Genomic DNA, 60948 nt, shown 5'->3' on the forward strand with positions numbered 1-60948 from the left:
TCTTCTTTTGAAAAGTGTCTGTTCGTATCCTTTGCCCACTTTTTGATGGGGTTGTTTCATTTTTTTTTTCTTGTAAACTTGTTTAAGTTCTTTGTTGATTCTGGATACTAGCCCTTTGTCAGATGGGTAGATTGCAAAAATTTTCTCCCATTCTGTAGGTTGCCTGTTCGCTCTGATGATAGTTTCTTTTGCCATGCAGAAGCTTTTTAGTTTAATTAGATTCCATTTGTCTATTTTGGTTTTTGTTGCCATTGCTTTTGGTGTTTTAGTCATGAAGTCTTTGTCCATGCCTATGTCCTGAATGGTATTGCCTAGGATTTCTTCTAGGGTTGTTATAGTGTTAAATCTTACATTAAGTCTTTAATCCATCTTGAGTTAATTTTTGTATATGGTGTAAGGAAGGGATCCAGTTTCAGCTTTCTACATATGGCTAGCCAGTTTTCCCAGCACCATGTATTAAATAGGGAATCCTTTCTCCATTGCTTGTTTTTGTCAGGTTTGTCAAAGATCAGATGGTTGTAGATGTGTGGTGTTATTTCTGAGGTCGTTGTTCTGCTCCACTGGTCTATATCCCTGTTTTGGTACCAGTACCATGCTGTTTTGGTTACTGTAGCCTTCTTGTGTAGTTTGAAGTCAGGTAGCCTGATGCCTCCAGCTTTGTTCTTTTTGCTTAGGATTGTCTTGGCAATGTGGGCTCTTTTTTGATTCCATATGAACTTAAAGTAGTTTTCTCCAATTCTGTGAAGAAGGTCATTGGTAACTTGATGGGGATGGCATTGAATCTATAAATTACCTTGGGTAGTATGGACATTTTCACAATATAAATTCTTCCTATCCATGAGCATGGAATATTCTTCCATTTGTTTGTGTCCTCTTTTATTTCATTGAGTAGTGGTTTGTAGTTCTCCTTGAAGAGGTCCTTCACATCCCTTGTAAATTGGATTCCTAGGTATTTTATTCTCTTTGTAGTAATTGTGAATGGGAATTCACTCATGATTTGGCTCTCTGTTTGTCTGTTATTGATGTCTAAGAATGGTTATGATTTTTGCACATCGATTTTGTATCCCGAGACTTTGCTGAAGTTGCTTAGCAGCATAAGGAGATTATGGGCTGAGACGATGGGGTTTTCTAAATATACAATCATGTCATGTGCAAACAGGGACGATTTGACTTCCTCTTTTCCTAATTGAATACCCTTTATTTCTTTCTCTTGCCTGATTGCCCTGGCCAGAACTTCCAACACTATGTTGAATAGGAGTGGTGAGAGAGGGCATCCCTGTCTTGTGCCAGTTTTCAAAGGGAATGCTTCCAGTTTTTGCCCATTCAGTATGATATTGGCTGTGGGTTTGTCATAAACAGCTCTTATTATTTTGAGACACATTCCATCAATACCTAGTTTATTGAGAGTTTTTAACTTGAAGGCTGTTGAATTTTGTCAATGGCCTTTTCTGCCTCTATTGAGACAATCATGTGGTTTTTGTCGTTAGTTCTGTTTATGTGATGGATTATGTTTATTGATTTGTGTATGTTAAGCCAGTCTTGCATCCCAGGGATGAAGTTGATTTGATCATGATGGATAAGCTTTTTTATGTGCTGCTGGATTTGGTTTGCCAGTATTTTATTGAGGATTTTCACATTGATGCTCATCACGGATATTGGTCTAAAATTCTCTTTTTTTGTTGTGTCTCTGCCAGGCTTTGGTATCAGGATGATGCTGGCCTCATAAAATGAGTTAGGGAGGATTCCCTCTTTTTCTATTGATTGGATAGTTTCAGAAGGAACGGTACCAGCTCCTCTTTGTACCTCTGGTAGAATTCGGCTGTGAATCTGTCTGGTCTTGGACTTTTTTTGGTTGGTAGGCTATTAATTATTGCCTCAATTTCAGAACTTGTTACTGGTCTATTCAGGGATTCAACTTCTTCCTGGTTTAGTCTTGGAAAGGGTGTGTGTGTCCAGGAATTTATCCATTTCTTCTAGATTTTCTAGCTTATTTGCGTAGAGGTGTTTATAGTATTTTCTGATGGTAGTTTGTATTTCTGTGGGATCGGTGGTGATATCTCCTTTATCATTTTTTTATTGCATCTATTTGATTCTTCTCTCTTTTCTTCTTTATTAGTCTTGCTAGCGGTCTATCTATTTTGTTGATCTTTTCAAAAAACAGCTCCTGGATTCATTGATTTTTTGAAGGGTTTTTGTGTCTCTATCTCCTTCAGTTCTGCTCTGATCTTAGCTATTTCTTGCCTTCTGCTAGCTTTTGAATTTGTTTGCTTTTGCTTCTCCAGTTCTTTTAATTGTGATGTTAGGGTGTCAATTTTAGATCTTTTCTGCTTTCTCTTGTGGGCATTTAGTGCTATAAATTTCCCTCCACACACTGCTTTAAATGTGTCCCAGAGATTCTGGTTCATTGTGTCTTTGTTCTCATTGGTTTCAAAGAATATCTTTATTTCTGCCCTCATTTCGTTATTTACCCAGTAGTCATTCAGGAGCAGGTTGTTCAGTTTCCATGTAGTTGTGTGGTTTTGAGTGAGTTTATTAATCCTGAGTTCTAATTTGATTGCATTGTGGTCTGAGAGACAGTTTGTTGTGATTTCTGTTCTTTTACATTTGCTGAGGAGTGCTTTACTTCCAACTATGTGATCAATTTTGGAATAAGTGTGATGTGGTGCTGAGAACAATGTATACGCTGTTGATTTGGGGTGGAGAGTTCTGTAGATGTCTATTAGGTCTACTTGGTGTAGAGCTGAGTTCAAGTCCTGGATATCCTTGTGAACCTTCTGTCTCATTGATCTGTCTAACATTGACAGTGGAGTGTTAAAGGCTCCCATTATCATTTTTGGAAGTCTAAGTCTCTTTTTAGGTCTTTCAGCGCTTCCTTTATGAATCTGGGTGCTCCTTTATTGGGTGCATATATATTTAGGATAGTTAGCTCTTCTTGTTGAATTGATCCCTTTACCATTATGTAATGGCCTTCTTTGTCTCTTTTGATCTTTGTTGGTTTAAAGTCTGTTTTATCAGAGACTAGGTTTGCAACCCTTGCTTTTTTTTTTTTTGCTTTCCATTGGCTTGGTAGATCTTCCTCCATCCCTTTGTTTTGAGTCTATGTGCATCTCTGCACATGAGATGGGTCTCCTGAATACAGCACACAGATGTGTCTTGACTCTTTATCCAAATTGACAGTCTGTGTCTTTTAATTGGGGCAGTTAGCCTATTTACATTTAAGATTAATATTGTTATTTGTGAATTTGATCCTGTCATTATGATGTTAGCTGGCTATTTTGCCTGTTAGTTGATGCAGTTTCTTCCTAGCATCGATGGTCTTTACAATTTGGCATGTTTTTGCAGTGGCTGGTACTGGTTGTTCCTTTCCATTTTTAGTGCTTCCTTCAGGAGCTCTTGTAAGGCAGCCTGGTGGTGACAAAATCTCTCAGCATTTACTTGTCTGTAAAGGATTTTATTTCTCCTTCACTTATTAAGTTTGGCTGGATATGAAATTCTGGGTTGGAAATTCTTTTCTTTAAGAATGTTGAATATTGGCCCCCACTCTCTTCTGGCTTGTAGGGTTTCTGCTGAGCAATCCACTGTTAGTCTGATGGGTTTCCCTTTATGGTAAACCGACCTTTCTCTCTGGCTGCCCTTAACATTTTTTCCTTCATTTCAACCTTGGTGAATCCGACAATTATGTGTCTTGGGGTTGCTCTTCTCAAGGAGTATCTTTGTGGTGTTCTCTGTATTTCCTGAATTTGACTGTTGGCCTGCCTTGTTAGGTTAGGGAAGTTCTCATGGATAATATCCTGAAGAGTGTTTTCTAACTTGGTTCCATTCTCCTTGTCACTTTCTGGTATACTAATCAAATGTATATTTGGTCTTTTCACATAGTCCCATATTTCTTGGAGACTTTGTTCGTTTCTTTTCACTCTTTTTTCTCTAATCTTGTCTTCTCACTTCATTTCATTAATTTGATCTTCAATCACTGATACCCGTTCTTCCACTTGATCAAATCGACTACTGAAGCTTGTGCATGAGTCATGTAGTTCTCGTGCCATGGTTTTCAGCTCCATCAGGTCATTTAAGGTCTTCTCTATACTGTTTATTCTAGTTAGCCATTCGTCTACTCTTTTTTCAAGATTTTAGCTTCCTTGTGATGGGTTCGAACATCCTCCTTTAGCTCAGAGAAGTTTGCTATTACCGACTTTCTGAAGCCTACTTCTGTCAACTCATTAAAGTCATTCTTTGTCATGCTTTGTTCCATTGCTGGCGAGGAGCTGAGATCCTTTGGAGGAGAAGGGGTGCTCTGATTTTTAGAATTTTCAGCTTTTCTGCTCTGGTTTCTTCCCATCTTTGTGGTTTTATCTACCTTTGGTCTTTGATGATGGTGACCTACAGATGGCGTTTTGGTGTGGATGTCCTTTTTGTTGATGTTGATGCTGTTCCTTTCTGTTTGTTAGTTTTCCTTCTAACAGTCAGGTCCCTCAGCTGCAGGTCTGTTGGAATTTGCTGGAGGTCCACTCCAGACCCTGTTTGCCTGGGTTTCACCAGTGGAGGCTGCAGAACAGCAAATATTGCAGAACAGCAAATATTGCTGCCTGATCTTTCCTCTGGAAGCTTCATCTCAGAGGGGCACCCGGCTGTATGAGGTGTTGGTTGGCCCCTACTTGGAGGTGTCTCCAAGTTAGGCTACATGGTGGTCATGGACCCACTTGAGGAAGTGGTCTGTCCATTCTCAGAGCTCAAATACCATGCTGGGAGAACCACTGCTCTCTTCAGAGCTGTCAGGCAGGGACGTTTAAGTTTGCAGAAGTTTCTGCCGCCTGTTGTTCAGCTGTGTCCTGCACCCAGACAGAGGCAGGTGGTCCTCCTTGAACTGCGGTGGGCTCCACCCAGTTCAAGCTTCCTGGCTGCTTTCTTTACCTACTCAAGCCTCGGCAATGGCAGACACCCTCCTGCAGCCAGGCCTGCCTCCTCGCAGTTCAATCTGGGACTAGCAGTGAGCAAGGCTCCATGGGCGTGGGACCCGCTGAGCCAGGCATGGGATATAATCTCCTGGTGTGTCATTTGCTAAGACCATTGGAAAAGCACAGTGTTTAGGAGGCAGTTTCTCCATTTTCCCAGTACAGTCTGTCACAGCTTCCCTTGGCTAAGAAAGGGAAATCCCCCAACCCCTTGCACTTCCCGGGTGAGGCAACGCCCCACTCTGCTTTGGCTCGCCCTCCATGGACTGCATTCACTTTCCAACCAGTCCCAATGAGATGAACCAGGTACTCAGTTGGAAATGCAGAAATCACCCATCTTCTGTGTCAGTTACACTGGGAGCTGCAGACTGGAGCTGTTCCTATTCAGCCATTTTGAAACCCCATCCAGAATATACTTTAATACTTTAATATTTTAACATATGAAAACCTCATAACCTGACAGATTTATGTACAAGAATGTTCACACCAGCATTACACATACTAAGTTGAAACTGGAAATAATCACTGTCTGTCAACACGACAGTAAGGAATCAGTTGTCATATATTCAATCAGTAGAAGATTGGTCAGCAATGAACACACTATTGCTATGTGCAACAACATAGATCAATCTCACACATACAATGGCAATCCAAAGTAGCCAGACCCCAAAATTCCCTAGTGTATGAGTATGTCCTTTATATAAATTTCAAGAACAGGGAAACTAATCAATGGCAACAGTGGTTAGAATAATGAGTTCCTATAGGGAGGAGAGAGGGCATAGAAACTGACCACACAAGACCACACTACTCTGTGGTGCTGGCAAAGTTTTCTTTTTGACTGGTTGGTAGTTTTATCGGTTTTAATTTGTGACAACTCACTGTGATGTAAACTTCTCTCTTATCCTTTTTGTTTATTATGGTGCACAAGTTTTTCCAAAAAGTTAAAAAGATAGTGAAGAATACATTACCAAAATTAAAAACAAGACCCCCAAGAAAAGAGTATAGTTATAATTAGGTCTATATGTGTTCATCTGAAAAGATGCCTGAGGGATGTAAGGGAAATTACCAATTGCAGAATTTGAATAGATGTCTGGATGTCTGAGGTATGTAACACTAGTTGTAGAAAAGTATCTGCAGTATGATCTTATTTGTGCAAAGTAAGAGAGAGAGAGAATTTCTGAGCCTATTTCTTTGGAGCCAAACCCAAAATTAGTCGAAAGAAACTTTAAAAATCAGGGCAGAAATAAACAAAAAACAGACTAGAGACCAATAAAATAAAAAGTTGGTGAGGTTTTGGTTTGTTTGTTTGTTTGTTTTTGTATTTTTCTAGGGAAAGCATCTTGCTCTGTCACCCAGGACGGAGTGCAGTGCCTCTGTCGTGGCTCACTGCAGCCTCCAGCTCGTGAGCTCCAGAGATCCTCATTCTTCTGAGCATGCTGGGAATACAGGCATGCGCCACCACACCCAGTTAAGGTATTTTTTTCTTTCCTTTTTAAAAGATGTAGTATATTTTTGTTGCCCAGGATGGTCTCAAACTCCTGGCCTCAAGTGATCCTCCTGCCTTGGCCTCAGTGCTAGGATTACAGGCATGAGCCATTATACCTGGCTGAAACATTGGTATTGTGAACAAAACAAAATTGACAAACCATTAGCTAGACTAACTAAAAAAATAAGAGAGAAGACTGAGATAAGTAAAAATGAGAAACAAAAAAAGGAGACTTACAATTGATGCCACAAAAATACAAACAATCATTAAACATTATTATTAACAACTTATGTCAACAAATGGGAAAATCTAGGGGAAATGGATGAATTCCTGGACACATGCAACCTACCAAGACTGAACCAGGAAGAAATAGAAAGCCTGAACATACCGATCACTAGTAACAATATTGAATCAATAATAAAAAGTCCACCATCAAAGAAAAGTCCATGATTGGATGCCTTCACTGCTAAATTCTGCCAAAGTTTTAAAGAACGAAAAAGACCAATTCTTTTCAAGCTATTCCAAAAAATTGAAGAGGGGGAAATTCTTCCAATCGCATTTTATGGGGCCAGCATTATCCTGATATCCTGACAGCAAAACCAGACATAAACACAACAACAAGAACAGTACAGGCTAACATCTTTGATGAACAGAGAAACAAAAATCCTCAACAAAATACTAGCAAACAGAATCCAGCAGCACATCCAAAATATAATCACCATGATCAAATGGGATTCATCTCAGGGATGCGAGGATGGTTCAACATATATAAATCAATAAGTGTGATACATTACATCAATGGAACGAAGAAGAAAACATATGATCATCTCAATAGATGCAAAAAAAAATTTGACAAAATTTAACATCCCTTCATCATAAAAATGCTCAACAAATTAGGTGTACAAATCAAGTACCTCGACACAGTAAAGGTCATATACAAAAAATCCACAGCCACCATCATATTGAATGGAGAAAATTAGAAAGCTTTTCCGCTAATAATTTGAGCATGACAAGGATGCCCAGTTTCACCAGTCTTTTTTTTTTTTTTTTTTTTTTTTTTTGAGATGGAGTCTCTCTCTGTATCCCAGGCATGATGTGTTTCTCTGGGGTTTGGAAGACTCAAAATGCTCAGGGTAGAGAGGTGAGAGAGCTGTGTTGATGAAAATTAAAATATGTCATTTCTAGGTAATAGAAAGATTTACTGTGTTATTCTTTTAAAGAATGCAGTGACATTTATTAGATGTGCCAATGTAATATAGATATGTGTGTAAATATACAGCACACAATATATGTGTGTGTGTATATATATATATAAAATACATACACACATATTTGCTTAGTTTGCTGGCTGCATCAAGGAAGAGAAGTGTCAACTTCCATTCCCTTAATGTGGCCGAGCTGCCCCTTAGATTCTGACAGTAGAAGTGATTTTGAAATATATCCATAATTAGTAAATCAATTTATGCATCTCTTTGTCTCCAGGTACAGGTAGAATAAGCACATCCCTCCGACTCTGGGAAGGTTCTGGCAGAGGACTGAGCTGGAAAGAGGATTTCTGGGTAATTTTGGCAATCCACACAATGCCTGTCAGCCTCAGTTGACTGAGGCATGGAATGGGGATTTACTCTCTGTATGCCTTATAGAGTGCTGCGATGACTCAAAATGACGGGAAAGCTCCAGCAGCGACAGGCAGCTTCTTCCCAATGCTAGCACGCAGTGCAGCTGGAGAAAGGGGAAGGAAAGGGTCCCTTGAGCAGAGGCCTCGAATCTGCAGAGACGCCTGTGGGCTGTCCTTAGGGCGGCGCATGGCTCCCACTCTGCGCCCCTCAGTCTTACTTTGCCCACTTGGGAAAGCGTCATCTTCCTTGTTTCAGTCACACAGGGTGAGGAGGGAGTCCTGCCACAGGGAGTGGGACTCAGAGTGCAGTGAGACTGTGGACTCTAAGGTGGCTTTGCGTGGGCACCCAGGGCCTGGCAGTGTGAAGAGGATGTCCCCGCAGAGGGAGGTGGCCCAGCATGGGGGATGAAGCCCGAGGAGAGTGAGAAGCGCACTGAAGGAGAGCGGACCGGCGGGGGCTGTGGGGCCTGAGCAGGAGCAGGAGGCTGTGGACGCGGCTGAGTGGCCTGGCATGGGCACTCGGAACTCAGCAGGGACTGGAGCAATTCTTAGGGCTAAGAGTGACAAGCTTGTGCTTCTTAACGACATTCTTTAGGGTTGCTGGTGCCATGTGCTGGTAAACTGTAGCTGTTTCTACATCAAACACGCATAGGGCCCCGCTGCAGCCCGCAGGCGAGTGCTCGGCACCCCCTGGCGGCCGGTGGTAGCCCTTACGTGCGAATCCATATTGCTACAAAGTAATCAATGGGCGACAAAGACAGCGTGATGAGGAATGGGATCTTTATAATAGTCCCAAAGTGTGTCCTCACAACATAGTCACTGATTAAAACCAGAAAAATAATGTAGTCATGGTAGCGAAGCGTGACACCCACCACTTTATTCAATGATCAACGTGAACATCATTATTCTCGGGGCAAACTAAAGTCCCATGCCCCTGGCAGAGTGGGAGAGGAGCGCAGCGGGTGTTTGTGGTATTTCTGCCGAAGTTACAGAACCTGAATCTAATCGTGAGACAATACTTCAGGAAAAAACGAAGTGAAGGGCATTCTACACAGTCAGTCTCCTGTGATCTTCACACTGTGTTCAGGTCATGAAGGTGAAGGGAAGACAGAGGGACTTCGTGGGTTTCAGGACACTGGAGAAGCGTGACAACCGAATAAGGCACATGACTCAGAAACGGATCCTTTGCTATAGAGGACACTACTGGGGCGTTAGGTACATTTTGCATAGGGCCTGAAGGCTATGTGGAGTTATTGTATCAGTGTTAATTTCTTGATTATGGTTATAAGGTGAAAACGCCTTTGCATGAAAAACACACTAAAGTATTGGGGTGTTGGCGTTTCATGTTGACAACCTACTCTCAAAGGTTCAGGAAAAAAAGTCGTACTATGCTGGCAATTTTTCTGTAATTTTGATGTTGTTTCAGAATAATAAAATGAAAAATGAAACTGACCAAGTCCACCTGGTTAATAAATGACAGCTGTGGTTCAAAACTCAGGTGTGCCTTTCCCCTAAAGCCATGCCCTGCCTTGCCAACCACAAGGCCCTGCACATCCGAGTTGGCCTCTGTCCCTGCTCATCACCTACAAAACAGCCCTGCCCCCCCACAGCCGAGTTGCTGGAGCTGCGCCCCACCTGCCCCTGCCCTGCACAGGCCTGACTCCCCCATCCCACACCTGGCCCAGCACTTACCACATAGTGTGGCAGGCAACACTGGGGCAGCTGAAAGACCCTGTGCTACAAATTGCACTGGCCAGCTTCCTGCTCCTGGGAGCGGGGTCCATGGCTGAGCTTCTGCTCCCCGGAAGAGCTCCAGACTCCTCAAGGGTCTGAGATTTTTCAAACCAATTCCAAATAAGCCAGGGGAGGTTTTCCTGTCTTGGTTTCCATCATCACCACTTCCACAGTTGGAGATTCCCTCCTAATCCAGATGCTTGAACCAGGACTAGGACTTCATATATCACTGGGACACTTAGCATAATCACCATTGCAGATTGCCAGACATCACCCAAAGTGATGTTCTACCAAAGACAGAAACAGCAGCTCTCCCGTGACCTTCCAGGTGCTGCCCTGACTCCTCCAGCTGAACCTGCTAGGGCAGACGAAAGTGGAACATGCAGCATATTTCCCTGCCACTCTGTCCATGTGCCCACCAACTTGGCTGCAGGCTCCAGGGACACCAGCTGGGGGGGCCTGGGGCTCAGAGCTGAGCAAGGTTACAGGGCAGATAGGTTGGCCTGGATCAACCTGACCACCCTCAACTGGAGCGGTGACTTCTTCACCGTCTGACACTAAACCAGGAGCCAAGTGGATCTCCCTGAGTGCAGGGTGGGTGACCTTAACCAGTGGAGGCATTTCTCTTCTTACAGACCTCGTATTTTTCTTTACCAGGTTCTGTGCTCCTCTCAAGGGTCCTAAGTGTTCCTCCAACCTGAGTGTTCTGCAGGGAAACATGCTGTGTAAACACCATGCCTATTTCCTGCTTGGAGCACAGGTTTTGTAGTAGAGCTCTCAGGGGTGTGGAAGAAGCCTGGCAGCCCACACCCTATAAACGCTGTTGTCCACCTGTATGCTCTGACTTGGAGGCAGAGACCCAAGCAGCTGGAGGCTCTGTGTGTGGGTGAGTTTAGCCCCATCTTCTGGGTGTTCTCCAGCATGAGGATCGCAGACAGAGAGGACCAGCCCAGCAGCCATAGGCCTGACCAAGGCCCAGGCTGGGAAGGAGGGTGACTCCCTATTTTCCACTGAGATGTGTTTCACAGCACAGTCAACATGGATGACCTGCAAAGGCCCTCATGCTTTGATATCTTCCTTGGCCAGGTCCATCTCTACCAGGGGCTCAGCAGAACCTAATCCGGGGAGTGGGAGAACAGACCCCAAGGAGAAGGAAGACCTAATTACTGACTGTGAGAGGGTCATCACCCCCTGATCATCACCTTGAGGGGCCTAGGCTATGTTCATCTTTTTTTCATTCTCAGGTCGTTGATTTCTTAGAGCCTGAAAAGAAGGTAACTGCACATATGAGGGACAGATGGAGTGAGTCAGTGAGTGAGTGACCTCATCCTTGCTCCTAATAGACTGGGAGGGACAGGGCAGCTTTTCTGCAGAGCACGGAAGTCAGAGAGGTGAAGCCAGTTTCCCAGGGTAACAGTGAGGCACTGACAGAAAGGAGACTACAGTGGAGTCCAGGTCCCCGGGCTCCCCAGAGCTCCTTACTCTTCCTCCTCCTCAGCAGCCTGGAGACTCCACAACCTCCAGCCGGAGGCCTGAAGCGGGAGACCACGCCAGGTGCCAGATGATACTGGGAATTTTCCTGGGTGCTTCGGGTCTTCCCAGCACTCTGGTCTCACCTGCCCTGCCTCTCGGGCTCTGCCCAGCTTCCTGAGTCCTGACAGAGCACAGTGGGGGAGATGTTGGCAGAGGCGGCAGATGGGCTCACGGCCATCCCTCCTGCAGGAGCAGCAGCTGGAGCCGGAGCCATGTGGCTGTGCCCTCTGGCCCTCACTCTCACCTTGATGGCAGCCTCTGGCGCTGCGTGCGAAGTGAAGGACATTTGTGTTGGAAGCCCTGGTATCCCCGGCACTCCTGGATCCCATGGCCTGCCAGGCAGGGATGGGAGAGATGGTGTCAAAGGAGACCCTGGCCCTCCAGGTACTGTGCTGGAGACCCCACCCTCTGCGGAGGGACACAGACCCCTTTTCAGAAGGCCCGTCTGTCTAGGTCCCTAGGCTGTGGGCCATAGTGAGCTGGGTGGGACCTGGTGGGCTCCTGGGGCCCTTAGGATGGCGCATCCTGGAGAGTCTGTCCTCATAGTGCCCATGGAGTGATAACTGGGACAGCCCCAGTGATAATGAGGGTCAAGTCTCACTAGCTCCAACCAGTTGTGGGTGACGGATCCCACACATCCATGTCCTGTTTCTCTGCAGGCCCCATGGGTCCGCCTGGAGATATGCCATGTCCTCCTGGGAATGATGGGCTGCCTGGAGCCCCTGGTATCCCTGGACAGCGTGGAGAAAAGGGGAAGCCTGGCGAGAGGGGCCCTCCAGGTGAGCAGGGTGGGGCAGGTGGGCAGTGGGAACACAGGCACAGCAACCCTGAAGTCCGTTACACAGGGCTGATGGGGATCAGACAAACCCTGCAGGTTCCCCAAGAGCATTTGGCTCAACCTAAGTAAGAGAATGTGAACTTGAGGGAGAAAGCCAAAGTGTCTGGGGAGTGTGGTCACAATTCAGGGAAGGGCAGGTGTGGGAGGTCCTCCATGCCTCGTGACCGCCGATGGGGAAACACGGAGTCAGGTGTGGGACACGGGACAGCGCTGGGAGGCGGGGGAGGCGCGTCCTGGGATGCAGCGCTGGGGGCGGTCTGAAGGGTGAATGTGGACCAGACATCCAGGCAGATGGTGTGATCAGGAGCCCACAGGCAGATGGGAATTTGAAGCTCAGAGCGGTAAGCAAGGCCATCAGGGCAGCGCAGAGAGCATCATGCTTGCCCTTGGTGGAGGGTGCGGGAGAGGGACTTGCCCCACAGACGCGGGCAGACAGAGCCACTCGAGGGACAGAGCAGGAAAGAGGACAAGGGGTGGGGGTCTCAGCAGGGGCAACACTTCGCTAAAGAATAGGGGACCGGGGGTGTGGAGACACACTGGAGTCTTGTGGACCCTCTGAGCCTGGGGCCCGGGCGATGCCTAGCAGCAATGAAAGGGCAGAGTTCCAGGATTGCAGATGGCAAAATGCCTGCGTGGCAGCAAGTGGGGGTCTTCACTGGCCTGCCCCTCCTTCTGTGTGGGGCGCTCTCCGCAGGGCTTCCAGCTCATCTAGATGAGGAGCTCCAAGCCACACTCCACGACTTCAGACATCAAATCCTGCAGACAAGGGGAGGTAAGGGGACCCCCTGGGCCTCACAGGGTAGGAGTTTCCCACAAATTCTCCTCATTCTCGGCAGCAGCTTCTAGAACATAGAGATGACAAACAGGCACGCACATGTCAGGTCTTGGGGAAAGGAATGATGCTTGCTTTTCTGATGTCTTTGAATGGCCCAGAGGAGACAGAACCCGACACACTTCACTCCGCATTTCACAGGAAAGCAAGTTCTCCACCCATCTTACTTTCCACTGAATCCCTGGAAATGGCACCATTTCTGGCAATAAGTAATTGTTACTTAGGTGAATGAATAAATGGAGGAGAGTCTAAAAATGAATTTAGAAAACTGCAATTGGAAGAGGAAGAGAAGACACAGAGAGAGGCAGATGGAGAGGCTGGGGAAAGTCCGGTGGCCGAGAGCCCAGGTGAGGGAGGTGGCTTAGAGACAAAGCAGTCAATGGCCTGACCCAGTCTCCTCTGCTCCCAGCCCTCAGTCTACAGGAGTCCATACTGGCAGTAGGAGGGAAGGTCTTCTCCACCAATGGGCAGTCTGCCACTTTTGATGCCATTCAGGAGGCATGCGCCAGAGCAGGAGGCCACATTGCTGTCCCAAGGAATCCAGAGGAAAACGAAGCCATTGCAAGCTTCGTGAAGAAGTACAACACGTATGCCTATGTGGGCCTGACTGAAGGACCAAGCCCTGGAGATTTCCGCTACTCAGATGAGACCCCTGTAAACTACACCAACTGGTACCCAGGGGAGCCCGCGGGTCGGGGAACCGAGCAGTGTGTGGAGATGTACACAGACGGGCGGTGGAATGACAGGAACTGCCTGTACAACCGACTGACCATCTGTGAGTTCTGAGAGGCATTTATGCCACGGGACAGGGAGGATCCTGTCTGGCCTTCAGCCTCCATCCCGAGGCTCCACTTGGTCTGTGAGATGCTGGAACTCGCTTTCAATAGAATTCACTTGTGGCTATTAGAGCTGAAGGCATCCTTAGCCACTTCATTCCCCTAATGGGCCCTGACTCTTCCCTGGCCAGCCTTGACACTTCCCTTGCAAACCCTCCCAGCACTGCACCCCAGGCAGCCACTCCTAGCCCTGGCCTTCAGCATGAGATGGAGCCCTCCTTATTCCCTATCTGGTCCAGTTCCTTCACTTACAGATGGCAGCAGTGAGGTTTTGGGGTAGAAGGACCCTCTGACGTCACAGAGTGCCTGCCTCCTGGTCCCTTTTGCTCTCCCTCTGCAGCCCACTGCCTGCCCAGTGCCATCAGGATGTGCAGTCCTGGCCAAGCATAATGGCAGAAAGAGGTGGACTTCAGGGAAACCCTATGTGGAGCTAAGGCCACAGTGGAGATTCTCTGGCACTCTGAGGTCTCCAGGGCAGGCCTGGTCAGGTTCTCCAGGTGGTCAGAGGGCCCAGTGGTGCCCCAGCACAGTGGTGTCCAAGCCAACCCCATGACTGACATGTACGATTTACTCCTTTGAGTCTTTGGATGCCAACTCAGCCCCCTGACCTGAAGACAGCCGGCCTAGGCCTCTAGGGAAGAGCCCCCCAGTGCAGACGTGATCCAAGTAACTTTCTGCTGATGAACGACTCTGCACCCCACTTCAGACCTCGGTGGGCATTCACACCACCCCCTCCCCCCACACCACCGGCTCCACTTTCCCCTTCCATTAATCCATTCACCCAGATAATCATTAAAATTAACGTGTGCCAGGTCTTAGGATGTGTCTTGGGGTGGGCAGGGTACCCAGTGACTCTTGGGGATATTTATTCTCCCTGAGTCTATGTCTTCATCTGTGAAATGGGGATAAAATACTTGTTGCTGTCACAATTATTACCATCTCTCCAGCTAGCAAAATTACTACCAGAGCTGTTACTAGACACAGAGGCTATTGACCGAGCACATACCACGTGCCACACACCTTGATAAGCAATTCTAATACAGCTTATTATGTACTATTCAATCTTCACGCAATGTCACGGGACCAGTATTGTTTACTCCATTTTCTATAAGGACACTGAAGCTTGGAGGAGTTAAATGTTTTGAATATTATTCCAGAGAGCAAGTGGCAGAGGCTGGATCCAAACCCACCTTCCTGCACCTGAAGCTTATGCTTCCAGCCACCCCACTCCTGAGCTGAATAAAGATGATTTAAGCATAATAAATCGTGAATGTGTTCACATGAGTTTCCATAGCTTTGGTTCCAAGAAACATCACATTTCTGTATTTTTGTAAATCAAATGAACTCTGGTTCTGAGCCCCCACTTTCCTCAAGATTGGAAAATTCAATCTCAGGATGTGCTTTCTTTGTTTGATGGGAGGGGCGACCTGCTCTCCTCCCTGAGATGGTGCAGGGGGATGGGGAGCTACAGACACCATTTTGAAGAACACATGGGCATCATGAATCCACATGGTCCATTTGTGGGTGGGGATACCATGCCTTCCATCCTCCATGCAGCCATCTGAATGATTTCTGCAGCCCAGCAGTGATGGTGGCACTCAGGGCTCAGTCCCAGGCCTCAGTGAGCCATCCTAGTCTCATGTTGGCTTGGAATGGGACCACTCTCCCATGACCCAGGGCTGTGCAGGAATGAGACAACATCCCCAATTGCTTGAGGAGGCAGCCACATATGTGTCCCACCTCCAGAAAGGCTCCCACTCCTCCCACCCTCACACCGGAGAACGCTCCCTTTCATGGATTTACTGCTTTTCTTGGGCAGAGAGAAGCTCTGGGTCAGAACCCACAAAATCAGATGAGAAATAGGGGAACAATTTGTGATTGTTTTCTGAATGATAATTTTTAATCTGGTCACCATTCCACATGTGCTTGGGACCCAGCACAGAAATTATTGAGCCTTCCCCTAAATTAAGAGAAAACCAAGGAGAAGCATGTACAAATGTTCCTCGACTTATGAGGTGGTTAGGTCCTGATAAACACATTGCAAAATGATATCTTAAATGGAAAATGCGTTTAATACATCTAACCTACCAAACATCATAGCTGAGCCTAGACTACTTTAACCATGTCCAGAACCCTATGTTAGCCGGCAGTTGGGCGAAATTATCTAACACAAGCTCTATTTTATAATAGGGTGCTGACTATCTCATGGAATTTATTGACTATTATACAGGAAGTGAATGAATGGTTGTATGTGTACTTGAAGTGTGGCTTCTCCTGAATTCACATCGCTTTTGGACCAATGTAAAGTCCGTAAATTATAAGTCAAACCACCATAAATCCAGGACCATGTGTATTCCCAAGTTTATAAGTAAATACGCCAAGTCAATGAAAATTGATGTCTTCTTATTTCTTGTTAGGATTATTTTTACTTTCTTTATGCTTTTATTTGCTATTGTTACTATTTTATCATATTTTAAATTAATTGTTGCTGGTTTATGAGAAAAACTCTTCGTTTACTTTTTATTCATCTTATACCCAACCATCTTTTTGGATTCTCATTTTTTTTCCTAATATTAATACTTCTAAGATAATTGATTCTTTTTTTTTGTTTGTTTTTATTTTTGAGACAGGGTCTCTCTTTGTTGCCCAGGCTGGAGTGCAGTGGCACAATCTTGGCTCACTGCAACATCTGCTTCTCGGGTTCAAGTGATTCTCCTGCCTCAGCCTCCCAAGTAGCTGGGATTACAGGCGTGTACCACCACGCCTGGCTAATTTTTGTATTTTTAGTGGTGACAGGGTTTCACCATGTTGGCCTGGCTTGTCTTAAACTCCTGACCTTAAATGATCTTCCTGCCTCGGCCTCCCCAAGTGTGGGGATTACAGGCATAAGTCACCTTGCCCAGCCAATGATTCTTTTATATTTTATAGATTAATAGTTACATTTACGAAGGATGGAAATTTGATCTGTCCTTTTATGACATTTATATTTTTTCCATCTCATTTCTTAGCTCCACCACAGGAGCTCAGCTAAAGGGGGAGTAGAAGGGACTGAGCAGTGCACCCTTCCCTCCTCCCATCTTGGACCTGGGATGCGAACGCACACTGACCACCTCTGGTTCACTCTCTCTCTTCTGCCATGAAGCCTACAATGAACCATGGTGAGGCAGGAGGGTTATGGAGGGCTCCAGCGACAAAGCCTTTGTGAACACAGTAAGGTTTTCTTTTTGTTTTTCATGAGAGACACAGGAAACTGTAAAGGAATACTTGAATTTGGGCCTGACCTTGTCATATTTTTCTCATAGAAAGATCATTCTGGCTGATACACCAAAGATGTGCCTGAGATCTGCAGGAGTAGATGCTGGGGGACTTCCCTGAACAGCTGTAATTATGTAATAGTCCAGGTAAGATTTTTTTTTTTCTTAGTTAGAAGCCTACAGAACCAAAGAATGAGTCATGGACAATAGCTATTAGTTATTCCTCAATTATCTGCCCCGGTGATGGCTCAGTAATGGTAGGGTTGCTGGGTTCAGAAAATAAAAATATAGGCCAGGCATCGTGGCTCACGCCTGTAACCCCAGCACTTTGGGAGGCCGAGGCAGGTGGATCACGAGGTCAGGAGTTTGAGACCAGCCTGGCCAACAGAGTGAAACTTGTCTCTACTAAAAATACAAAAAAATTAGCGGTGCATGGTAGCAGATGCCTGTAATCCCAGCTACTTGGGAGGCGGAGGCAAGGAGAATCGCTTGAACCTGGGAGACGGCGGTTGCAATAAGCCGTGATGGCACCACTGCACTCCAGCCCGGGCGACAGAGCGAGATTCTGTCTCCAAAAAAAAAAAAAAGAAAAGAAAAATATAGGACATCCAGTTAATTTGAATATCAGATACATAGGTAATTTATTCAGTGTGTCGTATGCAATATTTGGGACACACTTATTCCAAAAATTTATTCAATGTTTATATGAAGTTCACATTCCACAGATTCCAAAATGCTTTGCATTTTACCTGGCAACCCTACCTGTAGGGGCCTGGACAAGCAGAGACTTTGGGTGAGGCAGGAGACACTTCCTGTGGTTAGTGGCATGTGACGATGCGACTTGGGACCATACCATCAGACTTGTACCCCAATGCCTTTTGGCTCAGGAATGAATGTGAAGTCTTTCCCGAGCTCTGTACATGGTGAGCAGGGCCACTGAAGCATGGTATGTATGAGCACAGATAAGGCTGGTATTTCCAGCACACTCTGGCTCTCCCCTCGGCAGGACATCCAGGAGCCTGGGGTAGGAATCCTCTGGGTTTGCCTCATTTCCACCCGCTGCAGCTGCCCAGCATCCACCTAGCCTAGCGTGAGTCTTCTCCTGGAGGCTTCCAGAGGTGTTTCCATGAATAAATAGGGAGGACGGCAAGGCATGACAAAGGGACCGGAGCAAAGGAAAGGACCAAATGTGGCTGGCATGCCTCCGACAAGCCTTCTGGAGTGTGAGTATCTGTCAAAGCAGAAATGAAGACTTGGGAAGAGGAGCTTCTTATGGTGTCTAACTGTCTCTTTCTCTGGGGCAGTGGGCTCCAGACACTTTTAGAACCACACGTACAAAGCCTCCCGGGGCTTAGGCTCTCCAGGGAAAGCTATGCTCAGGCAGGGGCATAGGACAGGCAGGCAGCAGGGGCAGGAAAGGCTAGCAGCTCTTCCCTGGCTAACAGGTGGGGTTCTGCCTCCAGCTGCCTCCCCAGAACAGAAGCCAGATGAGCTGCCCCGAAGTCACCTTGGGGAGTTAGGGGACGCATCTGCCACATACACTGTGTTGGGAGAGAACTTTCAGCTGACTGCAAGCTTCCCAGGCTGCTCCCAGTGGAAAGTCTGACTCCTGGGCTGGGAGGTTCCTTCTCTGCCAACACCCTGCTCTGAGCCTACAGACAGGCAGTGAACAGTGCGGTTGGCGTCTCCCTGCAGCTCCAGCTGAGCCTTTGGGGTCATATCTCAAGGGGCTATTAAGGGAAATCATCACCTCAGGAACGGTCATCTCTTTTTTTTGCTATAGTCACAATTTAAGGAATTGTGTGAAACAGTCAAGTGGGGGCAGACATTAGATTTCAAGAGATCTCAACCACTCCAAAATATGGCCTGAGCCTGTGCCACCCAACCTCCTCGACCCCATAGACTTCATTCCTTCATTCATTCACTTGTTCCAACTTTCGCCAGTATTTCCCAAGTACCTACCTTGTGCCAGCCTGAAGGCAGGAAGCACACAGTGAGGAAGGGACAGAACCCCCCTGCTAGCCAGGGAAGAGCTGCTAGCCCTTCCTGCCCCTGCTGCCTGCCTATTCTGTGCCCCTGCCTGACCATCATGGTCTCATATGGTCTTTCATTGACTGAAAAGTCCTCATGCACCACTTGACTGTAGTTAAGATGGCTGACTCTTTCCACTCTGATTTCCCCTCCATCTCATTGCTCCTCACACCCCTCATGTTGGAGTGCTCATAGACATTTTTAGGCTCTGGCTAGGGATGAGACAGCTTTATGTAGTTTACGGTCACTTCTATGTGTGGTTGCATTACTGCTAGTCTTCCAGCACAGGAATGGCTTCCAGGAATATTGTTCTGATTCAGCCAGCAGGGTCAGAGATGATATCTAAATAATAAACATTTCCCCAGCACCTGTTTTCAGAAATACGTCAGCAGTGGAGGAGAAACAAGTATGGATCCAGAAACTAGTCTATGGAAAACTCTCTCCCCTATCATATGTATAGAGTTGTAAGCTTGTAAGGCTGTTCACATCCATGCCTATTTAAAATGGAAGTTCTCTCCTGCAGAGAATATACTCAATAGTGCAATATATACACTTATAACACAGACATATAAATACGTCTCTTTTGAACAATTTCGGTAAATGTATTTTGCTAGAGCTCCTGTGTAGTAAGGCAGAACTAGAGGAGTACTGCAAATAGAAGCAAGCTTTTGTGTGAAATGAGATGTCTTATGCATCTCACTGTATCTGATTACATCTTAGCTTGTCTGATATATTTTATCCCAGTGAAGTCCACAAGTTCTAGATGTGCACACTAAGAAAGATTACATTTTATAACTCGATATGAAATATTAACATCTACAAAGACAACATAAAACTCAATCTACTGTTACAACAAGACCGTCCATGACAGGTTGGGAAAGAGTTAAGTAGCAGCCATACCCCAAAGACCAGCTGTGAGAGCATAGAGGCACCTGATGGTGCCTCTGCCTGTTCTGCACTCTCCTTGAAAGCAACATGGAGCACAAGCTCATCCAGTGATTTCCAGCCCTCCCTCACAGCAAGTTAAGCCAGCAGATTTCTTGCAGAAAATCTCATGAGCAAAGATGAGTTCACCGTCAAAAAATATAATTTGAGAAGCACCACCACGAAAGGGAGACTTCCATCTGAGGAAACATAATAACCATAGCTACTATTTACTGAGCATTTATATGTCAGGCACTATTGCAAACATAAAGTGGAACTATTTTATGTTTGCAATAGACACATGAATACCTTATAAGAGTCCTACCTTATAAGAGTTTAAGGTAGGACTATTTTTATTGTCATTTTACAAATGAAGAAACTAAAGTGTCAAGTGATTAAGTAACTTCGTCCAAAGTCACATAGCTTAACATGAGAAGCCACAGACTAACCTCAGCTGTCTGGCTCCAGATCTGAAGATTAAGCAGAACGAACAGACAACCAGTAATGTGCTTTGAAGTAAGTATAATGAGAATAATTTCTTATTCTCAAATAATAAAGGATGGAAAAGAATCAATTGAGGATGTTAGAGATGAACAATGTGTTCATTTTGTATTACTGATCACAGGAATAAAAACCAAAAAATATATTCGTAGTTTAAACAAAACCACCTGAGTGGAAGAGCTATGTAGTGCAATGTATGCAGCTGAAGAGCTAATTAGTGAACTAAAAGATTGGAATCCTCCCTGAAAACAGCAGACTGGGATAAATAAATAGAAAGTAGAAAAGAAAAGATAATAGACATGGAAGATAGTTCCAGAAGTGCCAATATCCACCCACTGGTGTTACCAAAAGAGAGACTGCCAGAGAAATGGATGTCCAATGAAACACGGTTGGTTTGCAACACAAGTTTATTTCCTCTCCCTCCCCAAATCCTAATAAAATGGCAGTAGAGGAAGAGCACAGGTAAAATCCTTCAAGGACAATAGGAACAAGAGAGGAGAAAACAGCAACCAAGAATTTCGACATGTATTTTGGAGATAGTATACAAAGGAGTGGTAATTTGGCAGAATGGTGCATGTTCTGACTTGGGTGCCCCAGAGGGAGAAAATAAGAAAAATCCAAAAGATTCTCCCTACTCCATCCCCAGACTCTCAGAAAGGATCCACACTTGAAGAGGTGAGGTACAGTGTGAGCCTGTAAATAGGAAAACAGGGGCATAAGTGGAAACCCTAGGCCACTTTCTCTACTCTCTTCAGCCAGGGGTCCCCTCCACCCAGGGGAGAAAGGAGAGTTATTTGTCATATAAATTGAACTGAAGAAACTGTAGAATAGGTCTGAGCCACACAGATTTGAGAGGAGGAGGCAAGGTATCGGAGGAACCTGCCCCCAATATTTCAACATAGGTTCTTTCTATTTTCCATAAGTGTCAGCGAGCTGAGAAATAAAGAGAAAGAGTACAAAGATTGGAATTTTACAGCTGGGCTGCGGGGGGTGACATCACATATTGGTAGGACCGTGATGCCCACCTGAGCTGCAAAACCAGCAGGTTTTTATTAAGGATTTCAAAAGGGAAGGGTGTGTAAGAACAGGGAGTAGGTCACAAAGATCACATGCATCAAAGGGCAAAAAGGAGAACACAGATCATGTGCTTCTGAGGAAACAGGACCAGGGCAAAATCAGAAACTCTTGATAAGGGTCTATATTCAGCAGTGCATGTATTGTCTTGATAAACATCTTAACAGAAAATGGGGTTTGAGAGCAGAGAACCAGTCTGACCAAGAATTTACCAGGCTGGAGTTTCCCAATCCTGGTAAGCCTGAGGGTACTGCAGGAGACCAGGGCATATCTCAGTCCTTATCTCAACTGCATAGGACAGACATTTCCAGAGCAGCCATTTATAGACCTCCCCCCAGGAATGCAATTATTTTCCCAGACTATTAATATCAATATTCCTTGCTAGGAAAATAATTTAGCGATATCTTCCCTACTTGCATGTCTGTTTATAGGCTCTCTGCAAGAAGAAAAATATGGCTCTTTTTGCCCAACCCTGCAGGCAATCAGACCTTATGGTTGTCTTCCCTTGTTCCCTAAAATTGCTGTTATTCTGTTCTTTTTCAAGGTTTCATATTGTTGAAACACACGTTTTACAATCAATTTGTACTGTTAACACAATAGTGGTCCTGAGGTGATGTACATCCTCAGCTTACGAAGATAATAGGATTAAGAGATTAAAGTAAGACAGGCCTAAGAAATTATAAGAGTATTATTTGGGAACTGATAAATGTCCATGAAATCTTCACAATTTATGTTCCTCTGTCGCGGTTCCAGCCAGTCCCTCTGTTCAGAGGTCAGGGATCAAGTTTAAACACAAGGATTAAGCCACCATCTACATATTGAATGATGGGACCCCAGTCCCCAGAGAGTGAGCAACCTAATTTACAATCTACAGGCCAGGGTCCGGAGGATTCATTTGTGGAGAAAAGGAACGTCCCAGACAAAGGGCCTCCAGTGGCTGATGTGTGCTGGTTTCCTCAATGAAGAGCTGACCTGATGCTCAGACACTCTGTGGCGAGCTCCATCAGTCAACAAGCCCTGCTCCCCCGCAGAGATTGCAGTCAGTGTTTTGTGCTTCACCCCCAAATGTGAATACACAGGTAGGGGTCACCACCTGGGAGGAAGGCCACCAGCAAGGGTGATCAACCTTCCTGGCTTGCCAGGGACTGAGGCATTTCACAGGACGTGGGACAGTCAGTACTACTATGGTTTGAGTTTGTTCCCACCAAAACTCATGTTGAACTTTGATCCCCAATGTGGCAGTGTCGGGAGGTGTGCCTGGTGGGAGGTGTTTGGGTCATGGGGGCAGATCCCTCATGAATGACTTGTTGAGCTCCAGCTCTCTCATGAGACTGGATTTTGTTCTCATGGGAATGTTTCTGCAGGAGTGGGTTGTTGTAAAGCCAGGATGCCCCTCGGGTTTTGTCTCTTCCCACATGTCCACTCACCATTGAACTTTTCCACCATGTTATGACATAGAACAAAAAGCCCCCACCAGAATCTGAGCAGATGTTGACACCATACTTTTTGAACTTCCCAGCCTGCAGAACTGTGAGCCAAATAAACCTCTTTTCTTTATAAATTCTCCAGCCTCAGGTATTCTTCTATAGCAACACTTAATGGATTAAGACAAGTACTAAAATAAGAGAAATCTCTGCCAAACCAGAATGAGTTAGTCGTCCTATTCTAGCATGTGCAAGCAATGTCCATTTGCATGGCTTTGCTTAATAATTTGCAAGCCTGACCTATATGCATAGCTCACAGGCTGGGAACACAGTCATCTGCTATAATTTATATGATCTTGTGACAACACCTGCCAAAAATCATATTAAATGGTTTGTGACTTTTGTTGATCCTCTTCCAGCCTTTGACACAATATATAAGCAAAAATATGAACTCTCCTGCTTGTAATTTCCAGTTGGGTAAAACAAAGATGTGTCCTGTATTCTTTTATTTTTAACTTGAAACCACACTGAGATAGCCCATTAGTTTGCTTTCCTACTGACCCACACAACTGTTAGGCACAGTGCAGGCCACTGACCAGCATCAGCTCCAAAGGATCAGTGTCTGTGCCCTGCAGGTTGTTGCATATGGTAGGGCCCTGCCACCCTGCTCTGGAATGGAGCACAGAAGGCCAAGCATTCTCTTGGATGCAAATAACCTCATGTGGGTATCATGGACTAGGAGTAGTTTTAGTAGACAATGAATACTGCTATCTAATGACCTCTAGAAACAAGGGCTACCACATCTGGATCTGAAATAATCATTTTAATGGAAATCCTCCAACTTTAGGGAGATTAATAGGAAATAATAATAAACAATAAATCATCTTATTTAGTTACTTTGGGTGTACAATTCACAACCAGTTTTAACAGGGCTTATTGCTCAAAATTAGATGTGCTGCAGGTGTGTGTGTGTGTGTACACGCATATGTATATGTGTAGCCAAACAGGATATATGGTTATGTGCCTGCTTTACATTTTTTCCAGGCTAATTTTTATTGCCATTGCATTTTATGATGTGGAATTGTGGGGAATCAGTTACCCATTCATTGCCTTGTTAGGGAACTCTCACATTTCCCCCTGAAGAGAATCTTGGCTCTGCCTGCAGGGACTCCCTTGATGCACTTTGGAGGGGATGTGGGTTGTCCTCTTCAGAAACATTTTCTTTCTTTCTTTCCTTCTTTCCTTCTTTCTTTCTTTCTTTCTTTCTTTCTTTCTTTCTTTCTTTCTTCTTTCTTTCTTTCTTTCTTTCTTTCTTTCCTTCCTTCCTTTCTTTCTTTTCTCTTTCTTTCTTTCTTTCTTTCTTTCTTTCTTTCTTTCTTTCTTTTCTTTCCATGTGTGAGTCAAAGATTTATTTCCTCATTTCTTGCATTTGAAGTACTCTTTGATGACATCCTCATCCTGAGACTCCTTCCATAGTCCTTAACTACTACACAGCTGCAGCCAACCACTTTACAGGCTTTCCCCTCTCTGTCAATTGTACAGGGGCCTTCCCATTCCCCTAGTTTCTTGTTGTCGTTACCCTCGATTAGGTTGATTTGGTGTTCAGCACAAAGGGCCTCCACTGACTTGACATACATAGGCTTATCACAGTTGGATACAAGCTCACAAATGTGGGCTTGGCGCTTGTCTAAGGCTTTGGCACTTTGCGAATTCCACATGCTAGGCCATCATGGATGAGGGCGGTCTTCAGCACCTCTTGTAAAGCAGTATTAACGTCCATGACACCTCCAGCAGCAATGTCCACCTGGGCCATGATAGTGGGTTATAGGTGAAGCCCAATCTCAAGCTTCCGCCTCCACACGACTTGGCAGTGGCAGGGAAAGAGAGGAATGTTCTGTCTGGTGCATGAGTTTTCATAACAGGATCTATTCCAAGCCCCAGCTCAGTTTGTTATTAAGGTATATGGCTCATCTCTTAACTGGCAATGGAAAGTTCCAGCATTTCAAGTAGAATCTCAACCTCAGAGCCACACTATACTTTTCAAAAGCTTGGCTAAGAGAAATGCTACTTGTGGATAAGTGCCTGCAGAGTACATGTATTCAATCCTCTAGACAAATATTCTTAAATCTATTCCCAATTTAGCCAGAGTCATGGACTTGTGAGCTTGACTGCTTCCCACTGACTCCTTGAAGAATGACTTTTAATGCTTTGTGCTTTGGTTGAGGGGCATGATACACATTATGCAAAGTATGGTTTTGAACACTGATTCCTATCTGTTGCAGGGATATTGTTGAGGATGTGGCTTCTCTATGAAGCCTCTCTATGAAGACCTAAAGGAGAATATGCTCTTTGGTCCTCAGTATGTGGAATAGTTGTGCTTTTTCTTAGCAACCTGCAAATATTCTGGATCTCATAATGTGTCGTATATCCCTCTCCCCATCAGCAGCTAGGGTCTTAGAGCCAAATGAGTGAACAACCATGAGCCCACACAAGGGGACTAATCACTCGGGTTGGCACAATTAGTTTGGTGGAATCAGAGCCTGGGGTATAGGCAAGACGCTGTAGTGGCTCAATCTGCCATGGGCAGATCCAGATGTTGAGTGTCAAGGAACCCCCTCCCTAGGGGAGGGTTGGTGATGAACATGGATCCTCCAAACCAGCCTAATGCAGGTGCCTGTAGGCCATTACTGCCCCTGAGGGTTAGGGTTGGGGTTAGGGTTAGGTATGTTAGGATGATGACATGGCACACCTCGTCCTATACCTATACCCTTCTCCTCACCAGCTCTGTATCCTTTATTAACACACATGAATGGCATTGTTTGGAGCAGCAGCAACTGCATGTGAGTCAAATGCCGTGTGCTTTCCATTGTTTCACCCATCACAGTCCCCAGGGGTGGGTACATTCACACCCCAAAGTTCACTTCTATTATGTGAGCCAGGGAAGCAGTATACTAGACATTAGCAGTGTGGGCTCTGGAGTCAGGGGCCAGTTTCAAATCCTGCCTCCACCTCTCACTAATTGAGAGGCCTTGGATGAGACATTTAGTCTGTTTATCTAGAAAACAGAAACAAAACACTGCTTACAAACACAGCTGTGACAGGAAACACATTACATAACCACTGTGAACCATTTAGCACAGAGCTTGACCCAGTAATAAATGCTACGAAGAAATATATTGTGGTAGTGAAGACTTTAGTTTTTGGAATTGGATATACCTGGGTTCAAATTCCAGCTCTTCCAGGGTCAACTGTGAAAACTTGGGCAAGTTTCCAACTTCATTAATCCTCACCTTTTTCCAACTGCGAAATGGGGCAAATAGTGCATACAAAACTCATGGCCCACTGCTTGAGATGAAGTGTGTGCTCCATAAGTGATAGCTTTAGCTACTTGTTATTTTACTGCTATACCAGAGAGAATGCAGCTCAAGCTAAACAGGCAAGATGGAACATCTAAGGCGATCCTGCAGAGCTGCCTACCCTATGCGGCAACCCTATGCGACCTCCATCTTCAACACATGGTAGCAACAGTTACTTAGATGGATTGTGTTCTATGTACTAGGCAATGAGCTGAGAGTTTTATATTTTTGTTTTACCTGGGACTAGGTATGGCGGATCTTAATATTTTGGGGGCCACAAGTACTGTATCAGCCTGGTTCCAATCAACAGATAGAAACCACAGGTGGTTTATGCAATGGAAGTTTAATATAAAGAATTATTCAGCTATGATAAATGAGCAACTATATGATGTAAAGAGAACCTTATAGGGCTACTCTCCCTACAAGTGGGGAAGAGTATCCAAGAAGGACAATCTTGGAATGGGGCCCCCTCCCCAGGCTGGAGATCAGATATTGTTGGAGAAGGTATCATTGCATCCCCCTACATGGCAGAGAGATTTGCTGGGTTGCGTGGTCTAGAGCTGGTTGCAATTATTGGACAAGCAGGAAACAAACCTCCACAGCCCATGTCCATACTGCTGGGTTGAGTGTATGAGCATGTAGAATGATTGGGTCTCCAGTATGGACAGAAGGCATGGATTGCAAGGTGCCTGTGTTGGGAGGATACTAAGTGGGTGATCACCATACCAGGCCAAGACTAGTTGCCTGGGACCTTCTGGGCACATGGCTGGAGCAGAGCACCACTGGATCTCCTCACAGCAGCCAGACCCAGGAAGAGAAGCTCCTTTCACCTGCACTGTTCTCTCAGCACCCTCCACTGAGAAAGCATCACGTTAAGCTCACCGTAGAGGAGAAATGCTCATGGAAATCCTGTCCATTGTCACAGAGCAGCTATTAGTGGGTAAATATGGAGTTGAGAAGTCATAAGTTGTAACTGGCATAGATATTATGGGGCATTTGAAGAACGCTGTGAACACATATGCATGGGTCCATATATTCATGTGTGTGCACGTATGTGTAATTATTCACACAATTCACGGTGGATACTACTTCTAGGGTGTTCACAGACCCCAGGTAGAGAGTGCCTGGAGGGAAAATTATCCAAGGCAGGCCCATTCATAGTTCCAGGGCAGCCACAAGAAAGCCTCCGTTAAGCAGCAGAAGTCTCCAGGGCAGGTGGGGCTAGGCAGCATGAAAGAATTGGCCGCAAGAGTTCCCAACCCTGTCCCAATTATGCAGGGTGACTTTTCTTTCTCTTCCTTCTCCATTCCCTTCCATATTGCTTATGCACCCAAAGGGAGACTTGAAGACTCTCTAGCAGGGCAAGGCCATTTTCTTTCGGCATTTTTCTCTCCCCAAAATCCAGCCGATTATCAGCTTAGACACACAGTAGGCTATGTGCTATGAACAACAGGCATCCTGGATTATTTTACAAACTCATGGAGAGTCATTTTGAAACCGCCATCACCTTTGCAAAATTAGGACTGAGACCGTGAAAGAAAGCTAACTTAACCAACTCCATCTTGCTTCTAACCTCCAAGCTGTCTTTGTTCATTCCTGGGCATAGGCTGAACTAACTTTGGGAGAAACTTAGTTTGTAGTTATAGTTTAAACAAAGATAGTAACAGCCCTTTCCCAAAGCAAACTTCCTTCTTGTCTGGGGACCAGACTAACATTAGGCACAGGATTAGAAATTATGGTTTAGGAGTCACGCAGCTGGAGGCTGCAAGATTCTGACCCTCCCTCAACTGCTCCTGAGATCACTGTTTGAGACATTTTGCAGACCCTGCACTTGATGGATCAGCTGGCACCACCCAGATAGAGAAACTGGCTCGTCTGATCTTGCGGCCCCTACCCAGGAGCTGACTCAGTGCAAGAAGACAGCTTCGACTCCCTATGATATCATCCCTGACCAATCAACACCCCTGGCTCACTGGCTTCCCTCCACCAAGTTATGCTTAAAAATTCGGCTCCCTGAATTCTCGAAGAGACTGATTTGAGTGATAATAAGACTCTAGTCTCCCCCACAGCCGGCTCTGCGTGAATTAGTCTTTTTCTACTGCAATTCCCTGCCTTGATCAATCGGCTCTGTTGAGGCAGCGGGCAAGGTAAACCCCTTGGGCGGTTACAATCTTCCTCCTTCAGCGAAACTCCAAGTTCCTCGTTGATAGTGGCAAACACCAGTTGCCGTATTTTCTACTGTTCCTGGCACAGAAAGTCCCTGTTCATGGTCCTGCTGGACGTAAGGGCCCAGGTGCTAAAAAGTTACCTCCCACCTCACCCCAACCTCATCAGTGGGGCTGGATACTGGCAGTGGGCAGAGGAATAAAATTTATATATATATATATATATTTATTTATTTGTTTGTTTGTTTGTTTTTGAGACGGAGTTTTGCTCTTGTCGCCCAGGCTGACATACGATGGCACTATCTCAGCTCACTGCAACTTCCGCCTCCTGGGTTCAAGCAATTCTCCTGCCTCAGCCTCCTGAGTAGCTGGGATTACGGGCGCCTGCCACCACACCCAGCTAATTTTTATATTTTTAGTACAGATGAGGTTTCATCATGTAGGTCAGGCTAGTCTCGAACTCCTGACCTCAGGTGATCCACCTGCCTTGGCCTCCAAAAGTGCTGGGATTACAGGCATGAGCCACCATGCCTGGTCCTTTTTTTTTTTTTTTTTAATATGTCATGCATTTATTTTATTTTTATTTTATTTTATTTTATTTTGAGACAGACTCTCACTCTGTTGCCCAGGCTGGAGTGAAGTGGAGTGATCTTGGCTCACTGAAACCTCCGCCTCCCAGAGTCAAGCAATTCTCCTGCCTCAGGCTCCCGAGTAGCTATGATCACAGGCCACGCCCTGCTAATTTTTGTATTTTTAGTAGAGATGGGGTTTCACCATGTTGGCCAGGCTGGTCTCAAACTCCCAACCTCAGGTGACCCACCTGCCTCAGCCTCCCAAAGTGCTGGGATTACAGGCTTGAGTCACTGCACCTGGGGAAATGTATTTCATTAGATGTTCAAAAAATGTACGACGCATGAGTGGGACTTTCTGCCTCCATCCCACATCTTCCAGAGCAAGGAGAGAGCCCAGCAGCTGGGGGTATTCTGGGTAAGACTCCCTCTCCCTCAGCCACATTGTCATTGTCACAGTGAAGAAGACCCCTGGAACTCCAACTGTTCCTGGCAATCCCTCCTTCCTCCCCCACCACAGACTCCCCCCACCATCATTATTTTCCCTGAGAGCATCAGGACCCATCTCCTTAGGGCCTTTATCTCCATATACATCAGTCACTCCAAGAAGCTCAGGCCCCTGAGTCATCCCTTCCCTTATCTCCTAGGCCTGAGTCCACATATAGCTCTATGTGACTCTCTCCACCACTCCCCAGCCTGCATTTTTCCCCTTAGCACATACATCACCTGACATATCACACATTTGACTGGCTTGTTAGTCTCTCCTGATTGAGGGTGTGGTGTTCTGTCTCTCTTGTTTGACCACTATCCCCCCAGGATCTACAAGGTGTCTGGCATGTAGCAGGGACTTAATAAACCTGTGTTGAGGAATGAATGAACAAACAAAAGCATCTTTAGTGTCCTCCGTTCTCTGGACCTCAGGCTCCACTGTGGTCTAGTTAGTCTTGATCTTCAGGCCTAAACAAGGCCCAAACCACAGGTCTTCGTCCATACTGGCTTATCCCACCTATCTAGCAGTTTCCCAGGCTGGGCTTTGGAGACAGGTGGGCTTGGGTTTGAATCCTGGCACTGCCATTATGAAGCTTTTAATACCTCTGTGCCCCATTTTTCTTATGTGTAAAACCAGAAGGATGCCTAACTCCTGAGAATGTGGTAAGTGAATTAAATGGAAAGTATGTGTAAAGAGCTCAGCACAACTCCTGGCACACAGTAAATGCACAATAAATTGTGGCCACCAGGGAGGCAATAGGGCAGGGTGAGGAGGAGCAACAGGCTTCCTCTGGTGCCATCTCCTACGAGTTGGTAGGAGCACTGTGCACAGTGGATTCTGGTCAGGCCCTGAGCTCAAGGGAAAAGAATCCCATGATTGATTACTGATGTCTGTCATGGGCATGGAGGCCGGGCAACAGGGGAAGGTGAAAGAGAGTAGCAGCCCCAAGCCATACATTTGCCATCCTGATCTAGAATTTCCACCATTGCTCCTTTTCTTGTGCATATCTTGACTGTTTTTAAGGGTGAGAGCTCCCCTGTTTTCAACAGTTCTTTTCTGACTCCGTAATTTCTCACCCACCCCAGCCCTGAAAATGGTGTAGTCTGCTCCTCTGAGCCCCAACACTCTTTTCTCTGCTGTTCCTTTATTACTTACCATGTAGCAGTTTGGTTTTTAAAAAATTTTCTGACCTCCTTTCCACACATATAGTTGGAACATGCCTTCAGGGTAGATTTCACCTTAGAAAACTAACACAGGAAAGTGCACAGGGTTGCAAGTCAGAAAATCTGAACTTGTTGTGAATTTGAGCTCATCACCTTGCCTGTTTCCCCAGGCAAGGTGTTTCCCCAGCTAAAAAGCAGAGCCCTAAGATGCATTTGCAGCCCATGGTATCCCAGGGCTGTGGTGGGAATCAGCATTTCACTGGGCTCTATGGAGAGGAAAAGCTTTCATGCCGGGCACGGTCGCTCACGCCTGTAATCCCAGCACTTTGGGAGGCCAAGGTGGGTGGATCACCTGAGGTCGGGAGCTCGAGACCAGCCTGGCCAACATGGTGAAACCTCATCTCTACTCAAAATACAAAAAATTAGCCAGGCATGGTGGCTGGCGCTTGCAATCTCAGCTACGCAGGGAGCTGAGGCAGAAGAATCTCTTGAACTCACGAGGCAGAGGTTGCAGTGAGCTGAGATTGCGCCACTCTACTCCAGCCTAGGTGACAGATTGAGACTCCATCTCAAAAAAAAAAAAAGTGTTCATATTCCCATTGGGTGTCCATGTACCCGCTCCTGCCACCGGGTCTTAAACCCGAGCTTCTGCAGATGCTCAAGATGCTTTTTCAGCAAGGTGGGTGGTAGCATGAGGCTTCCAATGGGAGCAGCGGGCATTTGGCAGGCACTGACAACAAGCAGAGTTTGGAGAATGGAAAAGAAAAACCAACTTTTCTCGCCTTAAACTGGCAATTGCAAAGTTGAGAGCTGGGAAAGCTAAATTCTGCCATCTGCCGGTCATTTTCTATGTTAGCAGCATCAAAGTAGCCATAGTTTTATAAAGCTCTTGTTTAAACTCAGTAAAGACCCAGAGGGAGGGGGTGGCATTTACTGAGCACCTCCTGTTTATAAGTAACTGTCTTCAAGTGTGCTATGGCTACAGACATAAATTAGCCCTGGATGTTGCTGATAAAGAGAGCACAGATTCCAGAGAGCCAAGGCTGCCTCTCAGTGACTGCATGCCTTAAGCTCATCCTTCAAGCTCTCTGAACTTCAGTTTTCTCAACAGATAGATGGACCAGGGTGATCTCTAAGGATCCAGAGGAAGGGCCTTAGAAGATGAAGAGGATGTTGACAGATGGATACTGAGAAGGAAAAGAGGAGGGCATCCTATGCAGACAAAGAGGAGGGTGTCAAGGGAAGCCCTGACACGTGTCTCCTTACCTCATCCCCTTGGTTGTGAAGCCGAGGGGTGAGTTCCTGATCTTTAAGCGCTTGTCCACCTCTGACTTCTGGTCAAGGGAAGGGACAGAGGAGTTGGAAAGACTTCTTGAAGGAAGAGTGAAACAAACACCTGTGTTGTGGGATCCACCAACTTTAGGAAATAGAACCATGTAATTACTTTCAAAATATTCTTTTTTTTTTTTTTTTTTTTTTTTTGAGACGGAGTCTTGCTCTGTCACCCAGGCTGGAGTGTGGTGGCCGGATCTCAGCTCACTGCAAGCTCCTCCTCTCGGGTTCACGCCATTCTCCTGCCTCAGCCTCCTGAGTAGCTGGGACTACAGGCACCCGCCACTTCGCCCGGCTAGTTTTTTGTATTTTTTAGTAGAGACGGGGTTTCACCGTGTTAGCCAGGATGGTCTCGATCTCCTGACCTCATGATCCGCCTGTCTCGGCCTCCCAAAGTGCTGGGATTACAGGCTTGAGCCACTGCGCCCGGCCAAAATATTCTATAATTTACCTACACATTATTGTATATTTTATTTACAACATTCTACTGTTGATGGACATTTAAATTATTTCCCATTGTCTCCAAGTTTGTTTGTTTTTCTGGCTTGGACATCTATGTGCATGCATTTCTTCTTCTTTTTCTTGTTTTTGTTTTTGAGACAGGGTCTTACTGTGTCACCCAGGCAGGGGTGCAGTGGCACAGTCACAGCTCCTTGCAGCCTAGGACTTCTAGGTTCAATTGCTCCTCCCCGCTCAGCCTCTTGAGTAGCTGAGACTACAGGCACGCACCACTATGTCTGACTGATTTTTGTATCTTTTTGTAGAGGTGAGATTTTGCCATGTTGCCCAGGCTGGTTTCGAACTCCTGAGATCAAGCAATCCTCTCGCCTCAGACTCCTAAAGTTCTGAGATTACAGCCATGAGCCACTATAACCAGCCATGCATGCATTTCTGTCAATTACATACCCAGGGATGAAACTCTTGGATTGTAGAGGGTGTACATTTCCAACTTTATAGATCATCACAATTTGTTATCCAAAGATGTTGCACTAATTTAAACTCATGTCAAAAGTATGTGAGTTCCTATTGTCTAGTTAGGCATGAGCAGGACAGGAGAGGGCTCAACCCCCACCCTCCCACCAGTAATGTCACCAACCATCAGGTGATTGTTAAACTGTCTCTAATAATGGGTCACAGTCTGCACCAGGGAAAGGCAGTCTCCTAATAGAAAAAACTTGAAACTGGTGATCAGCAGCTTCCCGATAAGATCTCAGGAGTTGGGAGAGTGGGCTCAAGCATGCACATTAAGAGGCAAAACGGTGGAGTTTAACTTCTGGGGACATTCACCTGGTAGGGGAAGAATGCCTCAAGTGAGCATGCTCACAACTCCAGTAAACACACTGCATGCTCACCGCCCAACTGCTAGCAGACCACTGCACATGTGGACAGCCCACCCCTAGGGAAGAATCAGGGGAGAAGGGATGTAAAACCCTGGAACTGTGTCAACAGATATAGGATAACAGATAAAACCCCAAGCCAAAGGTCAAACAGTGCACTTGATCTCTCAAGTCGCCCCGGCCCTCTTCCAAGTGTACTTTACTTCCTCTTGTTCCCGGTCTGAAGTTTGTTGCTGTTGTTGTTGTTTTGAGAGAAAGTCTTGCGCTGTCACCCAGGCTGGAGTGCAGCGGCGCGATCTCAGCTCACTGAAAACTCTGCCTCCCGTGTTCAAGTGATTCTCCTGCTTCAGCCTCAAGAGTAGCTGGTATTACAGGCACCCGTCACCACACCCAGCTAATTTTTTAAAATTTATTTTTATTTTTATTTTTTATTTTTAGTTGAGACGGGGTTTCACCATGTTGGCCAGACTGGTCTCAATCTCCTGACCTCATGTGATCTGCTCTCCTCAGCCTCCCAAAGTGCTAGGATTATAGGTATATGCCACCGAGCCTGGCCTAGGTTTTTAAAAAACTTTCACTTCTGCTCTAAAACTTGCCTCGGTCTCTCATTCTGCCTTATTATGCCCTTGGTCAAATTATTTCTGCTGAGGAGGCAAGAATTGAGGTTGCTGCAGTCCCCTAGGGATTGTCCACCAGTAACACTATGATTCACTGGAAAGGCTTGAAATTGTCAGATTTTTAAAGGTTTGCTCATACAGTGGGGTAAAATGTGTCTTACTGAGTTTTCACTTATTTTTAATAGAAGAAAAGGCATACAGATGTATTAATGTCTGGGGCAGGGGAGAGTCAGTGATTTCCCAACCTCCCAATGGGCTACAGAAGCTGACATACCCTTTTTCACAGGGTAAGGAGGAGATAGGGAATGTAGACAATTCCTTTGAGGGGCAACAAGTGATGGTTAGGAACAATGATCAACCCGGGAGACAGAAATTCACTTGTAAATAATTCTCTTTGGAATTGAAGCCTGAGAGGCAGGCACTGTATTATGGAAAAGACCATCCATCCATGTGTGGTTGCATTCTTCACTCTTCTTTTGATTTCCCAGCTTCTAGGATGTCCCAGTGTCTTCCCTGTGGATCCCCCAGTACCTGCAGGTCACAGAGTAACACAGGCTGTGGCAGAGTCACCTGGGCCTCTCAGAGCAGGGAAGACCAAGCACTGGACACCCAATTTTTCCACAGTTAAAAATACACATGGCCGGGTGCAGTGGCTCACGCCTGTAATCCCAACACTTTGGGAGGCCAAGGTGGGTGGATCATCTGAGGTCAGGAGTTCAAGACCAGCCTGGCCAACATAGTGAAAACCTGTCTCTACTAAAAGTACAAGAATTAGCTGGGTGTGGTGGCACACACCTGTAATCTCAGCTACTCGGGAGGCTGAGGCAAGAGAATCGCTTGAACCCAGGAGGTGGAGGTTGCAGTGGGTCGAGATCACGCCACTGCACTCTCCAGCCTGGGCCACAGAGCAAGACTCCGTCTCAGAAAAATAAAAAAAAAAAGAAAAAAAATACACATGTGTTCATACCTTTGTTGATATTTTGAGGTTTTTTTCTGAGAAAATATGTATTTCATTTGTCTCTCTTTCTATTGTTATCTTTTTCTTATTAATGTGTAAGATTTAAAATATATATTCTTTGCCAGACGCAGTGGCTCATACCTGTAATCCCAGCATTTTGGGAGGCTGAGGCGAGAGGATTATTTGAATCCAGGAGTCCGAGACCAGCCTGGGAAACATAGTGGGACCCAAGTCTCTACAAAAAACATAAAAATTAGCTGAGCATGGTGTCATGTGCCTGTAGTCCCAGCTACTTGGGAGGCTGAGGTTGGAGGATCACTTGAGCCTAGGAGGTGAAAGCCGCAATGAGCTATGATTGCACGACTGCAGTCCAGCATGAGTGACAGAGGCAGACATCCTCTCTAAATAAGTAAATTAAATGTGTATTGTAGAAACAGCTCCCTTATCAATTATGTGTATTGTAAATATTACATCCCATTCTGTAGCTTGCCCTTTTACTTCCTTATAGTGTCATTTGAAGAATAGAAGTTTTTAATTATAATGTAACTGTGGTAGGCAGAATTCTCACGACCCCTCTTACAGTGAGGTTGACACTCACTGTAAGCCTCTGCCCTTGTTCTGCAGGTAGTGAAGGTGTTTATTGTCCTGACACCACAGTTTCTGTCCCGTGACAAGGACCAGCTGACCAAGGAGTTGCAGCAGCATGTAAAGTCAGTGACAGTCTCATGCAAGTCCCCAAGGAAGGTGAGTGAGGGCAGATGGAAGGGGTCTGGTGCCCCTGAACAGCTCCCAGTGCTCCTGCCCCATGTCTCATAGGGTGGCCGTGCAGGAGGAAGCTTAGGCAGTCACAGAACTGGCTTTTTCTTCTGCAGAAGAAGGAATTTGGTTTAGGGATGGGATGGCATAGTTGATTTATTTGGATGGAAATCGCTATCTTGTGTCAGAAACCCAAAAGGAATCATTGCTGGCATATTAACCTAAAGACAAAAATCAGTCAAGTGCCCAAGGATATTTTTAAAAAGGTTATTTATAATTCTGTAAAAATTTAAAAAGACATCCAAATCAGCAGCTTCCAAACTTTTTCTAACATGATTCATAGGAAGAAATACGTTTTGTTTTGCAACTCAAAATATATATACATACATATAACAAACAAAAATTAATAGAATGGTATTTATCTTTATAAATGCAATGCATTCTGATATGTTTATTTTAATTCAATGCCTTGTGCAACCTACAAAAAGTCAAACAATAGAGAAATAAACTTTTCATAAAATTGAATATAATCCTACAATTTAAAATAATGACTTAGTTCTTTTATATTTAACATATATCTCAACACATACTAAGAGAAAAAAATACTATGAAAAAGTATACATGGCATTATCCTGTCTGTTTGACAATAAAGTGCAAAGAGATACATACGCCAAAAAGTTAGCACTTCCTTCTTTGTAATACTTTGCTACATTGTCTGAGTACCGACAGTCAATACACATTATGAAGCTACATGGCTAACATTGATTGAGTACTCACTGTGTATGCCAGGCCCTGGGCTCAATGCTTTACATGCATTTTCATTTCATTAAATCCTCTCCTCAACCTGAGATAGCACAGCAAACCATTTTACAAAAACAAAACTGAGGCTCAGAGACTCAAAGTCAAATGCCCGAGGTTGCAGTCAATAAGAGGAAGAGCTGAAACTGAAACCTACGTGTGTCTGACAACCAGTCATGTTTGGAGGATAGGCTAGTCTGCTTTACAGAGCATGAAATAGATGGTTCATGCCTGCTGCGATGGGCTAGATATCACTGTAAGTAACAAACAGCCCCAGACAATGGAAATTTACAACACTGAAGGTTCTTATCCTGCTCATGCTGCACGTCCACCATGGCTCTGCTGGGCCTTGTGCTTCACATCCCCTCATCCACCAACAGGATAAAGGAGCAGCCTCCATGAGGAACCTGTCAACTGCTCTAAGAGATGGAGGAGAGGGTGGCCAGTCTCAATGGTTCCCAACTCTTCTGTTTTGAGGTGACACGCTTCACTTCCACTCACAGCTCCTGAGTCACATCACATGGCTACATCCACCTTCAGAGGGCCAAGGGGAGAACCTGACACACTCGGTGGCTTCCATTAAGGCCACCATATGGTGTCAGCCTGTGTGGGAGACTGTAGAGGGGCAGAGGAGGAGGGTGGGGAATTGGTAGGATATGACAACAGGACTAAGTCACTGTGGATTTCCCTTATACTTAACCAGGTGGAGTTTATCCTGGAGCTGCTGAAAACCGTCACTGGAAAGATTAAACAAGGTGAACTTCGGAAAAGGAGCTTGGTCAGATGTAATCAGCAGTGAACTTGGAACCCACTGTGCACCTTGGGCAAATCCCTGGCCACTTCAGTCTCCCCACTAGGGCGGGGTGATGATGGGACATTGAGAGGGTTGATTTAGAAAAGTATCAGGAGTGTGCCACATTTCCAATGTTTTTCTTTTTCTTTTTCTTTTCTTTTCTTTTCTTTTTTTTTTTTTTTTTTTTGAGACAGAGTTTCATTCTTGTTACCCAGCCTAGAGTGCAGTGGCACAATCTTGGCTCCCTGCAACCTCCGCCTCCCGGGTTCAAGCCCTTCTCCCATCTCAGCCTCCTGAGTAGCTGGGACTACAGGTGCCCATCACCAAGCCCAGCTAATTGTTGTATTTTTAGTAGAAATAGAGTTTCACCATGTTGGCCCGGCTGGTCTTGAACTCCTGGCCTCAGGTGATCCACCCGCCTCGGCCTTCCAAAATGCTGGGATTTCAGGAGTGAACCACCGCACTCGGCCTGTTTTTGTTCTTTTAAATTGCATTCAGTTACTCTGCTTCCTCCAAGTCCTCTCTGTGTCTTTAGAATTTCCCAGGTGAGTACTCAGATTGGAGTTGCAGGTAATAAAATACTAATTTCGACAATACCCTGTGTGGAGCATTTATTCTGGGAATGAACCTGTGTTAAATGCCCTCCCCCTGTAATTCTCCCTAATCCACAACCTGAAATATCTTGGGACCAGATTCTCCCTCCTGGCACCAGCTTCTCAGGGTAGCCCTAAGCACCCTTCAATGGCCGGGACACAGGGGTCCAGGAGGTGCGCCCCATGTGGCTCTAGGCACCTGCCTGTGCCCTGGAGCGAGGTCCCCGGAAGGCCGGGGCAGCCAGATGTCCAGGGTGGTCAGCCTTGGCTTGAGGACTATACTTGCCTGCCAGACCACCTCTGCCTCCCCCACCCAATGGTCCTTCGTGTCCCCCAATAATGCCCATGTGCACATGTGCCCCAACCTAAACCTGGCATGTGTGAGTGAGGGCCCCAGCCTCTGGGCACCCAGCACTCTTCTAGCCCTGCCCGGGGCCTAGGAGCCCTGCCCCTAGCTATCCCCTGTAGGCACCTACACATCAGAACTTCCCAGTGACCCAGGAGCTCTGTCCCTGAGCCCTTCCTAGAGGACCCCACTCATTCACCCTCCCAAGGCCCAGGTTCCCTCCAACCCAGAATCCCCCCACCACAGACAATCTTCCTTCTTTCAACATAACCCTTTCCGGGCACCCAGAGTCCTTCTCACACCCCTGGTCACAGTCCTGTGACCTGACTCTTTCATGCCATCCCTCCTTGGGACCTAAGGGGGACCACCAGGGGGCCACCAGAGGCTCAGAAAAGCAGGGGGCAGAAAAGGCCCAGCCTGGGGATGAGAGAAGCACATACTGTCCACTTCTCACCCACCTCTGGAGGTCAGCATTGCAGAGGCCTCTCTGTGACTGCCAACTTCCGAGGTGCACAAACCCAGGAACTCACAGGGAAATAAACAGATACCACAAGCACAGAGGCACAGAGGCACAGAACCGCCCCAGCTTCACCTGGGCACTCAGGTGTATGGCTCACGGACAGGTACACACACATACACCAGGAGGACACAGATACACACACAGAACCATGAGACACAGCCCCACAGGGCTGACTCTACACACAATGGACACTCACGTGCACACCCACACATGCAGACACACACGAACTGGCACAGACCTACAGGCAGAGAATCAGACATAGAACACAGACACTACAAGAAACATAAACACACAAATACACAATCAGGGACACCCAAAGGAGAAGCAAATTCACATACACACACCTCAACACATAAAGACACAGAAGCCAGACATACACCGGCACTCCCACAGGGGGCACACACGCCAGAGACACACACATTACACAATCAGAAACACAAACACAGATTTGCACAACCAACACATACTCAAGAAAAAAGGACACCCAAATGCACACAAAGATAGAGAAAAACACAGAGCCATCCAGAGACAGCGACACAGAGACATAATCACAGACACAGGCACTCAGACGCACAGACGCTTACATGCAGATTTACACACCCAAACATGCACACACTCCCAGACCCCAGCCCACAGTACAACCAGAGGTGGCACTCCGGAGGGCACTCCTGGGGCCAGTGGAGAGAACAGACCCAGGCATGACCTGGCCCTTCTGAGCTCTCTTGGAAGAAGGTATTTTCCAGGTTTCAAACCCAGGGCTGGGTATGTGCCCCTTCCAGGGCCTACAGAAGGGCTGTGCCTGGGCCCTGAGATGCCAGAGAGAGGCCAGGGTTGGGTGACTCTGGGAACAGGGGCACAAGGTTGGGCCGGGGAGCCTGTCTGGGTATGCTTAGAGTGGGGTGTTGCATGGTGCTTAGTAGATCTAGAGGTCAAGAGAGAAAGACAGATGCGCCCCCAGGACCATGCCCTGTACCTGAGTGGGCTGGTGCTCTCTGCCTCACAATAATGCTATGAGGAACATTCTATATCGCCATCATCACCGCAATGACTGACGCTCACTCACAGGTGGAGGCACTGGGCTGGGAACACAGCCACCTGGTTGGGCCTCATCTGAGCAGGGCTGACCAGGGCAACGCTGGGTCCTGGGCAAAGCATCACTGTGGCTCCATTTTCCTGGGGAGTCTCCAGCCCCAGTTTCCCCTTCTCTTAATGTTCCCTCCAAGAATCAAGTTCCCCCAGATCTGTTTCTCTGCCTGGATACACGCCCCCCCCCCAACCACTCTGAACCTAGATCCCCATCTGTGCAAGGGGACAGTGATAGTACTTCAGGATCTCAGGAGATGACACCTGCGAAGTGCTGTGTTTAGCACAGTGGTGACAAGAGGGGCTGTGGTTATCATCATCACTGCCTTTAGTGGCCAAGGACCTGCCAGGGTGCCAGTTCTGGGAAGAAAGATGCCCCTGGGAGGTTACAATGCTCAGGTACACAGCTGCTCAACCACTTCCTGCTGTCTTCTGACAGTCTTTGCACACAGCCATTAGCTCTCCAGTTGTACAGAAGGAATCCAGCCCAGGGTTGCACAGCTGGTCACCAGCAAAGCTGGTCTCACAACCAAGGTGCCTCATCCTGCCAAGGGCTCCTGGTCAAGCCTCCAAGGGACCAAAACGGGCCCACCTACAAGGGAGTTTGACTCTGGCTTTGAGGAGGTGTTTCCTGGGCTACATGAGTGACTTCTTGTCGGAGGGCCCAAACCGTTCGCTTCTCCTTCCCTTCCCTTCCCTCTCTCTGCTTGGGCTATAATCAAGGTGACCCCGCAACACTTCATGGGCATTACGGGTCTCCCCTTCACTTTTGGGCTAATCTGACTTCAACTTCCCTTACTTGGTCTTTCCTTTTACAACCGAGACAACTCAAATCCGGGGCTCTTTATGCAGATGACAGCACACAAATAGAATTTAATTCCATTGTTTTGTTGTCCCTGTTTTTGTTTTGTTTTGCTTGTTTCTTAGGGTTTCTTTTTATTTATGGTAAAGGCATTGGCTTTCCATTTACAACAGTGTTAGAATATTTCCTGTTTACAATAACTTCATGTCATCATAAATGGTGAAGGGAATTTAGAGCAGTGGTTTTAGGCTGCCAGAGGACTGAGTGAGTTTGGTCGCACTCTGTGTCATCAGGCAGAAGAAGGCCTTTGGGACATTTGAGGACAAGGCCAGGAAAGCTGATGGCCAGTTGGGGTGTCTCTCCTGGTCACCAGGCCCCTGGGTCCTGCCCACCTGCTTGACACTCCCCACCCATCACTCCTGGTGCTGCCAAGCCCTCTGGGTATTATGGCCAAATCCCCCAGGAGAGAAGCTGATGACAGAAGCTGATGAAGCTGATTGACATCCCCTGGAGGTCAATCATGAGAGTCAGCTTGGTTTTCTTCCCCTCATTAGGGTTCAAAATTTAAAGTCCACGCTCACAGGCAGTAAGATGGCATAGATAAGTGACATCATTACCCCATTTCAGATGTTAAAATGTCTAGGTGGATTAGGGATGATTTAAGACCACACAACCTTGTGCCACAAAGTAGAATTCCCAGGCCAGATGGAGACATTTTATTGCCATATTATCATCTTATCATTGAAGGCAAAGGCAGTCTTGTTTCATTTTGGATTATTTCTTATATTCGTATCTTACTTATAAGGGCACTTTGAATTTCCAAGCATGTGAGAATTTGTGGTTAGCTTTTTATCATTGACTTCTAGCCCGGTTGTACGATCAGAAACATGCTATGTGATTTGATTTCTCTGAAATAGGTTGAGATTTGCTTGATCAACAAAATAAGTAGGGTTAAATTTTGTAAATGTACCGTGTGTGCTTAAAGTGAATGTATCTCCAACACTTATTCCCAACATACAAGGATGATGGATGGATGGCTACCTGGATGTGATGGAAATGGCTTACTATTGGGACCTTCTACATCCTACTGGTTTTTCTTGCTTAGTACATGCATTGCTGAGAGGGGGCTGTGGAGCCTCCCACGCTGCTTGTCTATGAGGTTCTTCCTGCCTTCCTGCCATCATTCATTTATCATCTTTTGCAGCCAGGATTGACCATGAGGAACTCTGAGAGCTCAAGAAGGAAGGAGCGGCCCAGAAGCAGGGACAGGAAGCTGGGTTGGGGAAGACCAGAAATCAGAAGGTCTGCAGAGGTTCCAGAGAGGACCTGTCCTTGGGATGCCGGTTGTGGGGCTCAGGTGGGGAAGGGGGCGTTGGAAGAACACGCCGACACCTGAAATGTCCACTGTGAGGCACCACGTACCAAGGCAGGGGATTGGTGGAGAGGGAATATAAAGCCCCACAGGAGAAAGGATGGCGGAAACCAGAGCCCTGGTCTCCCTCCAGCTGCTCCTGAGCCTCCTGCTCTTCTGCCCCGCGCCTCCTGCTGCTCCGCTGATCGACTTTCCCCCTGACCTGTAGCTGAGCCTCCCACCAACGCTTGAGGATTTAGTTTGAACCGGATTCTTTCCCAGACACCTTTCTCCTCCTCCTCCTTCCCTTCCCTCCCCTCCCCTCCCCTCCACTCCCCAACTTCGATCCCGCCCCATCCCTTTCCCCTTCCCTCCCGCAACCCTAAGCCGCCCCACCTCTGTCCTGGCCGCCTCAGGGCGCCCTGAGAGTGAGGTGACTGCTCTTTTGGCTTCTCCTGCTGGGGTTTCCCAACCACCAATCCAGCCATGTGAGTAGACGCTGGTCCCGCGGGATTTCTTCCTTTTCATTGGACTGTGTCACAAGACGTGAAATTACACAGCTCACCCATGTAATCCCAACATTTTGAGGGGGGCCGAGAGGGGCAGATCACTTGAGTCTGGGAGTCTGGAACCAACCTGGGCATCATAGAGAAACTCCGTCTCTACCAGAAATTAAAAAAAAAAAAAAAAAATTCGGCGGACCTGGTGGCGCTGCCTGTAGTCCCAGCTAGTGGAGAGGCTGAGATGGGAGGATCGCTTGGGCCCAGGAGGTGGAGATTGCAGTGGGCCAAGACCGCCCTACTGCACTCCAGCCTGGGTGACAGTGAGACCTTTGTCTCAAACAAAAAAAACAAAAGTGAATGTAATCTGAGTTTTATGTCATCTGGTTTGGTGACTTTTTAGGAACTTCTGAGTCATCCGTGTCTTCTGCTCTTGGGAGCTGCCTCCAGGGAGTCTGTGTCCAATCAGAGTATGGGAGCCCAAGAAGCCCCCCAGATGAGAGAATAAAGGGCTGCACCCTGCTGGGATGTTTGCAATGCAGGAGTCACTAGGAGTGACAAGACCAGGATGTGAATGAGGACTGTATTGTCCTTTGTTTTGTAAAATGTGTCTTGTGCAGACCTTTGATTTACCCAAACCAGAAAGGGTCTTAAAGTGCTTATGATTGTCCAAATATAAAGAAATGACAGGTTTCTACTTTGAAAGTTTTCACCCTGGCATTATAAAACCTCTCCACTACACTCAGGAGAGGGCGCTTTACGGAGACGAGAATACTTGTTCTGACCGGCATGCACCAGATTCTTAGCGAGGGATTTGGAAGTCTAGTGATGGGTAGCAACCACTGCATCGAGGCAGAATCACCCCACATGAATGCCTCCAATCAAAGAATCTATTGTTTCTTTTGAGGCTATGAAGGAGAAAATGTGTTGAGAATCTTGGTTGGATTTTTTCCCATTTACCTGGCTGCATTTTCTTAGATCAGTTAAACTCTCTTTCGCTACCTCACCTTTGAAGGCCTGGATACATTTTCCTCATTGCATTTTCTACTTTCACCCTTGCTCATGGCCATGGACTGTCAGAACCTAAGCTCTTACTGGCCCCATTGGACCTAATCTAGGTAGGAGCCCACTACTGATAACCTGCAACCAGATAGTTGTCAGGTGTGACAAGAGTGCCCAAGAGGGGATGAATTCCTGGTCAATGACAAGATGGCCTTTATCCTTCTTGTGCATTTGATCCACATCTTTAACCACTGTGCGCAGAGCTCCTACTCCAATTCGGACGGGGGCTCCTCAGGGACAGTGCATCCCTCCCAGGAGCCCAGGCTGTACTCACCTCCACTGTGAGGCTGGAGACAAAAGTGCTACAGAGGTCAAAGGCTGCTTTCCAGAGAGGTTTTATTTGCACAAAACTGAGTCTTGGTGTGTGGATTGGTCTGAATTACATTTTGAATTTATTTTCTCCCCCACTCTCTAGTGCTTGTGAAATAGTATGTGTGCCTTTTGTGGTGGTAGCCATACATTCCAGAACGTTTATATTGCTTTCCATGTAGATTTCCAAGGTTGCTACTGATTGCTTTAGGTGCAATGCTCTAAAATATGAAGGTGAACTTTTGTGATTGGTTATTTGGTGTTTCTTTTTTCTTTTTTTAGACGGAGTTTTGCTCTGTCGCCGCCAGGCTGGAGTGTAGTGGTGCGATCTCCGCTCACTGCAACTTCCGCCTCCCAGGTTCAAGTGATTCTCCTGCCTCAGCCTCCCTAGTAGCTGGGAATACAGGCACACACCATCATGCCCAGCCAATTTTTGTATTTTTAGTAGAGACGGGATTTCACCATGTTGGCCAGGATGGTCTCGATCACTTGACCTGGTGATCTGCCCGCCTCAGCCTCCCAAAGTGCTAGGATTACAGGCATGAGCCACCGCGCCCGGCCTGTGTTGTGTTTTTAACTAAATTCAATTCTCACGGTTTTAATCATAATTCCAAAAAGACTTTGTTATGCAAATTCTTTTTAGCTTTGAAAATCTGACATGACGTGCACTGTGTCAGCAGCAAAGTGAACACTGATTTTCAAAAGTTAATGTTTTTAGAAACTTGGGCTAAACAACCATCTGTGATTATTTTTGTTGGAATATAACTTAGGTATAATTATTATAGCAGCTGTCCACTCTCAGTTTTGTGTAGATATAAGCATGTCTTCATGTCGTATTTTCATCTATAACTTTAAGACTTTTTTCTTATATTTTTCTCATTCTTCCATCATACAGTGTGGACACATTTTTTGATATATTACAAATAATGTAACACAAATTTCAAAATATTTATTTATTTATTTATTGTTTTGAGATGGAGTTTCCCCTTGTTGCCCAGGCTGGAGTGCAGTGGTATGGTCTTGGCTCACTGCAACCTGTGCTTCCTGGGTTCAGGCGATTCTTCTGCCTCAGCTTCCCAATTAGCTGAGATTACAGGCACCTGCCACCATACCCAGATAATTTTTGAATGTTTTAATAGAGATGGGTTTTCTCCATGTTGGCCAGGCTGGTCACAAACTGTTGATCTCAGGTGATCCACCCACCTCAGCCTCCCCAAGTGCTTAGATTACAGGCATGAGCCACCGTACCCACCCTCCACCTTGGTTATTTTTAAGCACTAAAATTTGCAACTTATTTCTGAATGAAGTCATCTCTTAATTGTATTTTTTTTTTTTACTTATGTTCTTTAAATTGCAAAAATTCATGTAATTCAAAAGAGAAGTGGGATCCAGAGAGATTCTTTTATCATGTGATACATGATAAATACATTCAACGTTATATTTCAGTTTTAAAAATAAGTAAATGACTTTAAAGAAAAGGTACTTTATACCTAGCTTGTCCAACCCATGGGTGACAGAGTGCATTCAATCCATTCATGAGCTTTCAGTGCAGCCCAACACAAATTAGTAAGCTTTCTTAAAACATTCTGAGATTTTTTTTGTGATTTTTGTTTTTAGCTCATCAGCAATTGCTAAATGTATTTTATGTGTGGCACAAGACAATCCTCCTTCTTTTAATATAGCCCAGGGAAGCCAAAAGATTGGACATCCCTGCTTCAGACCAAGAAAAAAGGCACTCCACATTTGCATGCCTAAATACCTACCAGCCATGCAAGGAATATGAGACTGGAAACTTCCAATCTTTCCTGAAGCAGTGGAATTGCCTGGGGGTATCTGAGGGGTGTGGTTAACTCTTGGAGGAGGTTGAGGGTTTCTAAGGATGATTCTTTGTAACTGAAATATTATAAATGTCATTGAGCCTTCTCATGATGTCAACTATTATTATTCCATGCCATCAATTTTCTGCCTGGGCATTTTCTTCCTGGGCCTGACTTTTTTGGAATTCCTTGGATGCTTATTATTATTGTTGTGTCCCTGGGAATTTCTACACTTGCCATTTTCTTCTGGAAAACTAGCCTTGGTGTGAGTACACTAACTTCCCCTAGAGGTGGGCTTGTAATCATAAATAAGAAATTATTTAAAACAATTTGTGGTTCTGGACTTCATTACGAATATTGGGTTTTATCCAAAAAATCAGGAAAATGATTTATCAGCATAAGAATTATGAAAAATCTGCCATTTAAATTATGGCAGATTTAAAAAAATTTTAATTAAACCTATTTAATTAAAAAATTAAATAGGTTTGTGCTTGTTTAATAGAATGTCAAACAGAGCTTTTGGTCAAAAATACTTTTTTTAACCCCTCTGCTCTTTATCAAAAGCTGGAGTATAAAGTTTCAGAACTTAAATAGGAAATTCTTTCTAAACTTTTCTGCTTTATAGTTCTACTGTGTGGGTGAAAGGAAAGCTTCCACTCTCCTCTCTAACAGTTCACTGCAGCAGAGTACTAACAACTGACAGCTTAACAGGAGAAGGAAAACATGGAACCTCATTAACAGGCATAAACATGGAGCCAGCCAAAAAATGAGACGGCAAGAAGGGCCAGATGATTGATGCTTAAAGAGCACCCTCTTCTTGGAGAAAAGGGAGATGGAGATGTAGGCAGGGCTGCAAATGATTTTTAGGGGAAATGAAAGAGCCCAAGGAACAAACAGTTGGCCTGAGACAAAGTTCCTCTGAGATCATGAGGAAGAGGCGACAAACTGCAGGAAGGTGAAGGGCAGAACTGCACTGCCTCTCATGATGCAGAGAAAGCCCCAGAGAATCTCTTGGAACTGCCCTCTGAAGAATCAATGAAAAGTGTGTCTGGGCAGGGTAATGAGTGGTCATTTCGAATGGCATCATTCAAAGTCCATGTTCCCGGTTGCCACTGGAGAGGGATCAGTATGTCAAAAGTCTGTACTGGGTAAGAATGTGGCTGCTAAATTGTGCCATAATTTGGCTTTTGAGCATTTTTGTCCATTGAGTAAATCGAGCTCTACGTTTTCTCTTGCTGTTCATGACAGTAAAAGCGTGGGTGTCTAGGAGCTTAAGCATCTTCTGAACAATGATCCAAGAAAAAAGTGCTAATACCACAATGCTTTTTTATCCTCAAGGCAAGAGGAAGTATGTTTTATTTTTACAATCCAGATAATTACACATCATTTGGCACTGCCCTTCAAGATATGTAGAAAACAGAAAATATATGAGTTATGAAGATAACTAGGCACATTGAACAGTCTCTACCCAACTTAGTCCTGAAGAGAGAATTTTTGATATGAACTGGGGGAAGTTTTATAATGTCCCACTTTTTAAATATTCCATTAAGAAAAGTTCAGTTGAGCTGTTTGACTTGAACCACTTTGCACCTTCTCATCTTTCTCCTGGTTATCTACTCCTCTGTCTCATTATCTCACAAGCAGGGACATCGTGGGTGCCATGAAACGTTCATGCCTCACGGTGTTTCTTTGCTTCTCATTTCTTCATGTGTTTGACATTTCTCCTAGCTCCAAACTGGACCAGCTGCTTTCCCCATAAAATCTAGCAGTAGCTGTGGGGCACACGCGGTCGCTGCTCTTTCATCTTTGTAGATCACTCTTTGCTTCTATCGAACTCCTAGTACATGTTCTTTTTTTTCTATCCTATATGAAGAAATCAGAAAAAACATTCTATAAAGAACTTTAAAGATGTTATTTCATTGAATACATCAGGAATTTCAGAGGTATATGATGCACATCTGCAACAGGATTTGCATTGCATATTAGCCAAGAAGAGAACAAATATTTCATGTCTTAGAAGATTCAACTCATACGCCGTCTATATGGAATTCTTTGTGGGAATTGAGGCATTACTGAGAATGTTTTGCGTTGGGTTCCAACCAGCCTCAGTGAAGCTGGTGTCAGGGACGGGAAAGTGGACTCTGAGCAGAGCAGGGACAGAAAAAAGATGCTCCGCAGAAGATCAGGAAGGAGCAGGGGGTGAAAAGTTACAAATTCTAGAACTAAGAGAACTGATCTTTTCAAACTGTGATTTAACCTGTGGTAAAATATGTATTACATGATAATTGTCATCTTAACCTTGTTGAAATGTACAGTTCAGTTGTGTGAAGTATATTCACACATCCGTGTTCAATTATTGTTTCCTGGATGTCTTTTCTCAAGTCTGTCTTAAAGTCATGAAATATAAATAACAGATCCACGGATTGACAGGGGAAAGCCTGGAGGTCCAACAGCCGCAGCCAGGAAGGTATGCTATCTGTCAGAGTCCCCATAGTGTGGAAATGAGTTTGCCCTGTTAAGGGAAAGAACAGCTTCTGGCCCTCAGGTTTCTCCCCTTCTCCTCTCTACACACTAACCAAGAGCTCAGGTCCACTTGTATGCACACAATAAAAGGATTTTATCATTTCCAGGAATTAAAATGGGCCTAAAAGGTTTCTCTATGTCATGGAGATCTACGGAAGCTAAAGTGGTAGCTGATATCCAAAAGATGATGAAGAAGGTCAACAGTCATTGTGAAATCTCTGGGCAAAGAAAGGCCGAGGAAGAGTAAGATGTTCACCGACACAAATACTGTTGTATGAACCATGTGCCAACCAAAGTAGACAACTGCAATGGCCTTGAGAATATTTTCCACAATATTGGTGGCAAATTCATTGGGTGCAAAATTGAGTTTGTCCTTCCTGCTTGATTAATCTGCATATTTCCTTTCCCTTCCTACAATCTTGATTATAATGTTTTAGGGGGAGGAGGAGGTCCAGGTACTGGCATTGTTAAATTCAATGCTTGCGTCACCTCTGGATTCATTTTCACAGCCTTTTGGCTTTTGGTCATATGACATTGCATTTTTCCTGCCACATGACTAGTCTTTTTTGCTGAATGTCAGTCACTGGTTAAAAAATATTTAGCAATGAATTGAGGCCTACTAGCATGTTATCTTGCTGCAGAAAAGATGGCCGTCTATTTCTGGGAGTGGCCAGGGGTCCTAGCACACCGACACAGCCTCTATACCGGCAGCAATTGAGGTTATCAGTGCAGGTTCAGTCCCTGCAAAGGTCAGGGTATTTCCTGTCCACCTCTATTCCTGGTTTGAGACTCTTCTGGGTCCCATCCAAAACCAGTGGACTTCAGTAGGGATCCCCTTCACTGACAGAGCCTCAGTCTGCTTGTTTTCCATCCAATCCTCCACATGGTGCAAAAGCTGCTCTGCTTCTTTGCATCTCAGTTAGTCCCTTCTGGAATTCAGTGATGAAACTCAGGGAAATGAGCCCCAAATGTGAGGTTGACCTTCGTCCTAGGTTTCCTTCTTCTCCATCTTGGCCTCATGTCTCTTTACTGCCATGTTAGCAATTTGATGCTTTCAGTCATGGGTTTTAGATTCTGCTCCACGTCCCCGTTGTTCTCATGGGAGATCAGAAGCTTCACATGCACTCATGTCTACTCTGGAATAGAATGCTTCCTTAGCTTCCCTCCAGACTCAGGTATTGTGTTTCCAGTTCCCAAGTGCACAGCAGGAGTAGTGATGTCCTCACTGGCTTCTCATTTGCATTAAACTGTGAGCCCCTTTAGGGTGGGGACGGGATCCTGCTCCCATTGCATCCTCTGCACCTTACAACACATCCTTGCTTCAGGCCTCTCCAGATAGCATGTGCTGAAGGGTGCCCTGGGTGCTCAGAAACAGGTGCATGAACTTTCTCTTTGAAATGTTTTTGCCCCCATTTCCTAGAGTTCTTGGCATTTTACACTCCTTTATATGAAATCAAGTATCAAGTGAGATTTTTAGAATCAGACCATGAATCAAGTAGTGTGAGGGCAACACAGCAAATCTACCTTTTCAGCCATTTCCTTTTTCTGCCCTCACTCTCTGTGAACCAAACCTTGTTAAAGTCACTCGACACCAGAGGATGGTTTGCAGTTGTCACCTATTTTCAGGACACCCTGACTAAAGAGCCATTCGATCATTTCCAATTCAGTAGATGCACCCAGCACTCAGATTGGCCTTTTCTCTCAACCAGGATCTTTAAAGTCCATGAGAAGAGTTCCAGTCCTGAATCATGGACATGTGCAGCAGTGAACCGCAGGGCTAATGACAGCATGTCCTGGAAGGATCTCTCTGAGGCTGATTGTCTGGGTTCTGGCATCAGCTTCTGATGGAGAATCAGGTCTCCCTATGGGAGGAGTCAGACGAGGAGCGATCCCCTGCTCCGTCCAGTTGTGATGAGTTGGTGAGGTCTGGTTTTCCACACTGAACTAAAATGAGCTTTCGCTACGCCAGGCACAAGACTGACCCTAGAAGCACACATAGCGCATCTCATAGAAGCTTTTAATAGTTCATATTTACTAAAGAGTAGGAATACAGAGCGATGAAGATGAGCTGGAAACAACAGGTGACTTACCAGCAGGCCAGAGTGTGCTTTTTCTTTGTCCCTCCATGGAAGATGTTAATTCTCCCTCCAGTTGTGACAATCACTTGGTTCATTTATGGGAAGGTTGTCAGGGGACCTTTAAATCACGGCCTTCAGATGCCGGAAGGGAAGAAGGAATCCCACACAGGCCAGCGGATCATGTGCGTGCATCTCTCTCCCTTCTCAACTAAGGAAACTGAGAATGAAAGAACGTGAGTGAGCAGAAAGGGAGAGGCGGCTGTCAGAGGTGGAAGAAACCAGGAAATTAGCTCTAGAAAAAATACCCATCTGCGAGTGAGTTCAGAAACCCACACCAGCCTCTTGGGAAAGCCCCGCTGGGGTGTTTTGTTTTAAATCTTTGTACAATGTTTAGACCCAGTTAACACAGAAATGGAAACAAATGGTCAGAAGAGATCCAGAGAGAGAGAATTCACACAAGAGAACACAAAGTACCTTAAGATTTATCAGTGATCAAAACATGTGAAGTAGCTAAATATCTCCTGACTGCAATGCCGGCCAGACTGTGTGGAAACTCGGTTCATACCAGCCGTTCTAGGGGTGGTGTGAGTTGTCATCATCCTTAGGAAAGCGTGTTGTTGTAGGATCAACGCATCCTTCAAAAGGACTGTGCCTGTTTATAAGTTCAGCTGTGTCTGCCCTGTGAAATATGGCAAGGATATTAATTCCAGGAGAATGGAGCTTCATGACAAAAGATGCCCAATGAAGGATGAATTAGGGACATACTGAAAATGGGTAAGGAAATTGTCAACTCACAACCCAGCAGGCATTAAGTAAAAGAGGAGGAAGCATTACAGCAACAGTTTTGATCACACTGTACTTTTATAACCATGTGAAATACATTTTCTAGGTACAGATAGATTGTGTAAGGGGTCAGTTGTGAGGACATCAGGAACATGGCAGATTATTTAAAATCATACTGAAGATGATGCTTTGTCTGATGAAAGTGATTCTAAACCATAGGAAAACGATTCAAGACAGACAAGAGCTGCGGCGGTGGGTAGAGAACTCCTACAGATGCGAGGTAAGGAGCCTTCCTCCCCGCAGTTGCAGGATCCTTAAGCGCTCACGAAGATGATGCCACAGCCCCTAGACTCTCTCAACACACACTTTCTCAGGTGTTGGCTTTTCCAGATCACCCCTTCTGCTGCAAGAAAGGTCCTCAACAACTGGGTAAGTTTTGTTTTTTTCTTCCCCTCCTTGCTTTTGGGCCAAGTCAGGACATGCATGTATTTTTCTCCCCACAGCTCTGTGCCCAAGCCTTGCAGAGGGAGACGGCAGAGAGGAAGGCTGCCTGCAAGCAGCACAGGTAGGTAACTGTGATGGACAAATTTTAAGGATGTTTTTGTTTTAAGATGAAGCTTTGACTGTCTAGTAAAGAAAATGGTGTTTTCATTCTTCTACAAGTCACCTCTTTCTCCGTCTTCAAGACAGGAAATGATGGAAAAGCAGGGAGTGCCAGAGAGACACATGAGTCAGGAGGCAGCCCAGGGACGGCTGGGGCTAGAGAACCCTTGCTGGAGAGGGAGGAGCTCACTGTGAAGGCAGCCGCTTAACTTCTGCTGCACAATCCACACACCCTGCTTCTCCTTTCGGGGGTGAGGGCTTGGGCTGGGTAATTGTTATGTTTCCTGGAAACAGTTCCAAGCACTTACTAAAGAGAACAGTAATCCCGCTGGGTGGCAGGACCCTGTTTTTCTCAGGTGCCACAGCTGAATGACTCATGGCTGGTCCCCTGTGGATGGTGGAGCTCAGGCCCCTCCACTGACTGTGGACATCGTTCCACCCTGACGTCTTGGTTACTTTTAATTGAGGGGATGAGCCTAGAAGGCAAATGGACCAGGTCCTCTTCCAACCTTGAGTCAGTGGGACGGCCTTATTTTTTTTTTTATTTGAGAAAAGTAACACCAATAACATTTTAGAATGGGAGTTATAAGTGTTGATGGGAGCAGAAATTTTCTGGCTATGTCTTCATGGATCAATATTTCTTCTTTTCTTAAAGAAGCATTTATTTACACTTATTTACACTTTTTGGAGCTTCCTTCATTCTTTTTGTTTGTTTAAATAGTTTATTGTGAACTATAAAACTTCATTAGTAAATTAAATTTCTATGTCATCTTACTTCTCTAGCATTTGAAGTGTAATCCTAAAACTTTCCAGTTAATTTCTATAGCTTTTACCTTTCCTCATGACTGTTAGTCTCTTTATGTCCATTTCTGTTCATAAATATTGATAATACCTGGTCAGATACGGAGGTTAGATTAATTTTGAACACCCTTATGGCTTGAAGAAAAGGAGAGAGTGCTGTTTCTGTCCAGGGTTCATTGATACTCTTCCCATCCACGGCTGTTCCTATTTTAATTTTGAGTCTGTGCTCACATGATGAGTGACTTCCTCTGACATGCGCAGTGAACTTTTGATGTAGCGCTCACTTCCAGCTGCTTAGAGCCCGGCCTGGCCACAGTCAGTGGAGAATTAAGAAAACCCCTGGATGAGGGCTCTGTGGTGTCTTCCTCAAGGATGAGGCCCAGAGGGCGGCAAAGAGAGTGAGGTGGCAGCAGAGGGTGTGGAGGGTTTCTCATTCGGCACAGAGCATGGAAGCCCGATTAAGTCCCGTTCCTTTCTCTGGCCCTTAGCAGATTCAGGACCTCATTCGGTTCCATGAGGAACAGCCGCTCTGTCCCACCTGAAAACACAAAGACAAAGGTAAATGCTGGGGTCTTTTTCCCTCTAGTTCAGGACACTTTTGTCTTTTCCTACAGCGCCCTCTCCTGGCCTGTCCTCTGCTCTGTGGATTTTTTGAAAGCAAAATCTTCCCCATGAGCTTTCAGGCTTCTCTATTTCCAGTTGGTCATCTTTGGTGGCACCTCCAGGAGCCATAAAGGCTTAAGGGCGGAGAGCTGCAGGGCTGTCACTGTTCTGTTTCCAGAAATAACGACAGGATGCCGTCGAGCTCCACTGGGGTCGGTCTTATGGCCCAGTAGACCCTGCCGATCCCTTTTACTCACGATGGTGTGGAGTCCCCTTCCCAAAATATGCAGGGTTTCTTTTTGTTGCTGTGATTTTCTTTTCTGCTATAAGGTAGGTAATTAACCTTCAGAATATCCGCCGTAATCCCAGAAGTGAAAACTCATCGATCCAGCATTAATATGTGCTTTGTGCAATTTTGAATGTTCTTTGGCAAAGTCAATTCCATAGTTCATCACAGTCCCGTCTGTTCTTAACTGTGTTGGGCAAAAACGGCCCCACCCTCACCCAGTGTTGCCCTTGATCTAATATTCTAAGTGTCAGAGGTTCCATATTTTAATAGAAAATGTGCCCCGGCTGTGAGGTGGTGGAGAGTGAACATCACTCATTGCCTACAGGCACAATTCCCAATGAAGACCTTAATTGATGCTCAGCCGAGCTGGTTCTCATGTGGCTTCTGTGTCTCCGACAGCTGCTGAATCCTCTGATCACACATCATGGGACTCACACACTTGAAATCAAACACATTTTTAAACTGCTTCTGTTGTTGAGAATTCCCACCTCATTTTTCCATAGACAAAATTATCCTTTATGTCATAGTGCACTTAAAATTTGGTATTACCTAGAAGTTAAAGAAATATGATAGCCGTGCCAAACTGGCATCTGTATGTAGGATTATTCTATCAGAAAACCCTCTCCCAGTTCCCCTGCAGCTCTTCAGGAATCCCCATCTCCCCAGAGCTCTTTGTGCCCATGGATGGCACCTCCAAAGTGCGGAAGACCCTTTGTCAAGAAGGGAAGCAGAAGGGGGACGAGAGGGTCTTGCAGGCAGAGCTGGAATGGACTTCCACTCTGCTTCTTGCCAGCTGTGTGATGCTGGGTGAAATTTCTCCTTCCTCTGGGAGCCTCTATTTTCTTAGATTTGCAGCAGGGTGGTCACACTGACCTTGCAGATTTCTGAGACTCAGAGACAGCACATGAAAAGCCTGGAGGCCATTCTCTTAAGAGTAGCCGCGACTCATGTGTGGACAATGGGCTTTTCATACTTCCCTTTCTGTCTGTTTATCTGATGCAAGGAACATGCTCTGGTGATGGTGGTGAGGGAGGAATGAGGGTAGACATAGACACCCCTGTGTCAGAAACATGCTTCTTTGTTACTGGGTTATGACTTTGTCTTCCCAGGGACAGGCCCCCAGCCTGCCTACATTTGCAGACAGAGTGACATGTAGGGATAACAGTTTGTCCCCATGACTTTTCTTCACTCCCCTGCTGTCAGCAGGACTCAGTTGAAGGAGTTTTTTTTTTGGGGGGGGGGGGCGGGCATTGATGCTGCCATTTTGAAACCTGGAGGAGGGAAAGGTACAAGGGACTATCACCTGCAACTTGTGTTGGTTTTGGTGTTTTTGTCCATCATATTCATATATTTCAAAACATTTTCTCCTCCTGACTTGCAGGTAAATGAGGCTGCAGGGAAGCCTCATCCTTTCTCAGAATGGCCCTACTTGCCTGATCTCATGGCTGGCCCTTCAGGATCACTGATGGGCTGCCAGCCGCCTCCTCCACCTGGGTGTCATCTGGGAAGTCAACCACTCCCTCCATCTGGAGGTTTTCTGGGACCTCAACAAACTCCTCCACTGGAGTGTCCTCTGGGAACTCAACCACCTCCTACACTAGACAGTCCCCTGAAAACTCAACCACCTCCTCCACTCAATTGTTCTTCGGGGCCTCTTCCAGCTCCTGCAGCTGTCAGTCCTCCAGGACCTCATCCACCTGCAGCTGTCAGTGCTCCAGGACCTCATCCACCTGCAGCTGTCAGTCCTCCGGGACCTCATCCACCTCCTGCAGCTGTCAGTCCTCTAGGACCTCATCCACCTCCTGCAGCTGTCAGTCCTCTGGGACCTCATCCACCTGCAGCTGTCAGTCCTCCGGGACCTCATCCACCTCCTGCAGCTGTCAGTCCTCCTGGACATCATCTACCTGCAGCTGTCAGTCCTTTGGAACCTCATCCACCTCCTGCAGCTGTCCGTCCTCCCGGACATCATCCGCCTCCTGCAGCTGTCAGTCCTCCCGGACATCACCCACCTGCACCTGTCAGTCCTCCTGGACATCATCCACCTGCAGCTGTCAGTCCTCCAGGACCTCATCCACCTCCTGCAGCTGTCAGTCCTCCCAGACCTCATCTACCTGCAGCTGTCAGTCCTCTGGGACCTCATCCACCTCCTGCAGCTGTCAGTCCTCCAGGACCTCATCCACCTGCAGCTGTCAGTCCTCCGGGACATCATCCACCTGTAGCTGTCAGTCCTCCAGGACCTCATCCACCTCCTGCAGCTGTCAGTCCTCCTGGACATCATCTACCTGCAGCTGTCAGTCCTTTGGAACCTCATCCACCTCCTGCAGCTGTCCGTCCTCCCGGATATCATCCGCCTCCTGCAGCTGTCAGTCCTCCCAGACATCATCCGCCTCCTGCAGCTGTCAGTCCTCCCAGACATCATCCACCTGCGGTTGTCAGTCCTCCGGGACCTCATTCACCTCCTGCAGCTGTCAGTCCTCCTGGACATCATCCACCTGTACCTGTCAGTCCTCCTGGACATCATCCACCTGCAGCTGTCAGTCCTCCAGGACCTTATCCACCTCCTGCAGCTGTCAGTCCTCCCAGACCTCATCTACCTGCAGCTGTCAGTCCTCTGGGACCTCATCCACCTCCTGCAGCTGTTGGTCCTCTGGGACCTCATCCACCTCCTGTGGCTGTAGGTCTTCTGGGACCTCATCCACCTCCTGCAGCTGGTGGTCCTCTTGGACCTCGTCCACCTCCTGCAGCTGTTGCTCCTCTGGGATCTCATTCACCTCCTGTGGCTGTAGGTCTTCTGGGACCTCATCCACCTCCTGCAGCTGGTGGTCCTCTGGGACCTTATCCACCTTCTGCACCTGCAGGTCCCCTGGGACCTCATCCACCTCCTGCAGCCGTAGGTCCTCCAGGATCTCATCCACATCCTGCAGCTGTTGGTCCTCTGGGACCTCATCCACCTCCTGCAGCCATAGGTCTTCTGGGACCTAATTCACCTGCAAATTGTCTGTCCTCCAGGACCTCATCCACCTCCTGCAGCTCTTGGTCCTCGTGGACCTTATCCATCTTCTGCATGTTTCTGTCCTCCAGGACCTCATCCATCTTTTATAGCTGCCTTTCCTCTGGAACATCATTCACCTTTTTGTTCTGTGAGACCTCTGGGATCTCCGCCTACATCTTCACTTAGTAACCTCTGGATCCTCAGCCACGCCTTCTACCTGGGTGACATCTGGTCCCTCAACAACCACCTTCACATGAATCTCCTCGGCTACTTCGATGATCTCCACTCGTGGCCCCTGGGACTTCAGCCACCTCCTCCACCAGGGTCTCCTCTAGTACATCTGCCACCTTCTCCTCTTGGCTGGCCTCTGCTGTCTGAACTGACTCCTCCAGGACCTCAACCAGCTCCTCTACCCATTGTGGCCTGTAAGACCTTGACCACCACCTCCACATGTACCATTTGGTATGTTTATCTGAACAGTATGAACTGAGTTGCAAAATGGATTCATCTTTCCTTTCTTGAATGACTAGAAATGTCACAGATTGTACTGCAGGGCTTTGCAATACGAGGGTAGCACTGGCTGAGGATGTGGTCACTTTGCTCAAGTTTCTGAGACTACAAGTCAGTTGCATTATTTCCTCATTATGACCTTGGCAGCAGGTATCTTCTGTAGATGAGGAAAGAGTTTTTGTTTTTGTTTTTGTTTTTGTTTTTTTTATTTCTCGGGGAGACAGAGTCTCACTCTGTCACCCAGGCTGGAGTGCAGGGGTATACTCCTGGCTCACTGCAACCTCCACCTCCAGGGCTCAGGTGATCCTTCCACCTTAGCCTCCAGAGTAGCTGGGACTACCTGTGTGCAACACCATGCTTGGCTAATGTTTTTTTGTTTTACTTTTTGTAGAGACCATGTTTCACCACGTTGCTCAGGCTGGTCTCAAGCTCCTGGAGCCATGCCATCTGCCCACTTTGGCCTCCCAAAGTGCCGAGATTACAAGTATGAGCCACTGTGCCCAGCCAGAGATTGTTTATAGAAGCTAGAAATACCAGTTTTACAGGCGTGTATGGAACCTGGGCCATATGGCCAGCTCTGTGAGGGATGAGACCCGTCCCTGAGTGGCAGGGCATCCTGTGTCCTGCAGCAGAGAGACCCACACTGAAGGGCACAGAGCTTCTGACCACCCAGTGGAAGCACAGGTGAAGGGACGCAGGGTGCAGGAGGAGACAGAATCTCCTGGGAGTAAACAGGAGGCTGTGGAAGAGAAAGATGAAGCAGGGAGGTGTCACACGGGGGTCTGTTGAACTCAGATGGAGCTGGAAGGCTGCTCCTAGCCAGGCAAGCAGTGTGAGCAGGAGCGTGGAGGCTGCGTGAGGGCCACACAGAGCCACCGTGGGAGCTCAGATAGCACAGTGTGTACAGGGAATTAGCCCCACAGCACTTCCTTGTCGCCCTACAGCCTTTAGTCCATTATCGGCGGAAAGCTGATTCTTTCCCTGGGTGTGTGAAGGCTCTGGATCAGGGTGAATGAATGCCTAGAGGTCTGAAAAATTTAGCTTGGTTCTGTCAGGGGAACCTGTGTCCCTGAGTTTTTATGGCCCAAGGAGACTAGCAATGAGGATGGGTCTGGTTCAGTGCAGCTGCGGCCTTGGCCTTCAGAATGAGGCCGACTCTGGCCAGAAACTCAAGGCCAATCCTGAGCTGCTCTGGCCTCCTCTGATCTCCAGCACCCTCTCCTTCCCACCCATGACTCTCAGCTTTGCATCTCCCAACCTTGGCCTGCAAAGTGTTTCCCCTTCCCTGTGTCTTTGCTGCCTAAGCCCAGACACCAACTCTCAGTAGGGCTCAGAGCCCCAGCTTTCTCAGAAATGAGCTGGGAATGATGTGATTGTGAGGTCATGGTGAGGGCAGGGAGACCAAGCTCATAAGGAAAGCATCTTGCAAAACAGCTGGTAGGTGGTAGAGCCTCACCCCTCCCGCTGGTTAAATGAAAATATTCCCAGTCAGAAGATCAGCAAAAGATGTTCATTGTAGTTCATTTAATAAACCTTAGGGTGGAACAGCTCAGGTTCTGGGATTTCCAGTTTCTCTTTCAAAAGATAAGGGAAAGCCCCTGTCTCCAAGATTAGAATTCAGATCCTTATGAGATGAAGACATTCTAAAAATGCATACACAGTTAAACTCTGAGATTTACATCTGCGATCTGTGGATAATTATTCTCCATGACATACAGACACAGATGCGGCCACACACAGATGTATTCAGCAGGCGCACAGATATTTCAGAGAAGACAAAATGTACATTGGGCAAAAGAAGGTCACCTGGAAATAAACCGAAATCTTTTTACCTTACAGGACAATTTTGAAATTTGAAGAGTCTCCTGGGCCATGATACCTTGGAAAAGTCTCCACCATATTTGATGCCGCATGCCCCGTGCTCCCTCCTCTCTCTCTCATTTCCATAGTGTTTCCCTTAATAAACATTTGCAGTCCTATCTTTCTGGGTGTCCGCTTCCTGGAGGACCTGTTCACACCCCAAGGTATACCAGGTGTGACTCCTCATACACTGTTCAAACTCAGGCAGATACTGCCTTGCTGGCCACAGAAGCAGGGTTACCCTTTGGGTTAGTGTTGACTGGGAAGGGCCCGAGGGGGCCTTCTGGGATGGGGGAATATCCTGTATCCAGCCATGGGTGGAGGTTGTGCTCATTCATTCTAGAAATAGTCACTGTGTTCCTAGTGACTGCCTGTGGTGCCTTGTGAGCAGATGGACAGGAATCCATCCCCATGAGGTGGCCAACTTCTCCTGACAGGGAATAGAAGGGGGCCCAGTGGCAGCTGTGGAGCCTGTGAGGAGCCTCGCCGAGACTCAGGGTTTGTCAGAGCCCATTCCCCACTGAGCCAGCTGCCCCCAGGGGGCACCAACTCCAGGCGGCTCTAAGGGAAGTTAAGTTGGGTGTAGACATTTCTCCATAAGTCCTGTGCCCCCCACCATCTTCCTGTAATTTTTAAATTGTGTGATAGGCAGAGGTTGGTGGTGAGAGGCTCACTGAGCAGGACTGGAGAGGAGTAGAGAATGCAGGGGTGAGGTCAGTCAGAGGCGGGCCAGGCAGAGAGAAGACGAGAGAAGGGATGAGAGAGGGAGGGGAAGAGCAGAGAGAAGGAGAAAGACAAGGAGGATAGAAAGAGGGGTTGAAACAGTGAGAGAGAGAGAAGGGAGAGAGGAGGTGGGGGGTGAAGGGAGAGAGAGAGGAATGGAGATGGGAGGATGGAGTCATGGAGAGAAGTTGATTTGGGCCCAGGGGGAGAAGAGGAATGGAAGAGACAAAGACAGAAGGACCCACAGTGAGAACCAAGGGAGCTGGAGGGAGGGAGATGTCCAGAGAGCTGGCCAGTCATCCACACACCGAGGGAAAGGCAGAGAAAAAAAGAGAAGAGAGGAATGGAGACAGGAAGCAAGAGAGATGGAGAGGACGGAGACAGGGAGAGGGGGCTGGAGAGAATCACAGAGAAACAGCACAATAGAGGAAGGGAAAGAGTTGTTGAGGACAGGGTCACAGAAAGAGAAAGGAAGGACAAAGAGGCAGGCAGAGAGAAGCAGAGAAAGAGAAAGCAGGGAACAAAGGGGTGAGCCTGCAGGAGGTGGAGGGGGACAGATGGCCCAGGTGAGGGGACAGAAGAGGCAGGTAGTCCTGGGACTCAGGAGCCGGGAGGAATTCTTGCACTCCAAGGCCGTGACCTCCTTGGGGCCCAGTGCAATGAAAGCCCATCACATGGGGACACGCAGGCCTCCCTTGTGGCTGGGTTGCTCTGTGGAGCCTCTGGGTCTGTCCCTGAAGGAGGGACTTCCAGGGTAAAGGGCTGCCCTGTCTCAGGTTTGCCTCCTCTGTGGGGTGGGGAACCCGCAGCAGCCTCCCTCACTGCCCTGGTCCCTGCTGCATTTCCCATCCTGGCCGGCTAGGTGGCCATCAAGTCCCATACCTGGGAACCAGGCTGAGACCCCTTGTCCAGCCTCATGTGGTCTCACTTGGCTCCAGATTCCAGCCACAGATCTGGCAAACAGTCCACACATGCTGGCCGTCACCAGATCCACGCATCCCTGGTGGATTCCTGCCTGTCCCCACAGGACAGCCCTCAACCAATGGAGACAGGAACAGGAGTTAAATGCTTCCCCCTTTTTCACTGAGAGAGAGGCATGCACAATCTGATGCACTTTCCTTTTTTTTTTTTTTTTTCTTAAGACGGTGTCTTGCCCTGTTGCCCAGGCTAGAGTGCAGTGGTGTGATCTCAGCTCATTGCCACCTCCACCTCCTGGTCAAGCAATTCTGCTACCTCAGCTCCCCAGGTAGCTGGGATTACAGGCACTCGTTACCATGCCTGGCTAATTTTTGTATTTTTAGTAGAGACAGGGTTTCACCATATTGGTCAAGCTGGTCTCAAACTCCTGACCTCAGGTGATCTGCCTGCCTCAGCCTCCCAAGGTGCTGGAATTACAGGCATGAGCCACTGTGCCTGGGTGTGATATACTTTC

At 46.5% G+C, this 60948-nt stretch overlaps 2 protein-coding genes and 2 pseudogenes across 21 annotated transcripts; 3 read left to right on the plus strand and 1 right to left on the minus strand.

Annotated features, from left to right (window-relative positions):
• Positions 1 to 10403: 10403 nt before the first annotated feature.
• Positions 10404 to 15090, plus strand: LOC701715 (pulmonary surfactant-associated protein A). Of its 17 annotated transcripts, none has more exons than XM_077946473.1 (7): positions 10404 to 10673; positions 11032 to 11101; positions 11286 to 11341; positions 11510 to 11704; positions 11980 to 12099; positions 12853 to 12930; positions 13400 to 15090. In XM_077946473.1, exons 4-7 carry the CDS (start codon positions 11533 to 11535, stop codon positions 13774 to 13776), a joined length of 747 nt encoding a protein of 248 aa, XP_077802599.1. In that variant the 5' UTR covers positions 10404 to 10673; positions 11032 to 11101; positions 11286 to 11341; positions 11510 to 11532; the 3' UTR covers positions 13777 to 15090. The 17 variants fall into 17 exon arrangements, with proteins under 17 accessions (XP_077802599.1, XP_077802596.1, XP_077802591.1 ...); XM_077946470.1 differs by having other exon boundaries at positions 10421 to 10673; positions 10874 to 11061; XM_077946472.1 differs by having other exon boundaries at positions 10537 to 10673; positions 10874 to 11061; positions 11289 to 11341.
• A 9360-nt stretch (positions 15091 to 24450) lies between these two features.
• LOC701853 (small ribosomal subunit protein eS12 pseudogene) lies at positions 24451 to 25842 on the minus strand (annotated as a pseudogene).
• A 633-nt stretch (positions 25843 to 26475) lies between these two features.
• On the plus strand, positions 26476 to 50539 carry LOC144331438 (nuclear pore complex-interacting protein family member B6-like; annotated as a pseudogene). Its single transcript, XR_013398514.1, has 7 exons — positions 26476 to 26552; positions 30948 to 31002; positions 35646 to 35765; positions 37279 to 37330; positions 37904 to 37913; positions 48082 to 48218; positions 48332 to 50539. The product of XR_013398514.1 is annotated as a nuclear pore complex-interacting protein family member B6-like (transcript).
• On the plus strand, positions 46380 to 58912 carry LOC144331122 (uncharacterized). Of its 3 annotated transcripts, XM_077946455.1 has the most exons (6): positions 46380 to 51126; positions 51355 to 51564; positions 51639 to 51700; positions 53028 to 53097; positions 54813 to 56885; positions 58773 to 58912. In XM_077946455.1, exons 2-5 carry the CDS (start codon positions 51466 to 51468, stop codon positions 56607 to 56609), a joined length of 2028 nt encoding a protein of 675 aa, XP_077802581.1. In that variant the 5' UTR covers positions 46380 to 51126; positions 51355 to 51465; the 3' UTR covers positions 56610 to 56885; positions 58773 to 58912. The 3 variants fall into 3 exon arrangements, with proteins under 3 accessions (XP_077802581.1, XP_077802580.1, XP_077802582.1); XM_077946454.1 differs by having other exon boundaries at positions 46380 to 51564; XM_077946456.1 differs by having other exon boundaries at positions 46380 to 51564; positions 53031 to 53097.
• The last annotated feature ends 2036 nt before the right edge of the window (positions 58913 to 60948 follow it).

This window comes from Macaca mulatta, chromosome 9 (assembly GCF_049350105.2).
Source record: "Macaca mulatta isolate MMU2019108-1 chromosome 9, T2T-MMU8v2.0, whole genome shotgun sequence".
Lineage (NCBI taxonomy): Eukaryota > Metazoa > Chordata > Mammalia > Primates > Cercopithecidae > Macaca > Macaca mulatta.

Bases quoted from the DNA above. Each gene is read 5' to 3' on its own strand.
- LOC701715 (XM_077946465.1), top strand. From the start codon at position 10,522: ATGCCTATTTCCTGCTTGGAGCACAGGTTTTGTAGTAGAGCTCTCAGG. The intron at 11,342-11,509 runs GTGCCAGATGAT...TCCCTCCTGCAG, and splicing joins GAAGCGGGAGACCACGCCAG to GAGCAGCAGCTGGAGCCGGA. The intron at 12,100-12,852 runs GTGAGCAGGGTG...CGCTCTCCGCAG, and splicing joins TGGCGAGAGGGGCCCTCCAG to GGCTTCCAGCTCATCTAGAT.
- LOC144331122 (XM_077946454.1), top strand. From the start codon at position 51,466: ATGATGCCACAGCCCCTAGACTCTCTCAACACACACTTTCTCAGGTGT. The intron at 51,565-51,638 runs GTAAGTTTTGTT...TTCTCCCCACAG, and splicing joins GAAAGGTCCTCAACAACTGG to CTCTGTGCCCAAGCCTTGCA. The intron at 51,701-53,027 runs GTAGGTAACTGT...TCTGGCCCTTAG, and splicing joins GCTGCCTGCAAGCAGCACAG to CAGATTCAGGACCTCATTCG.